The sequence below is a fragment of the Salvelinus fontinalis genome, chromosome 39 (assembly GCF_029448725.1).
Source record: "Salvelinus fontinalis isolate EN_2023a chromosome 39, ASM2944872v1, whole genome shotgun sequence".
NCBI classification, from domain to species: domain Eukaryota; kingdom Metazoa; phylum Chordata; class Actinopteri; order Salmoniformes; family Salmonidae; genus Salvelinus; species Salvelinus fontinalis.
The window spans coordinates 25,298,312-25,370,229 of NC_074703.1; the positions used below are offsets into that span (position 1 = coordinate 25,298,312).

The 71,918-nt window shown below is 45.1% G+C and overlaps 3 protein-coding genes across 5 annotated transcripts in view; 1 reads left to right on the forward strand and 2 right to left on the reverse strand.

Annotated features, from left to right (window-relative positions):
* The first annotated feature begins 15,285 nt into the window (after positions 1–15,285).
* Positions 15,286–42,214, forward strand: LOC129838431 (actin nucleation-promoting factor WASL-like). Of its 2 annotated transcripts, XM_055905374.1 has the most exons (11): positions 15,286–15,944; positions 26,391–26,525; positions 26,791–26,877; positions 27,089–27,185; positions 29,311–29,340; positions 35,401–35,599; positions 37,424–37,466; positions 38,725–38,878; positions 39,865–40,385; positions 40,897–41,002; positions 41,105–42,214. In XM_055905374.1, the coding sequence occupies exons 1-11, from the start codon at positions 15,840–15,842 to the stop codon at positions 41,164–41,166; spliced, it is 1,539 nt and encodes a 512-aa protein (XP_055761349.1). In that variant the 5' UTR covers positions 15,286–15,839; the 3' UTR covers positions 41,167–42,214. The 2 variants fall into 2 exon arrangements, with proteins under 2 accessions (XP_055761349.1, XP_055761350.1); XM_055905375.1 differs by lacking the exon at positions 29,311–29,340 and having other exon boundaries at positions 15,287–15,944.
* Positions 42,215–47,663: 5,449 nt separating this feature from the next.
* LOC129838622 (leiomodin-2-like) lies at positions 47,664–51,952 on the reverse strand. The gene is made up of 4 exons (XM_055905725.1): positions 51,419–51,952; positions 50,446–51,153; positions 49,687–50,310; positions 47,664–47,995 (listed from the first exon to the last, which is right to left on the reverse strand). The coding sequence occupies exons 1-4, from the start codon at positions 51,695–51,697 to the stop codon at positions 47,942–47,944; spliced, it is 1,665 nt and encodes a 554-aa protein (XP_055761700.1). The 5' UTR covers positions 51,698–51,952; the 3' UTR covers positions 47,664–47,941.
* Positions 51,953–71,265: 19,313 nt separating this feature from the next.
* Positions 71,266–71,918, reverse strand: part of LOC129838560 (ankyrin repeat and SOCS box protein 15-like) — a 7,328-nt gene continuing 6,675 nt past the window's right edge. For both annotated transcript variants that reach the window (XM_055905615.1, XM_055905614.1), the window contains one exon: positions 71,266–71,918. This exon is cut by the window's right edge and continues 569 nt beyond it. The gene's annotated coding sequence lies outside the window, so the exon portion shown is untranslated.

Sequence of the window (71,918 nt, forward strand, 5' to 3'; positions counted from 1 at the left end):
AGAGGAGAAAGCTGGGCAGAGCTGTGTATAAGGATGCACCCACCACTGCCTGTTTGTCTATCGAGAATAACTTGTTATGGTCTGCACCAGCCAAGTTGGTCTTGGAGCAAGAGAGGATGAGACACCTGGGTGTGAGGTTGTGGAGCGTGTACTGTTTTAACCTCTGTAATGTAGCAAACAGTCTGGGACCGGGGGCAGGAGCTTGGCCGGAGTAAATACGGATCGTTAAGAGGATCGGCTGGGGCAGCATATGGGACTAGGGCTAGGTTAGGCTGGGGTATGGGGGTTCGGCAGGGGATGGGGGTTCGGCAGGGGATGGGGATTGTGATCGAAAAGGCGATTGGTAAGGGGATCTTGAAGGGGATGAGCTGGGGCTGCATATGGGGTTGGGACTGAGATTGGGACTGGACAGAGCATCACAAACAGCTTATGCTTTGTATTTATAGTAGTATTTCCGAATGCCTTACTCATTCTGATTTGATTGCCTTTACACTGCACTGAAACAAAGCCGCCGTAAAATAGAGGTGTCACATGTCACAGTCAACCGCACATACGTTCCAGGAAATGAAACCTGGGCTGGTTATCGAAGCAGTGTAGCTGTGTAGGACTCTAAATCACTGAGACTTCCTGAACCTGACAGTCTGAGGAAGAGCTTATAACTTTCTATTGTCTGGTTCAGAGCACATTGTGTTGGTCGTCTCCCGCACGCAGCTCGATGGGAACACTGGTTATCTGTGCAGCGCTCCGCTCTGGCCAGACTAGTTGTCTATGCAGACCATCTCACACCTCAGTGACAGGAGAGAGGACTATTACGTAATTGATCCTACACTGAATGTTGCTTAGAGACTCACTAGGAGAAACACTGCTGTAGTCAGGGGTGTCAAACGTGTTTGTGGAACAGACATGTTTTTCCTCCTAGGCCTCCAACGCGACAATGCGATTCAGACACTGAGGAATACATACTTCTTTCAGGCATGGAAAGGGCAAGCTAGGAGAGGGTGGGAGGTATTGCAAGGTCTCTCTGCAGCTTACAGTACATATTGTGAGGTCAAATATAAGGCAGACATACAGGCTGGAGAGTTCACATAGAGCTGAGAAACCATAATAACCCATAAATCATCAGACAAAATGGCCAGGGCTTGAATGCAGAGTTTTGAATGTAGTGTAAGTATTTAATTTAGTTAGTGCAATATGAAATGATAGTAAAACAACAACACACTCATTTTGAAATGAAGAAGGGCTGTACTTTATCGTGATAGGCTAAATTCCTTTGAATCTATTGAGGACATAGCACTGGCAGCACACCTCTGGTTCTCTCTTTTCAACCAATGAACTCTGTGACATATGACCTCTGACCTGGTATTTCTGGCTTAATATAGGATTACAGTCATGGGGCTGGGGAGTGGTCGGCGGTGACGGTGATGGGGGAGGACACGTGCCAGGGCCACAGGCACAGGATGCTGATGGGGGATGGAAGGTGGACGTGGGGAGGTCAGAAATACAATTACATTGTATGATGTTAAAGAGCACATGTCGAACTCATTCCACGGAAGGCCGAGTGTCTGCGGGTTTTCGCTCCTCCCTTGTACTTGATTGATTAATTAAGGTCAGTAATTAGTAAAGAACTCCCCTCGCCTGGTTGTCTTGGTCTTAATTGACAGGAAAAATCAAAAACCCACAGACACTAGGCCCTCCATGGAAGGAGTTTGACACCCCTGTTACAGGGGGTTAATGGATTATTTCACATATTGTTGACATTGTCTTTTGAGAAGACAAAGTCAAATGTACTTTCCAGTACATTTTCAAATCCAACCACAAGATGGTGCTCCTAATATGACATATGAATGGGGTTGTAGAGGCTAAATTGTCCAATATAATTGTCCCAATACAATTTCCATCCTAATCCTTCCGCCATAACGGAGAGAGGTGAAATGTTAGTCTTGATGCAAACGAATCCAACGTCCAGAGTTTGATTCAAGTCGAAATATAAGAATCCATGTATTTGTCATTCTTCTTGTTTCAAAAATGTTACAAAAAATCCAACAAAACTAATTTGTTAAACACAAACCAAAGAAACACAACATGCATGGTTTGGTATGGTCAAATGAGTGTGTGCTGCCATTCCAGTCACTCCGAAGACATGGATGTTGATTAAGGCAGCCCTCCGCACCTCTCTGATTCAGAGGGGTTGGGTTAAATGTGGAAGACACATTTCAGTTGAATGCATTCAGTTGTACAACTTACTGGGTATCCCCCTTTCCTTTCCCTTTCACAATAGACCTTGGAGCCTGTAGACATTTTAACTGTGTTCACTTCAGTAGAGGGGGGTACACACACTTCAAGATTAGTGGCAATCACACATAAAAAATATACAATATAAGCCAGGGATGAGCAACTGGCAGCTCGCCCCTTTTGTAGGCACGCAGATCAATTTCCAAAACGTACTGTTGAGAGTTAGAGTAGTAGAATACACAAGGTGCAATTTTGAAATGTGGTTGTGCATCAGCAGTTTCTCTCTTGTTATGTCAGTCACTGGGAGTCACTCAATTAGTCCATCCCCTGTCACGCCCTGGCCTTAGTTATCTTTGTTTTCTTTATTATTTTAGTTAGGTCAGGGTGTGACATGGGGGATGTTTGTGTGTTGTCGTCTAGTCCAGGGTGTGTGTATTGTCTAGGGGGTTCATAGAGTTCATGGGGTTGTGTTCAGTGTAGTTGTTTAGGTAAGTCTATGGTTGCCTAAATTGGTTCTCAATTAGAGACAGCTGTCTATCGTTGTCTCTGAATGAGAGACATATTTAGGCAGCCATATTCATTGGGTATTTCGTGGGTAATTGTCTATGTTTGACGTTAGTAGCTTGTGTCTGCACTTTCGTTTGTTAGCTTCATGGTTGTTTTGTCTAGTTTGTATTAGTATTCGTGTTTCGTTTTCATCTTCAAATAAATAGAAGATGTATTTATATCACGCTGCGCCTTGGTCCTCTCTTTCACAGAACGACGATCGTGACATCCCCATTGATTTTGCTAGTCGCTCTCACTCAGATATCATATTAAAAACTGCAACCATTTTTCTCCACTCAATGGCAAAAGTATAGAATTGCAGGAAATGAGTTATACAATTGTAAAATGGGGGGAGCAACAAAATGTAACTTAGGGCCCCCCAAAGGCTAGGGCTGGCTCTGACTTCATGTAGAACTGTGAGCCACTGCAACCCCTCAGGATGAATTCATGTTTGTTGTGGCCCCCACCCCCATCAGAGTTGCCCAAGCTCTGACAAAGAAGGAACATTTTTCTTATTTTTTTCTTTCCAGTGCAATGACATTTTCACAGGTTCCTCACTCAGTCTTTTCCTGTAGATGTCCCTTTCATACCTTTTAGTGTTACTTTCTTTGCACTTTTTACCCCTTTTTCGTGATATACAGTTGGTAGTTACAGTCTTGTCCCATCGCTGCAACTCCCATATGGACCCGGGAGAGGCGAAGGTCGAAAGCCATGCGTCCTCCGAAACACTACTTCTTGACACGCTACTTGCTTAACCCGGAAGCCAGCCGCACCAAGGTGTCAGAGGAAACACCTTACAACTGGCGACCGTGTCAGCATGCATGCACCCGGCCCGCCACAGGAGTCACTAGAACGCGATGGGACAAGGACATCCCAGCCGGCCTGCCAAACCCTCCCCTAACCCAAACAAAGCTGGACCAATTGTGCGTTGCCTCATGGGTCTTCCGGTTGTGGCCAGCTGCAACACAGCCCGGGATCGAACCCGGATCTGTAGTGACACCTCAAGCACTGCTGCGCCTCTCGGGAGGCCTTTTAGTATGACTTTGTGCAGTTGAATGAGTGAATGAGTGGAGAAGGGGGAAAAAAGGGCTATATTGTATGATCTTTATTTCTGCCTAGTGTATACTGCCCTCTTGTGGTACTGTTATATTTCATCTCTCCATCTCTCTCTGATCTCTATATCTCTCCCTCTGTCTCTCTATCTCTCCCTCTATCTCCCTCTGATCTCTGTCTTCTCCCTGTCTCATACGAACTCTAATTTTCTTCATTCATTAAGTTACATAATCAATTATTTCTGTTCTGTGGGGATTTGAGGAACTAACCTGGTTGCTGCATTACTCCCCCCTCACTTCCCATCGCTCTGTGTGAGTAGAGCACTGGTATGCCAAGGGGATTGTGTGTTTCAAGTTTCAAGTTTTTTTAGTAGTCCTGTATATGGGATACGCATGGTATACACCGTCCAGCGAAATGCTTACTTGCAGGTTCCTTCTCGACAATGCTACAACAATAATAAATAATAAAAGCAAGGAATACAAAGAAAGTCAATGGCAGTAGAATAGGATAAACATTTGATCATAAGTGTAATACAGGAAGGCACAATCTATAGTTTAATATGTACATTTGTTTTGGGGACGGGGACATTGGGGGGAAAGTGTTTAAATTGTGCAGTATTTAGCAATAATAATAAAATAGTCTGGTAGCAGCAGTTGTGATGTGTGTGTAGCATGAATGTATGTGTTTGTGTGTGTGTTAGGGTTGAGTAGTGGGAACCGGGTTACATAGATTTCCCACTCCCTTTTCCCAGGACATTTCTCCCGCGCTGCAGACAGCTGTATAGGTCCCCTAATACAGGAGTATTAAAGGCCTACTTTTATTAATATAGATTAACAGGTGCAGCAGCTAACAGGTGCTCAGCATATGTGGAAACTCCTTCAAGACTGTTGGAAAAGCATTCCTCATGAAGCTGGTTGAGAGAATGCCAAGAGTGTGCAAAGCTGTCATCAAGGCAAAGGGTGGCTACTTTGAAGAATATAAAATATATTTTGATTTGTTTAACACCTTTTTGGTTACTACATGATTCCATATGTGTTATTTCATAGTTGTGAGGTCTTCGCTATTATTGTACAATGTAGAAAATAGTAAAAATAAAGAAAAACCCTTGAATGAGTAGGAGTGTCCAAACTTTTGACTGGTACTGTATAAGTCACCCTACTAATTATACAATTATTAATTTGGCCCTACTAAAATTACATTCATAGCCTATAATTGTAACTTTGTAGGCAGCATGTCCTGCACCAGCAACGCAAGTTCTCTCCCAGCTTCATGGTTTGAAAGAAGTGCGTAATTCCAATACATATAATACAGTGTCACGCCACAAGAGTGGTTTGTTTAGTTTTAGTATTGTCTAGGGTTTTTGTTTATCTATGGGGATTTTGTATGGTCTAGGGGTATGTAGGTTTATGGTGGCCTGAGTTGGTTCCCAATCAGAGACAGCTGTTTCTCGTTGTCTTTGATTGGGGAGCCTATTTAGGTCGCCATTTTCCATGTTGGTTTGGTGGGTGGTGGGTAGTTGTTTTCTGTTGTAGCATCGTACAGGACTGTTTCGATTTTCGTTTATTCACTTTGTTATTTTGTATTTAGTGTTCAGTTTTTTCAATAAAGCATGAACACTTACCACGCTGCGTTTTGGTCCGATCCTTCCTGTTCATCAGACGAAGAAGATCGTGACATACAGTATAATATAATACAGTAGAGTAATACAGTACACAAAATTAGCCTATTGGAGCTTGTTTCGTTTCTTTACCCAAGAGAGCATAGCTGCATCTATGGGCTTTTATGTTTTTCTGTCATGCATTATGTGAGGTAGCATATAGCCTACTGTGTATCGTAGGCTGTTTATTGGATAATGGCACTATCATTTGGGCTTTTTTGGGCTTGGGCGCAGCAGACAGAGTTAAAAGCCAAGTAGCCTGTTATGGCTGTCGCTCTCCTCATCCTCGGACGAGGTGAGGAGAGAAGGATCTTCAGACCAATACGCAGCTTCAGGGAAATAAGCCATCTTTTTATTTGTAAACGACAAAACTGATGATGATGGCAACACGAAACAAAACAAAACACTTTCAAACTTACAAAATAACAAAACGACGTAGAACGAAACCTGAACATAAACTCACATCACTAAACGTAAACTCACGGACAGGAACGTTACATCAAAACACACGAACAGCCAAACAGTCCCGTATGTGAAAATACATCGACAACGACGAAGACATCACAGGAGACAATCACCCACAAACAAACAGTGAGAACGCCCTACCTAAATATGACTCTTAATTAGAGGAAAACGCAAACCACCTGCCTCTAATCAAGAGCCATACCAGGTACCCAAAACCAACATAGAAACAGATAACATAGACTGCCCACCCAAAACACATGCCCTGACCATAAACACATAAAAAACAACATAAAACAGGTCAGGACTGTTACATAGCCTACTATCTATGGTGGTGAAATGGGCAGCGCTCTCCAAGGTGCTGATTCATTCAAATGATTTTAGACATCACTGCGGAGCATGTACTATGAACACATGCTCGAGTATAGCTGTGGGGCTTACACAAGTCTGAATCTCTTACAGCCTCTTTTGAATCTTATCAAAATGTCACGCCAGAGTAAGCGTACACAAAACACAGCCCTTATTTTAAGTGTTTCTAAAATCCCATATGTTGTTGCCGACCACAGGCCTGTAGTCCGCCTGTCAGGAAGTCCAGGATCCAGTTGTAGAGGGTTGTGTCCAGACCCAGGGTTCTGAGCTTGGAGGGAACAATAGTGCTGAATGCTGAATTGTAGTCAATGAACAGCATTCTCACATGGGTGTTCATCTTGTCCAAATGTGTAAGGGTCGTGTGAATAGCGATGGAAATGGCATCTTCCATGGATCTGTTGGAGCGGTAAGCAAATTGGAGTGGGTCCAGTGTGCCTGGCATGCTGGTCTTGGTGTGGCCCATGACCAGCCTCTCGAAGCACTTCCTGATTACCGGGGTTGAGTGCCATGGAGCGATAGTCATTTGGGCATGTCATCTTGTTTTTCTTTTGCACTGCGACAATGTGTGTGTGTGTGTGTGTGTGTGTGCTTGATCACTGAGGCCAGGGTTTGCTGGGTCTGTGGTGGCTCCATCTCTTTCAGCGTTCACTCTTGGGGCTGTTTTCTTTCTGTGGGAGTTTGCTGTAACTCTTCTTGGGGCGTTGAGATTTTACAGAACACTCTCTGAGGACAAGGAGTTGTACGTCAATCAAGTGGACGGATTGATGAGCTGCCCCTGAGCTACAAAGATGAAGGGTCAAGTATCCTGAATAGGCATGGAGTTTCAGGCATGGATGAGGCTCCATGCCTGAAGTTTGAAAATTCACATGACTCTGTTACTGGCACAGCCTGGTCAGTTCAGTCGTTATACATTTCACAAAGATGCCTCAACTCAAGTTGATTGGGAGTGAACCTTGGAAGAAATTTTGTCCGTCTGACTTCCCATTCCTTCAAATCATATTATGTAATCTAATCCTAGAGGTTAGAGTTTCCAGAGCACTGAAAACATTCTCAGTGTTGTGTGTGTGCAGTTCAGTAGCCTGGTCCCATCTGTATGCCCTGCTTTAGCCAACTATTCTGACAACAATGGCATGCATGACACCAACGATCAGAGGAGCTGGTTAAAACACAGATCTGGGATCAGTTTAATGGGCCACATCCCTGACTCATCAGTCATCATCAGACAGAGCATACTGTAGTTGATCAGCTAACCTGACCTAGGTCTACCCCCAAACAGTCTGTATGTCAACTCTCTCTCATTTGGTGACATGCTCTTAAGATCCTTGTGATTCGTACCAAAGAATGGTGAGAATATGCGTACAGACCAGATCATTTTAAACATTTGAACAATTCTGGTTAAGAATGTGTATTTGCATACATACTGTATACGTGTGTGCGTATGTCTCCAAATCATAAAACCGTAAAACACCCAATGATCTTGAAAAATCACAAAAGACGGTGTACGAATGTTGACAGCCAAGTTGCCTTATTACATACATCCCTGTCCTTAATTCGATCCAGCTGTAATATGTGACTGCAGGGCACTCCTTTGTGCTCAGCTCAGTCCCAACCACAGGGAAACACACATGCCGACCTCAGAACACTGAGGCATGTGAAACGGTGTAACTCTACTCAGAAAACCAAGGTTACATCAGTAACGCTCCGTTCTCTGGCTTGGTTTGTGTTTCTTTGGCTTTACCACTACTGCCCTTTATAGACAATACAACCGAGCTGTCATTGTACTTAAGTGAGCAGTTAGCCTCGTCCTCTTCGTCATGATCATTATTGTCATCATCATCATCATCACCGTTATCATCATCGTGATTTCCTTTACACTCTAAAAGAGCATTGTGTACTGTATTAATCTCCTTGACAACATCCATTCTCTCTGTCGGCATGTTTACTGATAAAGACTTTCATTCTCTGTGTTTTGACAGGCCTCCTGTGCTGGCATGCCGTGGGCCTCTCTCCCTCTTTCTCTGTTTGACTGACCCATATTGAGACCTCTGTTCTCAGTGAGGAGGGTCCTTCTCTGCCTGCCTGTCTGGTTCCACAGATTCTTTCAGTCTGCTCCATTGAGCCACTCAGAAAAACCAGCCTATGCATCATTTCATGGCAACTAACCATTTCTGATGGGAGTGGCCAGAGTCCACTGTCATGAAGTAGACCCAGAAAAACAATAAAGGCATATTGTCCTGATGCTCTCATCAGGAGTGCATGCGCGTGTGTGTGCGTGCGTGTGCGTGCGCATGTGTGTATGAATCACTCTGTTAGACGCTGGGAGCGGAGGCTCTGCATCTCTGCCCCCTCGGGCTCCATGATAAAATATGCAGCAAGAAACGTGTATGCTGCACTCGTAGGCCTTCATTGTTTAAGCAAAATGCAACTGTGAAAACTGGAAAAATTATTTAGGGTTGTGTTGGGTACTGTACTGTCTGAGTTGAAAGGGCCAACAACAATTGCTGACACAATTGGTTAATGTGTGATTTATTCCAGCCCTGCCACGTGCACACTGTTGCCCACAAGGGAAAGGAAAGGGGGATACCCAGTCAGTTGCACAACTGAATGCATTCAACCGAAATGTGTTTTCCACATTTAACCCAAGCCCTCTGAATCAGAGAGGTGCTGGGGGGCTGCCTTAATTGACGTACTTCATCGGCACCCGGGGAGCAGTTGTTGTTGGGGAGCAGAGCATCAGATTTTTCCATCTTTATTTGTATTTTGTATTATGTTCCTAGCATTTATTGCAATAAAATAACAAGGCCTAAATGGCAAATAATAGGAAGAATAAATAATGATGTATTTAATTAGAATGAATTATCCATGTAATAATCAGCTAGTAATACATGTTATCTAATTCTGTCCTCCTGCCCATATTATATGGCCTGTTAGTGGGGGAACGACTGTCCCCGTTCATTGAAGCCACAGAAGTTCAAGGCAGACCGAGCTACTGCAGGCATAGTTTGCAGTAAACAGGATCCCCCATTATAGTGGATAATACATTTCTATCCTGATGGTTAATCTTCCAGTAAGTATAAAAGGATTTTGAAGACAAACATGTTACCAATAATTGCTTCTAATACACCAGATGTGCGTCCTTGAACTGATTTTAAAAAATCGCACACAGAAGAAGTTATAAGGATCAACTTAAACAGGAAGCACCTGTTCTGGGTCGCCTCTGAGAATAGTATCGACGTATACCCTGACTCGGTGACTGGGTACATCAGGAAGTGCATAGAAGATGTTGTGACGATTAGAATTGATCTAAACCAAAACCGTGGACAAATAGCAGCATTTGTGTAAAACTGAAAGTGTGAACCACCACATTTAACTATGCAAAGGTGACTGGGAACATGGACGTGTACAAACAGACCAGCTATGACCTCTGTAAGGTAATCACAGAGGCGAAACGACATTACAGGAACAAAGTGGAGTCGCAAATCAATCGCTCAGACATAAAGTGAAGCCAGCCACGTAGCGGACTCCAATTCCTCGCTCCCGGATAAGCTAAACACCTTCTTCACCTGCTTCGGGGAAAACAACATCGAGCCACCAACGCGGGCCCCTTCCTCTCACGAGGACAGTGTGCTCTCGTTCTCCGTGTCTGACTTGAGTAAGTCATTTAAGCGTGTTAATCATTACAAGGCTGCCGGCCCAGACGGCATCCCAAGCCACGTCTTCAGAGCATGTGCAAACCAGCTGGCTGGAGTGTTTACGGAAATATTCAATCTGTCAGTCTGTCTCCCAGTCTGTTGCCCCACTTGCTTCAAGATGTCCACAATTTCTCCAGTACCCAAGAAAGCGAAGGTAAGTGAACTAAATTGCCCCATAGCCCTCACTTCTGTCATCATGAAGTGCTTTGAGAGGCTAGTTAAAGATCATATCACCTTACTCGACAACCTAGACGCACTACAATTCGCATACCGCCCCAACAGATCCACGGATAACGCAATCGCCAATGTACTGCACACTGCCCTGTCCCACCTGGACAAGAGAAATACCTATGTAATAATGCTGTTCATCGACTACAGCTCAGCATTCAACACCATAGTGCCCTCTGAGCTCTTCACTAAGCTCAGGGCCCTGGGTCTGAACCCCTCCCTGTGCAACTTGGTCTTGGACTTCCTGACAGGCAGACCCCCAAAGGAGCTGATCATGGCCACGCATCTCTCCAACTCAACCAACAAGTTTGCTGACGACATAACAGCGGCAGGCCTGATTACCAACAATAACGAAACTGCCTACAGGGAGGATGTGAGAGCTCTGGCGTATGGTGCCAAGAAATTAACATCTCCTTCAACGTCAACAAGACAAAGGAGCTGATCGTGGACCATAGGAGACAGCGGAGAGACGCCCCCAATCCATATCGATTGGGCCGCAGTGGAGAGGGACAAAAGATTCAAGTTCCTCGGTGTGCACGTCCCTGATGACCTGAAATGGGGGCACACTGCCTGCCCTCTACAGCACCTGGTGTCACATGAAGGCTACGAATATAACCTCAACAACCGGAGCCACGGCATGTTTATCCAGCTACCATCTATGTAGAACAGAGGATTCAAGCTCACGCAGGATATGCATATTTTTCATAGCATTTGAAAGGAAACACTTTGAAGTTTGTGGAAATGTGAAATTAATGGAGGAAAACATAACACATTAGTTCTGGTAAAAGATAATGCAAAGAAAAAAACATGCGTTTCTTTTGTACCATCATCTTTGAATTGCAAGGGAAAGACCATAATGTATTATTCCAGCCCAGGCGCAATTTAGATTTTGGCCACGAGATGGCAGCAGTGTATGTGAAACGTTATAGACTGATCCAATGAACCATTGCATTTCTGTTAAAAAAAATGTGTCAAAACTGTCCAAATGTGCCTAATTTGTTTATTAATAAACTTTCAAGTTCATAACTGTGCACTCTCCTCAAACAATAGCATGGTATTCGTTCACTGTATTAGCTACTGTAAATTGGACAGTGCAGTTAGATTAACAATAATTTAAGCTTTCTGCCAATATCAGAAATGTCTATGTCCTGGGAAATGTTCTTGTTACTTACAACCTCGTGCTAATCACATTAGTCTATGTTAGCTCAACTGTCCCATGGGGGATCCACTGACACGCTCTGATCTGTTTCACCTGTCTTTGTGCTTGTCTCCACCCCACTCCAGGTGTCGCCCATCTTCCCCATTATCCCCTGTGTATTTATACCTTTGTTCTCTTTTTGTCTGCTGCCAGTTTGTTTTGTTCGTAGAACCTACCAGTGTTTTGTTTCCCTGCTTCCACCTGTTCCTTGCTCCTGTTTTCTAGTTACCCATTTCTGACCGTTCTGCCTGCCCTAACCCCGAGCCTGCCTTTCGTCCTGTACCTTTGCCCCACTACTCTGGATTACCGACGTCTGCCTGACCTGACCCTGAGCCCACCTGTTGTCCTGTACTTTACACCCTATCTGGATTACTGCACCGAGACTGCTTTGCAGAACACTGGTCACTTCAATAATGTTTACATACTGGCTCATCCTATATAACTACTGCTGTACAGACCTTTTCTATTCATATACTGTCCATTCACACCATTATAAAGTGCATTCGGAAAGTATTTAGATCCCTTGACTTTTTCCACATTTTGTTACGTTACAGCCTTATTCTAAAATGTATTAAATCATTTTTCCTCCTCATCAATACCCCAATCAATACCCCTCATCAATACTACACACAATACCCCATAATGACAAAGCGAAAACAGGTTTTTAGAAATGTTTGCAAATGTATAAAAACAGAAATACCTTATTTAGATAAGTATTGAGACCCTTTGCTATGACTGTAAATTGAGCTCAGGTGTTTCCTTTTTACATTGATCATCTGTGAGATGTTTCTACATCTTGATTGGAGTCCACCTGTGGTAAATTCAATTGAATGGACATGATTAGGATATGCACACACATGTCTAAATAAGATCCCACAGTTGACAGTGCATGTCAGAGCAAAAACCAAGCCATGAGGTCGAAGGTATTATCTGTCGAGCTCTGAGACATGACTGTGTCAAGGCACTGAACTGGGAACCGGTACCAAAACATGTATGCAGCATTGAAGAACAGAATGGCCTCCATCATTCTTAAATGGAAGAAGTTTAGAACCACCAAAACTCTTTCTAGAGCTGTCAGCCCAGCCAAACTGAGCAATCGGGGTAGAAAGCCCTTGGTCAGGCAGGTGACCAAGAACCCAATGGAGTTCCAGAGTTGCTCTTTGGAGATGGGAGAACCTTCCAGAAGGACAACCATCTCTGCAGCACTCTACCAATCAGGCCTTTATGGTAGAGGGGCCAGACGGAATCCACTCCTAAGCAAGAAGCACATGAGAGCCCGCTTGGAGTTTGCCAAATGACACCTAAAGGACTCTCAGGCCATGAGAAACATTCTCTGATCTTATGAAACCAAGATTGAACTCTTTGGCCTGAATGCCAAGCATCACGTCTGGAGGAAACCTGGCACCATCCCTACGGTGAAGCACGGTGGTGGCAGCATAATGCTGTGGGGATGTTTTTCAGCGGCAGGCACTGGGAGACTAGTCAGGATCGAGGGATAGATGAATGGAGCAAAGATATCCTTTATGAAACACTGCTCTAGAGCGCTATGGACCTCAGACTGGGGCAAAGGTTCACCTTCCAACAGGACTAAGACCCTAAGAACACAGCCAAGACAACACAGGAGTGGTTTCGGGACGAGTCTCTGAATGTCCTTGAGTGGCCCAGCCAGAGCCCGGACTTGAACCCAATCGAACTTCTCTGGAGAGACCTAAAAATAGCTTTGCAACGATGCTCCCCATCCAACCTGACAGAGCTTGAGGGGATCTGCAGAGAAAAATGGGAGAAACTCCCCAAATACAGGTGTGCCAAGCTTGTAGCGTCATAGCCAAGAAGACTCAAGGCTGTAATCACTGCCAAAGGTTTTTAAACAAAGTACTGAGTAAACAGTTTGAATACTTATGTAAAATGTGATATTTCAGTTTTTATGTTGAATAGATTTGCAAAAATGTCTAAAAACATGTTTTTGCTTTGTCATTGTGGGGTATTGTGTGTAGATTGATGAGGGGAACAAATGGTTTAATCCATTGAAAATAAGGCTGTAACGTAACAAAACGTGGAAAAAGTCATGATCAGAATTCTTTCCAAATGCACTGTATACTCTGAGTTTTGCTTCCGTCCCTCATTGAGAACACTTCTTTCCTTGACATAGATTGACCAGGTAAAAGTTATGATCCATTATTGATTGCACTTGTTAAATCCACTTCAATCAGTGTAAATGAAGGGGAGAACAGGTTAAAAGGATTTCTAAGCCTTGAGACATATATTGTGTGTGTGTGCCATCCAGAGGGTGAATGGGAAAGACAAAAGATTTAAGAACCTTTGAACTGGGTATGGTAGTAGGTGCCAGGGGCACCGGTTTGTGTAAAGGACTGCAACATTGTTGGGTTTTTCACACACGAACAGTTTCCCATGTGTATCAAAAATGGTCCACCATCCAAAGAACATCCAGCCAACTAGACACAACTATGGAAAGCATTGGAGTCAACATGGGGCAGTGTAACAGTTTTGCTTCCGTCCCTCTCCTCGCCCCTACCTGGGCTCGATCCGGGCTCTGCACACATCAACAACAGTCACCCACGAAGCATCGTTACCCATCGCACCACAATAGCCGCGGCCCTTGCAGGAGAAGGAGAACAACTACTTCAAGGTCTCAAAGCGAGTGACGTCACCGATTGAAACACTATTAGCGTGCACCACCGCTAACTAGCTAGCCATTTCACATTGGTTACAGCAGCATCCCTGTGGAAATCTTTCGACACTTTGTGGAGTCCATGCCCCGACGATTGAGGCTGTCCTGAGGGCAAAAGGGGTTAGTGCAACTTAATATTAGGAAGGTGTTCCTAATGTTTGGTATAGTCAGCCATACAGTGCCTTCGAAAAGTATTCAAACCCCTTCACTTTTTCCACATTTTGTTACATTTCAGACTTATTATAAATTGGAAAAATAAACACTTTTCCTCAGTAATCTACACACAATACCCCATAATGACAAAGCAAAATAAATGTTTTATAGAAATGTTTGCTAATTTATAGCCTATATATTTATATTCTGGACTCTGACATTGCTCATTCTGATATTTCTGAATTTCTTTCTTTTTACTTTCAGATTATGTGCGAATTGTTGTCTATGTATTATTACTGCACTGTTTGAGCTAGAAACACAATCATTTTGCTGTACCTGTGATAACATCTGTCAATAACATTTGATGTGATTTGATTTGTCCAGGCCTAGGCCTAGGCCTACTCCACCATAGCCTCATCTCCTACTTATCCTCATGATAATGCTGTGTTTACTTGCTAGTCTGAACTAGGAAACTCGGAAATTTTCCGATATAATAACTGGTTGAACGTAGCAAGTCGGGAATGTCCGGGATCCTTGTTGCGTTCAGGAATAACCAAAGATAAAACAACGAGCCAGATATTTTACCGGATGTATAGCTGTGAAGCATCCGGTTGGCGTGTCCACTCACTGACAAATATGGTGACGAGAGGAAGCCCAGTGGCCGGCAGCGGGAGAAGATGGAGCGAGACAGATTGTGGCCAATATTCTGCACGTTTTCTCATCAATTAAACATACAGTTTTCTGTTTCCAAAACCAGAATCTGTAACAAACAGAGTGGACTGCGTGACCCTTTGCCAAAGTTTAAAAAAAAAATGCGTTTAGGACTGCAAGGTTCAAATAGAGTTATCGCACAGGCGCACTTAACATAGTAGGCGTTCCCTGACGGATATATGTAAATGAATGCTTGAACGCGCCAATAGGATCTCACTAGTTCGTGCTTGCCTCGCCCCACCTCCTTGCTCGTTCTGCCCACTGTGCTTCATTTGTTCACGTTTCAAACCTCAGGCTTTGTTCCTTTTGGGTTAGTTATAAGAATCTTTGGTATAAGCATAGGCGGACTGGATCGTACCGTTCTCTCCAAAAATATTTTAATTGTGTTTCTTTTGACGAATTTGCATTCATTTTTAATATAAAGATTATACATGTTTATGTGATACATGTTGTGTAACTACCGTGTAATGCTCTCAAGATGATCTAGTCCTGCATTTCAAAAGTGCGCACTCCCCCTGTTACGTGTTTGGTTTATTCCCACAGACTGCCATGTTGGATTGAGCCACAAATCTGCTGTTTTTCGCGCTGGAGTTCCGATGAAACTTTAGTATCTACCGTCTTCAGGACGTTGCAGTAATGTTCTCATAGTTTGGATTGAAGGAGGACCTTGCGTTGTGTTTGGAACCAACGGGAATGTTCGCATACTAAAGCGGTTTCTATCGGGTTGTGGTCAGACGTACATCGATGTGAGGGTCCGGTTGCAGGCCACGGCAGATCAATGACTATTTGTTTGGGTTTCATACAACGACGAATCGGAATCATAACACACCTTTTGGTTGATTGTCAGTCATGAGTGGCCATCTGCCGCAACGGCGGCCCGCTAACAATGGATCCATACTGTTAACCCCACAAGAGAACGACTGTCTCTTCAATTACCTCGGCAGGAAATGCACCGTAAGTTGATCAGTTATACTTTCTTTACTAATTGCTCATGGATGATGTTTACCCGTTCCAGGATGAATTGAAACCTGTGTAATTGATGCCTCAATATCAATCGAAGGAAAACAACTCTCGCCACTGGCACTGACGGTCCTCCCACTGGCTTCGGCTAGACCGGTTGAACGGCTTTTTAAGGAAAAGGGAATGTTGATATCCCAGGACACAGTGACATTTGGGCGGTAGAAAGTTTCAGTCAAGCCCCGAGGCCTCGGGTGTTCCCAGACACACCTGCATAGCATGGAAACACCCAAACAAGCCAAACCACTGTTAACAAGAATGTGCGCCTCAGTTTTGTTGGCCTAGACCTGGGCCAGTGTTAGGATCTGGTAAACCCATCGACCCGGCTACGAATTATTATTCGTACCAGCGTTGCATAATGCCTTGGCAGATTTCGGAAGCCGCCTGTGTGTTCAGAACAATCTGTCTGGCATACTACAACACTTGCCATTCATTGTTCTGTTGTCCACACAATACTTTCTCATAGGCAATCACACAATTCAATTCAGTCGACTGCTCTCCTCGGGTTTTTGAGATGCAGCAATCAGTGAAGAATGTGTCCAATGTAGCGTTACAATGTCTCACTGGCAAATTATCTCTGATGTGCAGGGCGCTATTTAATGTGACGGCCTGAAATTGATATTATATAACGCGTTTTGTTATCAATTGACACTTCCCAGGAAATTATATTTCAATAGAAGCAATGTGTCTTCTTGAAATATGATCTTCATTGATTGCACTCTTTAACCTTGGGTATTTTAAATTGGTGTAATGTACAATATAATTGTACAGGCCTACACTTATGTCAATACAGGTATACAGTATCTATTTGCTGGTTTTACACCCCAGTGTGTCAACTTAGTTTATTGACATAGATCACCTGGCTAGCCTTGGGTGGTAGGCTAATGTCTTCAGATGACAATTCATAGAGAGAATGCACCCACCCCCCTTATTTCCCTCTCCATACAGGTATGAGCTACCTGTAAACACCAGGTTGGTTGATACAATTGGACGCCGTTTAATGTTGTTAATCGGTTCATCAGGCATGTGGTTTAATCGGATTTCCTCGTGGATTTAGGTCAGGCTGTGTTGCGTAATATTTAAAACTAACTCTGGCTTCTTGGCAGGTTTCTGTCCAGTGTGAAGACGGACACTGTTCGCACACGCTCCCTACGGTGGTTGAGCCGCCCGTTTCTCGAGAGTAGATGTGTTGACGGTTTGTGTGTCTCGGTAGTAACTTTCCCCATGTCGCGTTACCACACCCTTTACTTCCCATTATTATCTGGCTTTGAGTCATGTTACCTTTGCCGTGTTCACAAAGCAGGCTAAGGTGGTGTGGAGGAAGTAGTCTTATCTTACTTCCTATTTCTCACGTGGTGGGCCAGAAGAGAGTCCCGCCTCCTACCTGTCAGTCAGTCAGTCATACCTGTCCCAGGTGTCTCTGCACATGTTGTACACCTGCATAAACAGCCACTGCCGTCATTCCACAGACATCCAGGCCATGTCACTCACCATGTGACACAGCCCAGGCAGTTGCGTGAGGAACATTCCTGCCTCACTGTCCTCATGAAAAAAAAATCTTGTTAAAATCCAGGAGAAGTGAGTGATTGCTTGTTATGTAATGGTCTCATGTAGCTAGAGAAGAAAATGTAGGATGTCATCATCGCTGCAGTCTTTTCTCTTCCTCCACAGAGAACTGAACACCCCCTGGCTTCTGTGTTTAACCTTTGGTTTATTCCAGTCGTTAAAGGCAAGTAATGTTATGCTAGCTGAGCCAGAAGCTAATGTCTAATACCCAAGTTGCCTGTTGAGACATAGCTGTTATATGCTACTCGGAATCCGAGCTGTCAGTGGATTTCAGCTCAGTGTCTCTCTCCTCTCTTTCAGTCATTCATACATACAAACAGTGAGCCGCAAACTCTGAAACGCAGGGCCCTGCCAGATGATGAATCACGTGTGAGAGGTCTAACCTGTGTTACTGTGGCTTTACTGACATTCAACTCATTGGTATTCCTACTGCTTCACTTTTTACTGTCAGCACCGGGCTAGAGTTGGAAGCTATCCAATTTGTGTGTGAGACTGCCTGAGCAGCAGTCCTCTCCAGCAGGAAGTGCGGTGGTCGACCTCCTTCAGTGTTTTGTGCAGGAGTGGCAAAAACTTGCCTTTGATCTTTACCACATACTCTCCTTCCCAACCTCTTCCCTGTTCCCACTCTTTCCCCACCTCTGCCTCCCCTTACCAGCCCTGCTCTGGGCCTCTGCCTCCCCTTACCAGCCCTACTCTGGGCCTCTGCCTCCCCTTACCAGCCCTGCTCTGGGCCTCTGCCTCCCCTTACCAGCCCTGCTCTGGGCCTCTGCCTCCCCTTACCAGCCCTGCTCTGGGCCTCTGCCTCCCCTTACCAGCCCTGCTCTGGGCCTCTGCCTCCCCTTACCAGCCCTGCTCTGGGCCTCTGCCTCCCCTTACCAGCCCTGCTCTGGGCCTCTGCCTCCCCTTACCAGCCCTGCTCTGGGCCTCTGCCTCCCCTTACCAGCCCTGCTCTGGGCCTCTGCCTTCCCTTACCAGCCCTGCTCTGGGCCTCTGCCTCCCCTTACCAGCCCTGCTCTGGGCCTCTGCCTCCCCTTACCAGCCCTGCTCTGGGCCTCTGCCTCCCCTTACCAGCCCTGCTCTGGGCCTCTGCCTCCCCTTACCAGCCCTGCTCTGGGCCTCTGCCTCCCCTTACCAGCCCTGCTCTGGGCCTCTGCCTCCCCTTACCAGCCCCGCTCTGGGCCCTCTGCCTCCCCTTACCAGCCCCGCTCTGGGCCATCGGCCTCCCCTTACCAGCCCCGCTCTGGGCCATCGGCCTCCCCTTACCAGCCCCGCTCTGGGCCATCGGCCTCCCCTTACCAGCCCCGCTCTGGGCCATCGGCCTCCCCTTACCAGCCCCGCTCTGGGCCATCGGCCTCCCCTTACCAGCCCCGCTCTGGGCCATCGGCCTCCCCTTACCAGCCCCGCTCTGGGCCATCGGCCTCCCCTTACCAGCCCCGCTCTGGGCCATCGGCCTCCCCTTACCAGCCCCGCTCTGGGCCATCGGCCTCCCCTTACCAGCCCCGCTCTGGGCCATCGGCCTCCCCTTACCAGCCCCGCTCTGGGCCATCGGCCTCCCCTTACCAGCCCCGCTCTGGGCCATCGGCCTCCCCTTACCAGCCCCGCTCTGGGCCATCGGCCTCCCCTTACCAGCCCCGCTCTGGGCCATCGGCCTCCCCTTACCAGCCCCGCTCTGGGCCATCGGCCTCCCCTTACCAGCCCCGCTCTGGGCCATCGGCCTCCCCTTACCAGCCCCGCTCTGGGCCATCGGCCTCCCCTTACCAGCCCCGCTCTGGGCCATCGGCCTCCCCTTACCAGCCCCGCTCTGGGCCATCGGCCTCCCCTTACCAGCCCCGCTCTGGGCCATCGGCCTCCCCTTACCAGCCCCGCTCTGGGCCATCGGCCTCCCCTTACCAGCCCCGCTCTGGGCCATCGGCCTCCCCTTACCAGCCCCGCTCTGGGCCATCGGCCTCCCCTTACCAGCCCCGCTCTGGGCCATCGGCCTCCCCTTACCAGCCCCGCTCTGGGCCATCGGCCTCCCCTTACCAGCCCCGCTCTGGGCCATCGGCCTCCCCTTACCAGCCCCGCTCTGGGCCATCGGCCTCCCCTTACCAGCCCCGCTCTGGGCCATCGGCCTCCCCTTACCAGCCCCGCTCTGGGCCATCGGCCTCCCCTTACCAGCCCCGCTCTGGGCCATCGGCCTCCCCTTACCAGCCCCGCTCTGGGCCATCGGCCTCCCCTTACCAGCCCCGCTCTGGGCCATCGGCCTCCCCTTACCAGCCCCGCTCTGGGCCATCGGCCTCCCCTTACCAGCCCCGCTCTGGGCCATCGGCCTCCCCTTACCAGCCCCGCTCTGGGCCATCGGCCTCCCCTTACCAGCCCCGCTCTGGGCCATCGGCCTCTCCTTACCATTGTCTGTATTTCCTACTACTCTCCAGTCTCTACTCCTTTCCAACTCCACTCTGAATTTCCCCCTCTCTTTCTGTCCTTCCCAACCCCAGCCTTTCCTACCCAATCCCACTTTTTAGGATAAATGGCAAATACTGTCAGGACATGGATGAATGATGCACAGTTACTGTACATTCAACATCCTGTTTGTTCCCCCCTGTGAGCCCTCTACAGTCCCACCGGCTGTAGTGTGTAGTAGCACCAGCAGCCTGGAGAGTGGTGCCATGGCGAGCTTTGATGATGTCACTGGGACTGGGTGCTTCCTGTGGCCAGTGGGGCTCGTTCTGGCTGCCGCTGGTGATCAGAGCTGGAGAGGCTGATGGATGATACAGCTCAGCTCTGTGTGACCTCACTGCAGTAGCCCTGTTGTGAGCACAGCCCACTAGATGAGCACAGACAGATATTGCTTTCTTTGAAATGTAGGCTAGAAAGCTTCATGTCCCCAGACACTGCACTGAACAGCCCTACACAGCCCATCTGTGTGTAGTTAGCTACTAGGTTGTCTAGTAAACTTGGTTTACCACTTTATGCTCTGGCCTGCCTTTCATCTGCAGGGTAATGGGCCTGAACCCCTCTGCGACGAGGCTAGTAAACTTGGGGAAGAACCTGGGCTTCGTTTCCCAAAAGCATTTTAAGGCTAAGTACACCGTTAGAACCTTCGTAGGAGCGTCGGTAAATCTCTGGGCTGTTTCCCAAAACCGTCGTTACTAAAGTTGCACTTGAAAGCGCTCGTTATTTACCGACTGCCTCAGACCACTCGTAAAACAGCTACGTGTCGTTAGCTGCTTTTTTTTACCCTTCTGCGTCACTTTACTCACAGAAGATCTCTGCTAAACATAGAATCAAGATGTTTATCTGTCTAATTGTGATCAACGATAACTTCAGAACAAAGTTGACTGCAAATATTTGCAATTGTTACAAACAAGTGAAGGATAAATGAAACCGGAGATGACTGCATTCAAATATACTTTTGGTCATGTAATGTATGTGGACATCTCATTCCAAAATATTGAGCATTAATATGGAGTTGGTCCTCCCTTTGCTGCTATAACAGCCTCCACTCTAGATGTTCTAGATGTTGGAACATTGCTGCTGGAACTTGCTTTCATTCAGCCACGAGCATTAATGAGGTCAGGCACTGATGTTGGGCGATTGGGCCTGGCTCGCAGTCAGCATTCCAATTCATCCCAAAGGTGTTCAATGGGGTTGAGGTCAGGGCTCTGTGCAGGCCAGTCAAGTTCTTCCTCTCCGATCTCGACAAACCATTTCTGTATGGACCTCGCTTTGTGCATGAGGGCATTGTCATGCTGAAACAGGAAAGGGCCTTCCCCAAACTGTTGCCACATAGTTGGAAGCACCAAATTATCTAGAATGTTATTGTATGCTGAAGCATTAAGATTTCCCTTCACTGGAACTAAGGGGCCTAGCCCGAACCATGAAAAACAGCCCCAGACCATTATTGCTCCTCCACTTAACTTTACAGTTGGCACTATGCATCGGGGCAGGTAGTGTTCTCCTGGCATCCGCCAAATCCAGATTTGTTTCCACTGCTCCAGAGTCCAATGCTGGCGAGCTTTACACCACTCCAGCCAATGCTTGACATTGCGCGTGGTGATCTTAAGCTTGTGTGCGGCTGCTCGGCCATGGAAACCCATTTCATGTAATTCCCGGCAAATAGTTATTGTGCTGACATTTCTTCCAGAGGTAGTTTGGAACTCTGTAGTGAGTGTTGCAACCAATGACAGATGATGTTTATGTGCTTCAGCACCCGGTGGTCCTCTTCTGTAAACTTGTGTGGCCTACCACTTTGTGGCTGAACCCTTGTTGCTCCTAGAAGTTTTCCACTTCACAATAACAGCACTTACAGTTGACCGGGGCAGCTCTAGCAGGGCAAAAATTTGATAAGCTGACTTGTTGGAAAGGTGGCATCCTATGACGGTGCCACTTTGAAAGTCACTGGGCTCTTCAGTATGGGCCAGTCTACTGACATTGTTTGTCTATGGAGATTGCACGACTGTCAGCAACGGGTGTGGCTGAAATAGCCGAATCCACTAATTTAAAGGGGTGTCTGCATACATGTGTCTATATATAGTGTAAATAGGCAACATGTACATATATATATTTTAATAGTTTTGAAATACATTTTCAGTCAAATTCTATTTGTCACATGCTTCGTAAACAACAGGAATAGAGCTAAGCACAGGCAAAATCCTAGAGGAAAACCTGTAACCAGTCTGCTTTTCACCAGACACGGGGACATGAATTCACTTTTCTGTAGGGCAATGACCTAAAACGCAGTTACAAATCTACAATGGAGTTGCCTACCAATAAGACAATGAATGTTCCTCAGTGGCCAAGTTAGTTTTGACTTAAATCTACTTGAAAATCTATGACATGACCTCAAATGTTTGTCTAGCAATGATCATCAACCAATTTGACAGAGCTTGAAGAATTTTGAAAATAGTAATGGGCAAATATTGCACAATCCAAGTGTGAGACTTACCCAGAAAGACTCACAGCTCTAATTGATGCCAAAGGTGCTCTACAAATGATTGACTCAGCGGTGTGTATACTTACATTTGAAGTCAGAAGTTTACATACACCTTAGCCAAATACATTTAAACTCAGTTTTTCACAATTCCTGACATTTAATCAGAGTAGAAATCCCCTGTCTTAGGTCAGTTAGGATCACCACTTTATTTTAAGATTGTGAAATGTCAGAATATTAGTGGAGAGAATGATGTATTTCAGCTTTTATTTCTTTCATCACATTCCCAGTGGGTCAGAAGTTTACATACACTCAATTAGTATTTGGTAGCATTGCCTTTTAAATTGTTTATCTTGGGTCAAACGTTTCGGGTAGCCTTCCACAAGCTTCCCACAATAATTTGGGTGAATTTTGGCCCATTCCTCCTGACAGAGCTGGTGTAACTGAGTCAGGTTTGTAGGCCTCCTTGCTCACACACACTTTTTCAGTTATGCCGACAAATTTTCTATAAGATTGAGGTCGGGGCTTTGATGGCCACTCCAATACCTTGACTTTCTTGTCCTTAAGCCATTTTGCCACAACTTTGGAAGTATGCTTGGGGTCATTGTCCATTTGGAAGACCCATTAGCGACCAGGCTTTAACTTCCTGACTGATGTCTTGAGATGTTGCTTCAATATATCCACATAATTTTCCGTCCTCATGATGCCATCTATTTTGTGAAGTGCACCAGTCCCTTCTGTAGCAAAGCACCCCCACAACATGATGCTGCCACCCCTTGCTTCACGGTTGGGATGGTGTTCTTCGGCTTGCAATCCTCCCCCTTTTTCCTCCAAACAAAACGATGGTCATTATGGCCAAACAGTTCTATTTTTGTTTTATCAGACCAGAGGACATTTCTCCAAAAAGTATGATCTTTGTCCCATGTGCAGTTGCAAACCGTAGTCTGGCTTTTTTATGGTGGTTTTAAAGCAGTGGCTTCTTCCTTGCTGAGCGGCCTTTCAGGTTATGTCGATATAGGACTCGTTTTACTGTGGATATAGATACTTTTGTACCGGTTTCCTCCAGTATCTTCACAAGATCCTTTGCTGCTGTTCTGGGATTGATTTGTACTTTTCACACCAAAGTACGTTCATCTCTAGGAGACAGAACGCGTCTCCTTCCTGAGTGGTATGACGGCTGCGTGGTCCCATGGTGTTTATACTTGCGTACTATTGTTTGTACAGATGAACGTGGTACCTTCAGGCTTTTGGAAATTGCTCCCAAGGATGAACCACTTGTGGAGGTCTACAATTTTTGAGGTCTTGTCTGATTTTCTTTTGATTTTCCCATGATGTCAAGCAAAGAGGCAGTGAGTTTGAAGGTAGGCCTTGAAATACATCCACATGTCCACCTCCAATTGACTCAAATTATGTCAATTAGCCTATCCGAAGATTCTAAAGCCATGACACTAATTTATGGCATTTTCCAAGCTGTTTAAAAGCTCAGTCAAGTTAGTGTATGTAATCTTCTGACCCATTGGACGTGTGATCCAGTGAAATAATGTGTCTGTAAACAATTGTTGGAAGAATTACTTGTCATAACCGACTTGCCAAAAATATAGTTTGTTAACAAGAAATTTGTGGAGTGGTTGAAAAATTAGTTTTAATGACTGACTTCAACTGTATGTAAATTAGATATTTTGGGGTTTAATTTTCAATACATTTGCAAAAATGCTTATAAACAAGTTTTCACTTTGTCATTATGGGTTATTGTGTGTAGATGGGTGAGAAATAATGTATTAAATATATTTTGAATTCAGTCTAACACAACAAAATGTCGAATAAGTCAAGTCACTGTATAGGTAAGGGTAAAGTGACTAGGGAACGGGATAGATGATAGACTGAGCTGTAGCAGCAGTGTGTGTGTGGCGTGAGTTTGCATGTGTGTCCATGGTATGTGTGTGTTGGGGTGTCAGTGGGTGGGTAGAGTCCTGCTGTATTCCTGCTGAGAAATGAACTGAGCTGCGGCAGTCTAAACCCTGCCAGTGCTGTCACACCTCTGCGACAGTCTAAACTCTGCCAGTGCTGTCACACCTCTGCGACAGTCTAAACTCTGCCAGTGCTGTCACACCTCTGCGACAGTCTAAACTCTGCCAGTGCTGTCACACCTCTGCGACAGTCTAAACTCTGCCAGTGCTGTCACACCTCTGCGACAGTCTAAACTCTGCCAGTGCTGTCACACCTCTGCGACAGTCTAAACTCTGCCAGTGCTGTCACACCTCTGCGACAGTCTAAACTCTGCCAGTGCTGTCACACCTCTGCGACAGTCTAAACTCTGCCAGTGCTGTCACACCTCTGCGACAGTCTAAACTCTGCCAGTGCTGTCACACCTCTGCGACAGTCTAAACTCTGCCAGTGCTGTCACACCTCTGCGACAGTCTAAACTCTGCCAGTGCTGTCACACCTCTGCGACAGTCTAAACTCTGCCAGTGCTGTCACACCTCTGCGACAGTCTAAACTCTGCCAGTGCTGTCACACCTCTGCGACGGTCTAAACTCTGCCAGTGCTGTCACACCTCTGCGACGGTCTAAACTCTGCCAGTGCTGTCACACCTCTGCGACGGTCTAAACTCTGCCAGTGCTGTCACACCTCTGCGACGGTCTAAACTCTGCCAGTGCTGTCACACCTCTGCGACGGTCTAAACTCTGCCAGTGCTGTCACACCTCTGCGACGGTCTAAACTCTGCCAGTGCTGTCACACCTCTGCGACGGTCTAAACTCTGCCAGTGCTGTCACACCTCTGCGACGGTCTAAACTCTGCCAGTGCTGTCACACCTCTGCGACGGTCTAAACTCTGCCAGTGCTGTCACACCTCTGCGACGGTCTAAACTCTGCCAGTGCTGTCACACCTCTGCGACGGTCTAAACTCTGCCAGTGCTGTCACACCTCTGCGACGGTCTAAACTCTGCCAGTGCTGTCACACCTCTGCGACGGTCTAAACTCTGCCAGTGCTGTCACACCCCTGCGACGGTCTAAACTCTGCCAGTGCTGTCACACCCCTGCGACGGTCTAAACTCTGCCAGTGCTGTCACACCTCTGCGACGGTCTAAACTCTGCCAGTGCTGTCACACCTCTGCGACGGTCTAAACTCTGCCAGTGCTGTCACACCTCTGCGGTAGTGTTTCTGCGCATACATTATTTTCTGACCTTTTATTTGAAGGTCGACTTGGCGAGATGAGTTTGCCCTGAGCAGATCCGCAGACTTTGAGATGAGCGCGATGCAAAATGTTTGCGCAGTCAGAGTATGACTGACTGCTCCGTGCACAGGTGCGCTTCACACTGTTTCAGCATGACCGCCACGGGACCAAAACGGCAGAGATGTTTAGCCACGCTCTTCAACGCTCTTAGTTGTTGCAGAAAGCGGCCTGATATTGTGTTTACTTGGGTCCTTGAGTGTAACTTTTAAACCAGAAAGGTGATTCCATTGAGGTCGAATACCTTTTATTTTTATATTTTTTATATATATATATATATATATATATATATATATATATATATATATATATATATATATATATATATATATATATATATATATATATATATATATATATATATATATATATAAATAAAAGGTATTCGACCTCAATGGAATCACCTATCACCTTTAAATATATATATATATATATTTATATATATTTTTAAAGGGAGACCAACACTGCTTCACTGTAAAACATAGATAGTCTGTGGGTCTCAGTTAAATTCCTTTTCCATCCATTTGACATTTTAGTCATTCAGCAGACGCTCTCATCCAGAGCGACTTAGTTAGTGGCTTCATCCCTTGTATTAGGGGTACTATACTCTCATCACATCCTTCATTAATAACCCCTTGTGCCTCTCTCTCTCTCTCTCTCTGTCTCTCTGCAGTCGCTGTGTTCTGCGGTGGTGCAGGTATATGCAGCAGACAGGAACTCAGCCTGGACCAAGAGGTGCTGTGGTGTGGCCTGTCTGGTCAAAGACAACCCAGCACGATCCTACTTTATCAGGGTGTTCGACATCAAGGTGGGTTTAGTTCACACACAAAACACAGACCAACTTGGGGACACGGCAGCACGGATTGTCCTTTACTATAGAGATGAGAGAGACACACACACACACACACACACACTAAATCTGTTGATGTGCCCTTGAGCAAGGCACTTAATCCTAATTTGCTCCGAGTGTGCCTTACTAATATGGCTTACCCTGTAAAACACATTTCACTTCACCTATCCGGTGTATGTGACAATAAAACATATCCTCTCTCTCTCTTTCTCTCTCTCTACAGGAGGGTAAAACCGTGTTCGAGCAGGAGCTCTACAACAACTTCTCAATCACCGTTTCCAAATCTTACTTCTTCACGTTCGCAGGAGATGTGAGTTATACCTTTCTCTATGTACTTGATGTCTCTTGCTCCAGCCAAGTCCTTTCACATGACATGGTCATTTGTTTATGTCAAAAACCTGCCGTGTGTTTTTTTTTAAGCTTGCAGTGTTCGTTCATTCTTATGACATTCCACTTTCTGCGTTTGTGGGCGTGCGTATTTGTGTGTGGGCGTGCGTGTGTGTGTGTGTGTGTGTGTGTAGTCGTGCCAGATGGGACTGAACTTCGCAAGCGAGGAGGAGGCCAAGCATTTCCGGGTCGCCGTGGGGGACCTGCTGGGGAGACGACAGAGAAAATCTGGTGACTACTACCTACTGACGCCATCTTTGATTCTACTGACCTCAGACCTCTGTTAAAACCATCTCCTCTCCTCTGACCTCTGCCTGGTCTGCTAATGATTGGACAGATCCTCTCAATTTTGAGATATATGGATCTCACCTTCTTTCTATGCCATCTCCTTTGCTTCCTAATTGTTCAATTGACAGCTCTCTCCTCTCTCTCTGGCCCACCATTACCTCCGGTAGAAGGGGAGCGGATCTAGAATCAGCTTTACCCTCTGAAATCCTAACTAGAGGTCGACCAATTATGATTTTAACGCCGATATTGATTAATGGAGCACCAAAAAAAGCCGATACCGATTAATCGGCTGATTAAAAAAAATATATATATATATAATTTGTAATAATGACAATTACAACAATATTGAATAAACACTTTTATTTTAACTTAATTTATTTTATTTATGTATTATATGTAGTCTCAAATAAATAATGAAGCATGTTCAATTTGTTTTAAAAAAGTGTTGGAGAAAGTAAAAGTGCAATAATTGCCATGTTAAAAAGCTAACGTTTAAGTTCCTTACTCAGAACATATGAAAGCTGGTGGGTCCTTTTTAACATGAGTCTTCAATATTCCCAGTTAAGTTTTAGGTTCTAATTATTATAGGAATTATAGGACTGTTTTTATTTCAAATAACTTTGACTATTGGATGTCCTTATAGGCACTATAGTATTGCCAGCCTAATCTCGGGAGTTGATAGGCTTGAAGTCATAAACAGCACTGTGCTTCAAGCATTGCGAAGAGCTGCTGGCAAACGCAGGAAAGTGCTGTTTGAATGAAAACTTACGAGCCTGCTGCTGCCTACCACCACTCAGACTGCTCTACTAAATCATAGACTTAATTATAATATAATAAACACACAGAAATACGAGCCTTTGGTCATTAATATGGTCAAATCCGGAAACTATAATTTCGAAAATAAAACGTTTATTCTTTCAGTGAAATACGGAACCGTTACGTATTTTATCTAACGAGTGGTATCCGTCAGTCTAAATATTCCTGTTACATTGTACAACCTTCAATGTTGTCATAATTACGTAAAATTCTGGAAAATTAGTTCGCAACGAGCCAAGCGGCCCAAACTGTTGCATTTACCCTGACTCTGCGTGTAATGAACGCAAGAGAAGTGACACAATTTCCCTACTTAATATTGCCTGCTAACATGAATTTCTTTTAACTAAATATTAAGGTTTAAAAAAAAAAAAAAAAAAAAAAAAAAAAAAAAAATCTTCCGTGTATTGCTTTTAAGAAAGGCATTGATGTTTATGGTTAGGTACATTTGTGCAACGATTGTGCTTTTGTTAAATCATCGCCCGTTTGGCGAAGTAGGCTGTGATTCGATGATAAATTAACAGGCACCGCATTGAATTTATGCAATGCAGGACAAGCTAGTAATATCATCAACCATGTGTAGTTAACTAGTGATTATTTTTTATAAGATAAGGTTAATGCTAGCTAGCAACTTAACTTGGCTCCTTGCTGCACTTGCGTAACAGGTGGTCAGTCTGCCATGCAGTTTCCTCGTAGATTGCAATGTAATCGGCCATAATCGGCATCCAAAAATGCTGATTACCGATTTGTTATGAAAACTTGAAATCGGACCTAATTAATCAGCCGACCTCTAATCCTAACATAAACGTGCCTGATCAGCTAAGATCAGTATCCAGGGGCAACAGTGCTCTTCCATGCCTCTCTTTTGAAGTGCTCCTGGAGATCAGCTTGCTATAATAACAAGGTCAGGACTGTTTGCTCTCTGTCCCAAACCAGCAAGAGTCTATGCAGTCTCTGTATGGATCATGGTCCTCGACTCTCTTAGATTTGAGCTCCGTTTTGTCAGTCTGCCTGTGATCGTTCTGGTAAAAAACTAACTCGTACACCTGCGCTTGACGATTAATCCGCACACACACACACCCATCCTGCTTATAAACTAACTCTGCCCCCCCCCCGTCCTCTTGCAGAAGTGTTCCTCTTTGATCCGTACACTTCAGTTCCCTGTAACTCCATACCAATCCCTTACCTCTCCCTTTCACTAACACTAACACACAGCAAGATACGGGAGTTTAATTCTATACATTTTGTTTTACAGAAAAAAGACGTGACCCTCCAGGTCAAAATGGTAGGTCCTTCATGAAATTCACTCGGGTCTTTTTTTTGGAGAATCTTTTTTAAATTTTAATCAGAAATTGATGTGGACACTACGCTTTCAAACAACCCAGAAATGATTTGACTTAAAATATTCCTCCACAAACACAATAGTCACTCCCTGACTTCCCCACAGGGCTTTGATTGAATGGTTCCAGTGTAAAGCCATTGGATAATCCACTGATAACAGGGTCTTGGAAGATAACACCTCTCCCAAGCCCCTAACTAACAGATGCCCTATCCCCAGTCTTAATCTTAACCAAAAGGGGCATGGAAGTACTGTACTGAATATCTGACTGTAGCATCAGTGGTGAGAGGCAATTTCTACGTACATAGATCCACTTTACAGGACATGCTTAGGTATTCTGCACACACACACACACACACTCTCCAGAAAGCCAGTTCCACAGGGACGTTGAGCCGATCCCTCCCCTCAATCTTAAAATACCAAACCTGTAACAACACTTACACTCCAAATCAGGCCATATGAATAATCAGCCTACATCCACAGTAGATCACTTAGCTATAGATAAGATATATATATATATATATATATATATATATATATATATATATATATATATATATATATATACACACTCTACAAGGTTATATATAAAAGCGGCATCTCATTCTCAAATTCCCTCATCAGTACCCAGACAGGCTGGGGGTGATACGGTTCATGTCACTTGGTACCAGAGCTTTGCCAATTGTACAGATACTATAGCAGTCAAAAGGTCTTTAGAGATGCTCTCTGACCTGGTCATGTTTGCTGTTTAGCATTTAGAGAGGCTGTTGTGGAACAGTACAGTGGCACACTTTCATAGCACTCCTTGGCATCGCTTGGCAACAGTGCATACTATTGGACTTCAAAGCTAGTTTGCTCTGCCTGGCTCCCCATAGTGTTGTACTGGTCTGACTAGGTGGACAGACAGTGTCTCCCCAGTCAACCCCTGCTCTGCTTAGTCTAAGAGGATTTAATTCAGCTGCTAATGTTAGTTACTTCACAGCACTCGCACTACCCCAGTCCCCTAACACTCATAGCAATGGCTTTGTGGAACGGAAGGAGTTGTGGTGAGGGGGTAGAGGAAAGGGGGAGGTCAGAAATGGTGACATTTTCTCTTCATCACAGCAGTGACCTGCAAACAGATTGCTGAGGGTGATGTTTTTACATGGCGCGGCCTAGACCTATCCTGTCCCCTGAGGGTTGATCGAATCAATTTTTATTGGTCACGTGCACATGGTTAGCAGATGTTAATGCGAGCGTAGCGCAATGCTCGTGCTTCTGGTTCCGTCAGTGCAGTAATATCAAACAAGTAATCTAACAATTCCCCAACTACTGCCTAATACACACAAATCTAAAAGGGGTGAATGAGAATATGTACATATAAATATATGGTTGAGCGGCATAGGCAAGGTGTAATAGATGGTATAAAATACAGTATATACACTACCGTTCAAAAGTTTGGGGTCACTTAGAAATGTCCCTGTTTTTGAAAGAAAAGCAAATGTTTTGTCCATTTAAAATAACATCAAATTGATCAGAAATAGTGTAGACATTAATGCTGTAAATGACTATTGTAGCTGGAAGGCTGATTATTTATGGAATATCTACACAGGCTTACAGAGGCCCATATCAGCAACCATCACTCCTGTGTTCCAATGGCACTTTGTGTTAGCTAATCCAAGCTTCTCATTTTAAAAGGCTAATTGATCACTAAACTCTTTTGCGATTATGTTAGAACAGCTGAAAACTGAAACTGAAGATCTCGTACAACACTGTGTAGTACTCCCTTCACAGAACAGCGCAAACTGGCTCTAACCAGAATAGAAAGAGGAGTTGGAGGCCCCGGTGCACAACTGAGCAAGAGGACAAGTACATTAGTGTCTAGTTTAAGAAACCGATGCCTCAAGTCCTCAACTGGCAGCTTCATTAAATAGTACCCGCAAAACACCAGCCTCAACGTCAACAGTGAAGAGGCGACACCGGGATGCTGGCCTTCTAGACAGAGTTGCAAAGAAAAAGCCATATCTCAGACTGGCCAATAAAAATCAAAGATTAAGATGGGCAAAAGAACACAGACACTGGACAGAGGAAGATTGGAAAAAAGTGTTATGGACAGACGAATCTAAGTTTGAGGTGTTCGGATCACAAAGAACATTCATGAGACCCAGAAAAGATGCTGGAGGAGTGCTTGGTACCATCTGTCAAGCATGGTGGAGGCAATGTGATGGTCTGGTGGTGGTAAAGTAGAGGATTTGTACAGGGTAAAAGGGATCTTGAAGGAAGGCTATCACTCTATTTTGTAACGCCATGCCATATCCTGTGGACGGCGCTTTCCTCCTACAACAGGACAATGACCCAAAGCACAGCTCCAAACTATGTGTAACAGATGTGAAATGGCTAGCTAGTTAGCGGGTACGCGCTAGTAGCATTTCAATCAGTTACGTCACTTGCTCTGAGACTTAAGTAGTGTTGCCCCTTGCTTTGCAAGGGCCGTGGCTTTTGTGGAGCGATGGGTAACGACCGTGCTTCGTGGGCAACCGTTGTTGATGTGTGCAGAGGGTCCCTGGTTCGCGCCCGGGTCGGGGCTAGGGGACGGTTTAAAGTTATACTGTTACATTGATGCTGTTGACCCGGATCACTGGTTGCTGCGGAAAAAGAGGAGGTTGAAAGGGGGGTGAGTGTAACGGATGTGAAATGGCTAGCTAGTTAGCGGGTACGCGCTAGTAGCATTTCAATCAGTTACGTCACTTGCTCTGAGACTTAAGTAGTGTTGCCCCTTGCTTTGCAAGGGCCGTGGCTTTTGTGGAGCGATGGGTAACGCTGCTTCGTGGATGACTGTTGTCGATGTGTGCAGAGGGTCCCTGGTTCGCGCCCGTGTCGGGGCGAGGGGACGGTTTAAAGTTATACTGTTACATATGCAAGAACTATTTAGGGATGAAGCAGTCAGCTGGTATTCGGTCTATAATGGAGTGGCCAGCACAGTCACCGTATCTCAACCCTATTGAGCTGTTGTGGGAGCAGCTTGACCGTGTGGTACGTAAGAAGTGCCCATCAAGCAGAATCCAACTTGTGGGAGGTGCTTCAGGAAGCATGGGGTGAAATCTCTTCAGATTACCTCAACAAATTGACAACTAGAAAACCAAAGGTCTGCAGGGCTGTAATTGCTGCAAATTGAGGATTCATTGACGAAAGCAAAGTTTGAAGGACACAATTATTATTTCAATTAAAAATCATTATTTATAACCTTGTCAACGTCTTGACTATATTTCCTATTCAATTTGCAACTCATTTCATGTATGTTTCCATGGAAAACTAGGACATTTCTAAGTGACCAAAAACTTTTGAATGCTAGTGAAAAAAAATGATATGAGTAATGTAAGATATGTAAACATTATTAAAGTGGCATTGTTTAAAGTGACTAGTGATCCATTTGTTAAAGTGGCCAGTGATTGGGTCTCCATGTAGGCAGCAGCCTCTGAGTTAGTGATTGCTGTTTAGCAGTCTGATGGCCTTGGGGGAGCCACGCTCGGAGTGCCCTCACCTTCCTGTAGGCTGTCTCGTCATTGTTGGTAATCAAGCCCACTACTGTTGTCATCTGAACTTGATTGAGTTGGAGGCATCATGAAGCCTCCGGCCTGATGATGCGTTGGAGGGAACTATGGTGTTGAATACTGAGCTGTAGTCAATGAAAAGCATTCTTACATTCTTAGGTATTCCCCTTGTCTAGATGGGAATGTGCAGTGTGATGGCAATTGCATCACCGGTAAGGTGGAGGTGATATGATCCTTGACTAGTCTCTCAATGCACTTCATGATGTCAGAAGTGAGTGCTACGGGGCAGTAGTCATTTAGTTCATCTTTGCCTTCTTGGGTATAGGAACAATGGTGGCCATCTTGAAGAATGTGGGGACAGCAGACTGGGATATGGAGCGATTGAATATGTCCATAAACTCACCAGGCAGCTGGTCTGCGCATGCTCTGAGGACGTGGCTAGGGATGCCGCCTGGGCCGGCAGCCTTGCGAGGGTTAACACTTTTAAATGTTTCACTCACGTGGAGAAGGAGAGACGTGAGGGCAGGCTTTGTATGCCACGCCGGAAGTTAGAGTAGCAGTGGTCGAGTTTATTACTCCCGCACGTAGTGCCCAAGTCAGACTGGCATGGCTTGGGCTTTGCCCATACAGACAACATTCCGGTGTATCTGGCATTGTGTGTTCTGCCTGTGGCCATACAGCAGTTTGTCTGTGGTGTCCCAGTGTCTGCAGTAATGACAGGTGAGAATGACCTTGCGGATAGGAGGAGGGCACAGCCAGATCCACGTTGGGCAGATGGATGTGGTACCGTGTTTGTTTGGGTTTGACTCACTAGTGTGTGTCTGGGGAATTAACTGTGTTCACCCGGAAGGTTCCAGTTGTTTGAATGCCCTCTCTCGTTCACCCCGTCTCGCTCTCGCTCTCTCCCTTTTTCTCACCATCTCTCCTCCTTTCTCCATGCTGTCTCTTGAGTCATGTCTCCCACCCACCCAGCCAGCCTCTCTCTGGTGTAGATTCATCATGTTTAAGAGAACCTCAGGGATTATGGTGGATTAGCAGTGGGCATTAATGGTTATGTAAAATCCAGCATCATCGTGATTTGTTGGGATTAGAGGTGGGCTGGAGTTGGGAGTGGTTTGGCCCGCTGGTGGAGAAGGGCAGAAGGGAAGGGATGAGAGAGTATGGGAAAGAGTCGGGCTCAGAGAGCTGGGACCTGGCAGTGCTCCCTGTTGTGAAGGGGAGGAGAGCGTACTCAGTTTGGAGGCGGCGCCAGCTGTTGCTGTGGCATTTGCCCAAACCCTAGGCACCTCACTTAGCCGGAGGGTCTTAGTCTGCCTGGCTCTGCTGTCTGTCTGGTCCGTACCCTGCTCAGTCTCCTCTCTTGATCTCTCTGGTTGCTCCTCCACCTGGTTCTCTGGATCTGAAAATCCTGGAGTTGGTTCTCCAGTTGTGTGGCTCGCACACCCTGTGTTCCTCTCGGGATGTCTCTCTGATTCTCGGGACCTATAGATCTCTGGATTAAGCTATATCCCAGGACTGGGCACCACTTAGTCTTGCCCCCCCCCCCCCCACCCCATGCTGCCGCCATCGCTCTGTGAGGATGTTCTGTACCACCTTCCTGTCCTCTCCCTCTGAGGACCTATCTGAGGGGGGAGGAGGGGAGGGGATCCATCCGGGAGGGTGTCTCTCCACCCTCCACTGCCTGATCCTTCCCCAGGAGGAACTATATGCGCCCCCCTCGGACCCTACCAACCGCCTCTCGCTACGCCACGGTGACCAGTGCTGCGGTGTGGTGGGTGAAATGCTGCTGGACGTTAACATTGCAGCTGCCGGAGGGTGTAAGGGTGACAGAGGGGGGAGGAAGGGGGACGGAACTCCCGGTGACTGTAGTCCCTCAGTCTCGCCCTCGGTCCGAAAGAGCCCCCGTGGGGACTCCAGCCACAGAGGTAGGCGGCTCGGGAGTCAGGACACTCATGTCCATAGAATTCAGTTTGGTTTGACCACTATGTGGGTGTCACAGGACGTGTGAGCTGCAGGTAGTGGCAATATTATTCAGTGTGAGGATTCCACACGCGTCTCATCCAGTCAGTGTTGTAGTCGTTTTTCTTGTCTGCTGTGCATTGGTTAGCAGACATATCTCTCTGACTGCCCCTAAGCCTCATGGGAGGCATTGGAGAGGAGAGGAGATGGTTGTACACGAGGAGTGCTTAGTGAGAATGTAATGTGATCACAGCAGCAGATAGTGTGTTGTGGCGTTGGCAGAACTCTCCAGGTGTTAAAAGGCAACCCACTGTCTCACCCTCTCATTGAACTAATTAGAGGAGGACGCATCAATGATGGAAGTAGACCTCATTTAATGACATGTCAAAAGTCTCTATTGTAATCTGTATGTTAAACTGCCTAGATCTCAGACTCTGGTCTCCCCCAGACTAAGACTCTCCGTGCCTGTTGCATTGTGGGTACTTTCGTTCTGACTCTTCTGTTCACCCCCCCCTAGGCCCGGCCCTGCCCATGGCCACGGTGGACATCAAGAACCCAGAGATCAACACGGTGTCCCGGTTCCACGGACACACCTCTCAGATGAACAACATGGTGAGCAGCAGCTTCAACAACAACAACAAGAAGGAGAAGAAGGTGAAGGGAAAGAAGGGCAAGAAGCTGACCAAGGCAGACATCGGAACGCCCAGCAACTTCCAGTGAGTATTCCATTCCATTTCTTTCTAATGTATTCCTCTATATGATTCTGTTATATTCTATTCTGTTCTATTCTGTTCCATTTAGGTGTATTGTTTTTAAATTCTGCTCTTTTTTGTGACACCTGAGTAGTAAGGGTCATTCACAAGCCCACAGTGTGGGTTGAATCCTCACATTAGATTTGTGGGGAACATCTAGTTCCTCACTGATGTTAAGTTAGGATGTGTCCCGTTGGGGTCATCTGTGGGGGTATTGCACGGCTAATGTATAGCGGAGTACCTCGAGCCATACTGCCGTGTGTTAATGTGTGGCAAAGAGTTGATGGGACTTTTTAATCATGAACATATTTCCAATCCCATGTAATATGTATCTGGCATGATTGATGTGAGGATTATCTGTCCTGTGTTTTTAGGACTAGGACACTGTGGTAGTCAATACTACAATACTATAGTGCTGGCTTACTGAAGTAGTGTAAACCAGGTGTATTAAACCAGGGGTCCACACTCTGGTACGGCAGGGGCCCGTGAATTTAAAAAAGTATATATATATATTACACACACACACACACACACACACACACACACACACACACACACACACACACACACACAGTACCAGTCAAAAGTTCGGACACACCTACTCATTCAAGGGTTTTTCTTTATACTATTTTCCACGTTGTAGAATAACAGTGAAGACATCTAAACTATGAAATAACACATCTGGAATCATCTAGTAACCGAAAAAGTTTTAAACAAATCAAAATATATTTTAGATTCTTCAAAGTATCCACCCATTGCCTTGACAGCTTTGTACACTCTTCCGACAGTCTTGAAGGAGTTCCCACATGTGCTGAGCACTTGTTGGCTGCTTTTCTTTCACTCTGCAGTCCAACTCATCCCAAACCATCTTAATTTGGTTGAGTGATAGTGGAGGCCAGGTCATCTGATCTCAAATATTAAATCTCAGCCGTCATACCGCTCAGGAAGGAGACGCGTTCCGTCTCCTAGAGATGGACGTACTTTGGTGCGAAAAGTGCAAATCAATCACAGAACAACAGCAAAGGACCTTGTGAAGATGCTGGACGAAACGGGTACAAAAGTATCTATATCCACAGTAAAACGAGTCCTAAATCGACATAACCTGAAAGGCTGGTCAGCAAGGAAGAAGCCACTACTCCAAAACCGCCCTAAGAAAAGCCTGACTACGGTTTGCAACTGCACATGGGGACAAAGATTGTAGTTTTTAGAGAAATGTCCTCTGGTCTGATGAAACAAAAATAGAACTGTTTGGCCAAAATCACCATCATTATGTTTGGAGGAAAAAGGGGGAGGCTTGCAAGCTGAAGAACACCATCCCAACAATGAAGCACGGGAGTGGGAGCATCATGTTGTGGGGGTGATATATATTTTCAAAGTTTTTATGAATATCACTAGCATCAACAGAATAAACACATTTTGAATTGGCAGTATCTTTCTATCCAACTTTATTTCTCAACTCCTAATATTGAGCTAATTACAGTCTTTGGAGTGTCTGACATAGCCTATTCGCAGGTGCTTTTACAAAGCCTGACAGTGTGGAGGGTGCAGTGTCCAAGTCAAGACATACATTTTTGCCAACACAGGATTCACCCTTGTTTAAACAGCTGCTCTTAGTGAGAATGTGCTTGGAGTTACCTTTCTAGCTAGGCTACATTTCTGGGGTTTCCACTTCCTCTGTGTGTTCTCATTCCCTGAGTATCGGGTTTGTTGTGTGTGTGTAGTAGGTAGCCTATGTGATCATTCCCTCAGGCTCTGTACTCCTCTCTCTGATCATGTGTTTCCTTCCAGGCACGTTGGCCACGTCGGCTGGGACCCCAACACTGGCTTCGATGTGAGTGTGACAGACTGGGTTCTTACTGAGGAGATGTAGTTGTTGTCTACACTGTAGCATCTGGCTCCTAGAATCATCCCCTACTTCTAATGGTATGGGAAGATCCTGTGTGACCTGTGATCTGCCTCTTCTCACGCGGTGGTCCAGCTAGCCTCTGTCATATACCGTATGGGACATTTCAAGTGTCAATGTCACATGCACAACTACAGGGAAATGTCTTTCTTGCAAACTCAAACCAGTAGGCCTGGACAGTGGGATGGTTTCTCTGAGGATGTGTATTACTGGGAGAAAGAGGGGAGGGAAGGAGAGTGGAGAGAGGGGGGGGGGGGGGGGGGGGGGGGTGTTTTTATTCGCCTTACCAGTTCTCAGGCTCAGAACTTGTTTATTTCTGATGTAGTGTTCGTCAGACATGATTCTCCTCCAAACTAAATATGAAATATTATGACATCTCTGCCCACTGCAGAAGTCACTGCCAGCCCAGAGTTACACAAGGAGATTTCACATTCTAAACCTGTTTCTGCGTAATCCATTCAGTAGTTTACAAAAAAAAAGGATGATAAGTAATTATTGCGTGGTGTTCTACACGCACATCGAACAGACGGGAACCGGGTGATTTGTTGACATTTCTAAAATAAGATTTCAATGATTTTGAGTTTCAGAGCTTTAATACTTTCGAGAACTTACGTGGAGAGAGAGATGAGCGAGTTTATGAAAAAGAGATATAAGATGTTTTAACATGGTTCAACAGGCACAGGAAAGAATACCCCTTACGGCAATAAGGAGTAAGCAGTCATTACATAAAAGAACACAACCTGAATTACATAAACTAAGCTGTTGTTTTGTGTCTCTGCCCAGAGAGCTAGAGTAGTGGTTTAAAGTAGATGTGATATAAACCTGTGTAATCTAGTTCTGTGTGAATATAATCCCACAGCCTTCAATCCGCTCTACCGGTTGGGCAGTGCCAACCTGGCACAGTTCCCCTCAGCCACCAGGTGGCGATGCAGGGGCTGTTTACAACAGGGGTACCAACATCAGAGCAGTTTATCTGAACATGAGACCCCCAGCTCTGACACGTGTTTCTAACTGAGTAGTGTTTTAATCCCTGTGACGTTCCAACTCATTGAGGTTCTAACCAATTGAAGTGCTGAGTGAAGTTCTAACTGATAGTGGTTCTAACCCGGCATTGGGTTATTATTATTCCTGTTAGTTTCTTTCCCAGTATTTCAGTGTGGTTCCAACCCAGTGTTCTCTCCTCCAGTTGAACAACCTAGACCCGGAGCTAAAGAACCTGTTTGACATGTGTGGCATCTCCGAGGCCCAGCTGAAGGACAAGGAGACCTCCAAGGTCATCTATGACTTCATCGAGAAGAAGGGAGGCGTGGAGGCAGTCAAGATCGAGCTCCGCAGACAAGGTGTGTGAGTGGAGGGGAACGAAGGGCTTTAGGATCTGTGTTTTGTCAGAAGAATATCCATAGTGACTGACAAACAAGTTGTAGCCTAAACTGTGACAGTGTCCATATAGATTGTTTAGTGCTCTAGAGTCTAATGTTCATCGTGTGTTCCTCAGGTCCTCCACCTCCAAGGTGGTGTGGTAGGTTGGTTTATCTCTGCATGGTGCTGCTGTGGCATTAACCTGACTGGGAGCTGTCTGATAGACTAACTCTGACCTCTGGAGGACAAAAGAGTAGTTCCATCTCTGTCCCAAAGTCGAACATGGGGTTTCCCCAAACTGGGTCCTGTGTGCACGTTTTGTTGCCCTAAACTTTGTGTATTTGAATCAGCTGCGTAGTGCTAGGGCAAACACCAAAAAATGTGCTCCCGGGAGGGGCCCCAGGACCGAGTTTGGGAATCCCTGGTCTAACACAGGGGTGCGCTACTCAGGCCCTCGAGTTCCTCAGGACTGATGCCCTTGAAGACCAGGGTCTCTATCCACAGTGTCTGAGTGGGAGTGCTGATCTAGGCTCAGTTTCCTCTTATATGGAAAGAGCCTAGATCAGCACTACGAATCGCAGACGCGTTGTGGATACGGAGCTGTGCAACACCGGGCTGGATCTAACATGTCGACCTTGACAGGCCAGACCAGGAGTCAGTTTGCAGTGTGCTGAAGAGACGTTTGCCTTTTGACTTTAGAGTGTCATGTTAGTCAATGCTATGCAGCCACAGAGCTTTTGTTTTGAGTGTCTGGGTTAGGCGAGGAGAATAACATGAAGCATAGCTGTCCCTAGTGACTACAGTCATTACTGCATGCTGTCATACCAGCAATTGAGCTGTATTTATTGCTGCTTTCTCTCCTGAGGTTCTTCTAGAATTGAAAGCATGTTGTGAAGTGTACAGTAGGCTCAGTGTATATGCAATAGTCGATTCCATGCAAAAATAATTTATCTTCTCTCTGGTCCAGCCCCACCACCCCCCCCTTCCAGAGGTGGACCACCACCCCCTCCCCCACACCAGACCTCCGGCCCACCGCCCCCACCCATCAGGGGAAGGGGCGCGCCTCCCCCTCCTCCCCCCTCCAGAGCGCCCACCTCAGCCCCACCACCACCTCCCCCCTCCAGAACAGGCATGGGAGCTCCTCCCCCACCCCCAACCAGAGGTCCTCTGCCCCCTCCTCCCCAGCCTTCGCATGCCTCCCTGGCTCCCCATGCCCCACCTCCTCCCCCGCCTCCCTCCTCCGCCCCAGCAGGTATGGGTTCCGGAGCACCCCCTCCTCCTCCCCCGCCTCCCGGCCCTCCTCCCCCACCCATGCTGATGGAAGCTGATGGAGGGGGTGGAGGTGCTGGTAAACCCTCAGCCCTGTTGAGCCAGATCAGGGAGGGGGCTCCGCTGAAGAAGGTGGAGCAGAAGGAGAGGCCCGTTTCCACCAGCACCGGCCGAGACGGTCTCCTCGAACAGATACGACAGGGCAAACAGCTCAAGGCTGTGAGTGGACATTACCTTATACACTACACTCTAACCCCTATGCCCATGATCCCTATACCCTCCTACCTCAACCACTAAAAGCCTGTTTCTGATTGCTCCGGCGTTGCGATCCAGATGCTGCGTACTGAGGGAGTGATGCAGTTGCAGAGATGAATCGAGCTCTGTACCGCATCGCATGCGCCTCCTATATTTTGTAACAATGTGGAGGGCTCCGTATTGCGCCGTATAGCTCTGCATTGACATGATTGGTTGACGGTAGGTGGGGGCGGGAAGTCCTCTATAAACAAAAACTCACTCCCTTGACATCTTCCTTTACAGCAGCTCTGCGAAGCGCAGGAAGTATGAATGGCCTGACTTCTACAGAGGCTGTATCGCAGTAACTGCTGTACGACCAATGCAGCCGTCAACTTGACCATGCAGCCCCTTCAGACTTCCCCTATCCTAGTGATGCTAGATGCACATTCCCCTATAGTGGAGCGTGTTGACTGGTGTGTATTCCTGTGTGTTCCAGGTGACTGACGAACCAGTGTCGGGAGGACCCGCCACTCCTTCAGCCGGCATCGTAGGAGCTTTGATGGAGGTGATGCAGAAGAGGAGCAAAGCCATCCACTCCTCTGGTACACACACACACACACACACACACACACATATATCAGATAAGAGGTTGCTGTTATATTCATACCAATGTATTTTCTATGTTTGTGTGTCTCCCTCCCAAGATGATGATGACGATGATGATGAGGAAGAGGACTTTGAGGATGATGATGAGTGGGATGACTAGTGACCCCCCCCCCCCCCTGGATAATTATGACAACACTACATTGTTCCTAAATTGTTTTTCTAAATCTTATTCAAATGATCATGTAAATGTTTTATCAATTTGCTGTATATTTTTGTTGCCTTTATGCTTATTTTTTTAAATGTATTCTGTGCAATACCTCATTTAATCTGTAAAGGTTTGTCATGTTGTCTTTCTGTAAAGTTTTTCTTCTCTCCTGCATTACCATTTTTTTATGTCAGGTTTCTCTTGATCTGCAGAGTTCAGTCAGTGACTGGAGGGAGAACAAATAAACAAACTGACAGAGCCCTTAATGTTATAGTTGTTAAAAATCGAGAACACTATTTTCATACCCTTCTCTTACTTCATTTTGACTTATTCAAAAATCCTAGTTTAGCACTCTCTTATTTTCTTACGAAATCAGCTCTGTTGGATTATTTAGTCCCATTCGCTGTCGACGGTAAATCTACTCAGAGTTTGTATTTTTGCACGAATTGAAAGAAGAGGCTCAGTACGTGAATACAGAGCAGTATCATGGCTGTATCTGCAATGTTATGCTTTAAAGGCTACCGATATCACACACACACACACACACACACACACAGCTGTCTGCTCTGCGTTTCGGTTTGTTTCATCAGTTACAATACAGTATAGTCTACAAACATATTTGTTTTGCTGTAGCAACCAGCCGCCTACAGTTATTTGTTTGAATCGGGTCGGTACGGATGCAAAGCTTGAGGATGAATTAGTTTTGTCAACTTTTTTAATATGACATCTGAACTGTTTCACTAACAAACTGTCCTTCAGAACCAGTGAACTACAGTAACACTCGTCTACCATTGACACTAACCTGGCTCTACACGGAGGGATACTGCTTTCTCATTGGGGAAGGGAACCAATGTTGTTTTTTACAGTATCGCTCTGTCTGTTTTTCACGGTTAGTGAAACTCTGTTCAGTATCTAGGATATATGGACCTCACACCTTCAGAAATGAGGTTGGAAGAATAATGGACTATTAAATTGTACACTCAAATAAATGTTAATATTTACAGCGACGCTCTCCTGTTTTCTGTGGGATGGATGTGAGGTATGATGTTAAATAAGACCAGCCTTTGTACAGTAGGATATGTACCGTACAATAAGTGTTTGCTTGGGCCTAGGGTTGTTTGAGGGAGAGCGACTCCTGAGTGTTTTGATGTTTGAGCACGTTGAAGGCGTGCACGTGGATGCGTGCGTGCATGTGCACTAAGCCCTCTGGCAACCCTTCCATCAGTAGTGAGTGATGACCAGAGCTCTCATCACCAGCAGCTTGGCATGATTCAAGCAGACAACAGCTGAGACATATTCACATGGGGTCTTTGAACGGTACATATAGCATTTAATGAATAGAGCAGACATGAATCTCTCTTATGTGCTACAGCGCTGTCTGATCTACACTTAATATTTCTACCTGACTGTCCAGTGATGTTCCACGCCCTGTCTGAATACCTGATTAACCCCCTGGTATGTCTGCTCCCACAAACTGAAATAAGATTGCCTGCATTGTTGATATTTATATTTAATAGTAGTGGGTGTTTATTTCAATCCGTTCCAGGTGATGCCTGTGTAGCTATGCCAAAGATGGGTTGGGTGCAGCAGGGTAGAGCGTGTCCTTTGTCCTCTCCCTTGTGCACTGTGGTAAGCCTGTAGGACCAGCGTCCCCTATGAATGGTTTACGAAAGGGGTTATAGCAGGTATGTCACAGTTCCAGGCCCCTATTACTGTGGGAATTACACCTGAGCAGTAAGCTTGGCACCCTTAGTGGCAATACACTGGGGACAGCATGGACATAGCAACAACGGGACTTACTGTAGGACAGGTCCATGGCAACGAGGGAACGACTACTTAATGGGAACACATGGACGTATGGCAAAAGTCCACGACAGCCACTATATCTGAGTACTGGAATGCTTGCTGCAGGCCTGTAGAAGCGTGATGGGAGGGTTGGACCAAGTAGTGGGAAAAGACAGTATTAACAGCTGTTAACTTTGGTTTCAGTGTGGCCTATGGCCATTGTCTCTCAGTTCCCAGTACTCATCATGTTGGCTAAACCCACACATGAAACTGCGAGGTCGAACAGAGTCCACATGACATAACTCATGGACTATTTGTAGTGTGTATTTAGAAGAGTTTGCCAGGCAGTGGGATTAGAAAAATAACTAATATGACCTTTCAGGAGACACTTTATTGTTATTTTACCAATCTGCCAGCTGCGTTAGGGTCAAGTGTTAAGAGTTACCAATTCTCTCCACATCCTCTTATTGGCTGTTTACACATTCTTTTTTTCTGACTGTCCACACAGTTTTATATGTGACCCATGTCGGATTTGCACAATCACACTGATGTAGCCTCTGAAGTAGCACACAGATGCAATGCTCATTTTCTGTCACTAACTAGTTTTCCATCCAATTGGCGACAGATTTTCATGCGAATATTCTAAAATCCGGATAAACAACATTTTCGCAGTTTCCACCAAACAGACTAGTCGCGGATAAAAATCAGTGCGTGATGACATTGTGCACACGAAATGTACCTTTTCGCACTAAATAAAAATCTCTAGCCAGCAGCTCGCAGATACAGCGCGGGTAGGCTACATTTGATTTATTTAACTAGGCAAGCCAGTTATGAACAAATTCTTATTTACAATGACGGCCTACCGGGGAACTGTAGGTTAAATGCCTTGTTCAATGGCTGTCACGAGAATTATGTTCTCAATGTTCATAACCCAATTCAATTAAACTACTCAGTCTGCAACCCAGAATTTGTAAGATACTGGTCGAATGAAACGGATGGAGGCCCAGCTAAATAGTCAAAATGTTTATTCACGAGAGCGCTGGTTAGTTGTACAAAACCATTCATTTTATACTGACACACATACTTTCACACACAGACTCCTTACACACATACGTACACACACAAACATTAGGTATCCTACGCACATACTGTCTACTACCCAGCCGACAAAGATTAGAGGAGGCCGTGAGAATCCCTCCCCGTCCTCCCTCAAGATAGGGAGACCGTGGGAAGTACGTCCTTTCCCCAATCTTTCAGAGGCCCCTAGCCAGGTCGGCACCAAATTTTGATAAGACAGTGTTTAAAACACCATAGAGACATCTTGTACAGTTATATTGTTTACCCTAATTCTGACTAAAACTACACACATGACTAAAACTACAAACATCATTTATTATAATTTTACTGACTAACACTACACACATTATTTATAATTGTATGATTCTGATCAATTTCACTGTCCTGGTTTCAGGGTGGAATATTCTAATCATTCATTTAAACATAAAAATTCCATCAACAATCCACCCTTAATGACTAAATAATACACACTGATACCTCAAATGCTATATGGAAACATAAATGGTATACAAGAATAATTCAAACCAATACATGTATGTACCTTCGATATCCATCAATGACTGTTATAGGCCTACATCCAATCATAACGCTTCGTGTTAGGTTTTTTTATTACAATTTTCATTAAAAAACTGTCTTCAACATTAAAAACAGTCTCATCCAACATTGGCTCCTCGTAGTTAAAAGAAACGGAGCCCTCTCCTAGGCCTGGAGGCCTGTATTTGTCATCCCACTGGACGGAGCTCGGAGCTACCTCACCATCTGTTGCGTCATTGATCTCTCCAGAGTCCTGGTGATCAAACCTCTCATACATGGAATCAAACAACATCCACACAGAATCAAAACACGCATACAGGTGAAAGTTGCCCACAACACAATGATTATGAAATTGTTCCATTTCTCAAACATACTGTCAAACCAATTTGTTAGACAATTATCCACCCCAGAGTTCTCTGCTAATTCATGAGCTAATGTGGTTAAACCGGCCAGGACCTTGGTCACTGATCTGTCTGGAGCTGTGTTATTAAAAAATAAACGTACAGCAATGAAACCCCATCATTCTATATACCCCGCCCTTTTCTGCAAATTAACATATCGAGAGTCAGTCTATTTTACCAGGTCATGAGGGAGGTGGCGAATAATTGGTCAGAGAACCCCTTTACTGCATCCCCAGTATCATTCACGAATCCCAGTTTATTATAATAGATGTCATTAATCCAATCCACATTTTTATTTATTGTCAACCACCAAAAGAACGTAGTGGTAAAGAAGGACAGATTTTTACCTTGTCAGCTCGGGGAATCGATCCATCAACCTTGCTGGCCCAACGCTCTAACCACTAGGCTACCTGTCGCCCCATGATGGATTATAGGTAAGAGCGAGAATATTTTTATTAGTGAAACGGAATTCAAACCTCATGTCACCAGAATAAGACTCTCGACCACCGTACGTGCACTCCACCCTGTGAAGTTTATCATCAATTATTTCACCTGTAGCCTAATAACGTGCATGGTTTTGCAAATCATAGTGGGAGGACCACACACCATGTCATCCCGTGACTACTTCGATATTATGGTTATTATATCAATATTTTTTGCACATATTTGCACAGGCTTTTACACCGCCATTTATTTCACCATTAATTTTCCCGACACAAAAATATCTGCACTTATAAAATTGTACCAAACCTTCCTGTTTCCATCACATCTGTCATTATTTTTTTTATTTTTTTTAGCATGACTTTACTCTCATGAAAACTGGATGGAAACAAGTGTTCCTGGGTAGTTTTCGTTGTAATGGCTGGTTGTGTAAAAAGACAAAAACACAAAAGGGAAAAAATCCAAATCCAAAAAGTCCAAATCATAGAGATCCTATTAAATTATTCTAATTCCATGGTCCAGACTGAGGTTGCATATGGAGCATTACATTTAATCAGGTTTGAGATCCACATATGGATGTGGTTCATATATGAACTCAAAATATCAGGTTCCATGTGTTTTTTTTCTGTTTACACATTAGGGAGAGATCAGATATACAGTACCTGATGATAATACCAGATGATACCGAAAACTGTGCTGAAATTGCTCGTCAAGATCGTTGTGTTTTGTTGTCTAAGTGGTGAATATTGTTTCCCTCCAAGTCAGTTCTTTAGAAGAACTGAGGTAAAAAACGTGTTTTTGCGGAGTTTGATGTCCTTTCCAATTGCATGTGGGAAGCTAGGATGGTTATTCAAGGACACTTGTTGCTGCTGCCAAAAGCCTTTCAGTTTTGTGTTTGCTTTTAACAGCTGTGGGGTGGATTTAGGACCATACCAGAAAACTCATCCAAGACACACAAATGCTCAGGGTGAGTATTAGGTGTTCCTCTGCTACATTCACTGAGTATAAACAACATGAAGAACACCTGCTCTTTCCATGACAGGCTGACCAGGTGAATCCAGGTGAAAGCTTTGATCCATCAATGTCACCTGTATTATTGTTGCCAGCAGCATACCACCCTGCATACCACTACTGGCTTGCTTCTGAAGCTAAGCAGGGTTGGTCCTGGTCAGGCCCTGGATGGGAGACCAGATGCTGCTGGAAGTGGTGTTGGAGGGCCAGTAGGAGGCACTCTTTCCTCTGGTCTAAAAAATATCCCAGTGCCCCAGGGCAGTGATTGGGGACACTGCCCTGTGTAGGGTGCCGTCTTTCGGATGGGATGATAAACGGGTGTCCTGACTCTCTGAGGTCATTAAAGATCCCATGGCACTTATCGTAAGAGTAGGGGTGTTAACCCCAGTGTCCTGGCTAAATTCCCAATCTGGCCCTCAAACCATCATGGTCACCTAATAATCCCCAGTTTACAATTGGCTCATTCATCCCCCTCCTCTCCCCTGTAACTATTCCCCAGGTCGTTGCTGCAAATGAGAACGTGTTCTCAGTCAACTTACCTGGTAAAATAATGGTAAAATAAAATAAAAAAAATAAAAATTAAATCCACTTCAGTCAGTGTAGATGAAGGGAAGGAGACTAGTTAAAGATGGATTTTTAAGTCTTGAGACAACTGAGACACGGACTGCGTATGTGTGCCATTCAGAGGGTGAATGGACAAGTTAAAATATTTAAGTGCCTTTCAACAGGTTTTGGTAGTAGATGCCAGCCACACCGGTTTGTGTCAAGAACTGCAACGCTGCTGGGTTTTTCACCCTCAGCAGTTTCATGTGTGTATCAAGAATGGTCCTCCAGCCAACTTGACACAACTGTGGGAAGCATTGGGGTCAACATGGGCCATCATCCCTGCGGAAAGCTTTCGACACCTTGTAGAGTCCATCCCAATGAATGGAGGCTGTTCTGAGGGCAGCGGGAGGGGGGATGCTGTCCGACAGGAAGATGGATATAACTTTTTGGCTTTTGGACAGAATCTATTTTGACCAAACCTTTTGGACAGAAGCCATAGGACAGTAACTTTAGAACATTATATTTTGTAGAGAATCTTTTGGACAGTCACAGTACCTTTTCAACAGTACCATGGTTTAAGCAGCAATAAAACACCATAACACTCCATTGTGTTGTTACTTTTATCTTCATGTTCAATTCATATAGTATATTCCTCACACACCAAATACAATATTTACAATTATACAAAAAAAGTTTACCTCAGTAAACAATTTAGACAGCAATTTATACATTTATCATCACAAAAAAATGTAGACAACCAAATGCCTTTCTGCAAAATCATACAGCATAAATACATTTAAAAAATATTTTGAATTTCAGAAAATTTTTTCTCCAATACTAAAGGTGTTATTACAGTGTTCATTTCCAGTATCTTCTCTGAGGAAAGTCCAGTTCAATCTGAACGTATAGTTTATGTGTCCTCAGTAGTCTTCAGATCAGCTAGTCTCTTCATCAGGGACAAAGACAAACTTCCTCTGTGGAATTTCCACCTGCAATTAAAATGACAACAACGATTTCTGTTAAATAAAACTGGATTTTTTTCCTTATGCTAGGTTCCTCGAAAACAAAAGATTCCATGAAAGCTAGAGCTATTTCAGAGAGAAATACATGTGAGCAGAAAAAAAACATACATTCCGTAGCCTAATATTGTCCAGTCCTTCCAGGATTTTGTGATTCTGCATTGTTTCAAAATCAACAATCCCCTACATATTATGCAAGGGCTTGCAAATTTGATCATCACGCACTATTACCGCATATAACTGTCAAATCACCCATTATTACTGCATAAAACTGTCCGATCATCACACTACAAAAAGAGGGCTCACAATTAAAACCAATCACTATACTTTTACCACGTAAAGTAGTTCAATAAAGCCACATGTAAACAAATGTTTTCCCCGTCAGCGCATTTGTGATAAATTGGGCAAAACTCATCACAAAATGTCAGAAATGCAGCAGCAATATCTAACATTTTTGCTCGCAACTATTGTTGTCAAAGTTCGTTCTGGTACTGTGAGGCCTTTCCCATTTCCCTTATCGTAGCAGCTGTACAACAGTCCTATTTTTAAGTCTAGTTAAGTGGCAGGCATTCACAGCCTCTCGACCCTAGCCTTCTGAGGGCAACCAGGATTTTCCACAGTAACAACATAACAAGCAGTTACCACACATTAATGGGCCCACAGAAACACTAGAGACTAGACTACTCTCTCGCTCCTTTCTCCTTCTTTCTCTCTCTCTCTCTCTCTCTCTTTTATCCCCCTCTCTCCATCTCTCTGTCTCTGTCTCTCTGTCTCTCTGTCTCTCTGTCTCTCTGTCTCTCTGTCTCTGTCTCTGTCTCTGTCTCTCTGTCTCTGTCTCTGTCTCTCTGTCTCTCTGTCTCTCTCTCTCTCTCTCTCTCTCTCTCTCTCTCTCTCTCTCTCTCTCTCTCTCTCTCTCTCTCTCTCTCTCTCTCTCTCTCTCTCTCTCTCTCTCTCTCTCTCTCTCTCTCTCTCTCTCTCTCTCTCTCTCTCTCTCTCTCTCTCTCTCTCTCTCTCTCTCTCTCTGTGTGTTAGGGACTTCAACCATGGCTTGTGTTGTGTTTGGCTTTGTTCAGACATACCACAGCGCTTGATGATGGAAAAGTGTCATATGATCGGCGTCCATCGTAAAATAACATGTCAACCACAGGAGATGACTCAGATAGCGATGTTCCTCTGTCCCCTGTCTAAATCACACTGACCTCTGAGGTACGTGTTCCCTTTGACTGTAGGAATCTACCCTAAGGTTCTCAAAGCACAACCTCATGTACCTTAGACCGTTTAGACCAGATACTTTCTCTCAGCCATTTTATATGAGTTGTCTTTGACATTTTCCAAGATGACATAGTGTCTCAGTCTGCTGGCTTTGTCACAGAAAGAGACACTTTTCCAGATGGAAACATGTTAATTCATTTCCAGGGCTGTTAGGCTGGTGGTGAGGAATACCCAGCCCAGAATACAGCTAGAATAGCCTCCATGTTGGTAAGGGCCAATCGTTTTTCCTGGCCATGTGACCTGACCAGAAAATGACTCTGGGCCCTAATGATGATGTATGAGACTATGAACACTCATAGGTGGTGTCTCACCAGCTGACCATCTTTAGCCCTTAATAAACCTCTGTTAACTCTTATTGGCTGTGCATGTACACACACACACAATCTCACCTTTCTGAGGGAGCGGACACTGGCGCTGCGGATGGAGTCCATGAGCTGGTCGTGTGAGGAGCGCAGTGGAGTGGGTGGCCTGCTGTACTCCTGTTCTCTGTTCTCTGCCACTGGCCGCAGAGCGTTCTTCAGCTCCTTCAAGATACTGTTGGTCTCTTTCAGTCCTTTCTTCCCCTTCTTCCCCTTCCCTTTCCCTTGCTTCTTAACGACCTCCTCGTGGAGCCTGATCACCTCCGCTATCTTCCTAGTCGGCTTCTTCTTCTCTGCCGGGGGCTGGCAGGGCAGTGGAGGGGGTGGGGGAGGAGGTGGGGGAGGCGGCGGGGGAGCAGGAGGGGTCTGTTTCTTGGGGAGTTTGGGGGATTGCCAAGGAGACACCCGCGGGGAACCGTAGGGCGAAGAACCCGGAGTGGCCTTCAACAGAGCAGTGGTACGGGGGTTAACGGCCCCCTCTGGCCCCGCCTGCTGGTTCTGTCTCTGTTCCTGCAGGCGTTTCTGTCTCTGACGGTCCATGTTACGGGTCAGGATGCCTGTCATGCTCATCCGGGGGCCTGGCAGGTGGAACTGGTAACCCAGCTTGATCAGGGCGTGGTTCTCCCTCAGAACCTTCACCATCTCCATCTCCACCTGACAGAGAGAGAGAGAGAGAGAGAGAGAAAGAGAGAGAGAGAGAGGGATCGTGAGTTTGTGCTTTTACTATTGCCTGCAAATGTGTGTTGAGCAGCTATATCAAGATCTAATACCAAGTCCAGACTGACTGACCTGTCCTCCACACATGTGTCTCTGGTTATGGAAGCGTAGCTCAGTCAGGGTGCTATTGCTAGGCAGAGCCTGGACCATGGCCAGAACCCCTTTCCCTGTCACATAGTTGGACTCGATGTTCAGGCTGACAATGGAGGTGTTTTCGCACAGCGTCTTGGCAATGGCCAGCGCCACGGGGTCGTCAGCATGCGTGTTGGCCAGGCTAAAGACACGCACGTGTGTGTTGGAGCGCAGTGCCTCAGCGAACTTGATTAGAGTGTCCTGTGAGATTTCCTCGATGTTGTTGAGGTTGACCTCTTTGAGCTCAGGGTCGTTATTAAGGACTCTTTCCAGGGCCTCGTCGACAACTGTTGGGTTGCCGTCGGCGTTGGGGTCAAGCGGAGGTGGGGGCGGGGTTAGTCTCATAGGCTCCACCCTTGGGGGTCTCAGGAGGCTAGGGGAGGAGATGACGACTGACAGCGGTGATGGAGGACCAGGATCCTTTGGGGGCGCTGCTTCAGGCCTTTCCTCTTCTGGCTCCTCTTCATCCTCCGCATCCTCTGTTTCAGCTTCCTCTTCCTCACTCTCCTCCTCCTCTTCTTCTTCCTCCTCTTCCTCTTCATAATCTTTATTTTCTTTCTTGTTCTCGTCATCCTCCTCCTCCTCTGCTTCGCTGTTGCTTTCTGTCACGCATTCTTCCTCGCTCTTTTCGGCATCATCATCGTCCTCCTGTTTAGACATAAGGTGTAAATCTCTCATTAATCTGACTCAGACACATGGTCATGTTCTCTTAAAACTGTATTATGTCTAAAGTTAGACCTAAACGGGATGAGTTTGCATTTTTTTGTGTGAAGGTCCTAACTGGTTCTCCATTATACAAGAAAGTGATCATTATTGAATAATGAAGCTTCTTAATTGGTCAAACAGAATTGAAGGTTATATAGATCTGAGAGTAGCAAGCTAGCAGAGTTCAGACTCTCTCCTGATCACTGACCTGTTTGGGGCTGCTGGCTTCCCCTCTCTCATCCTCCAGTATCCTCTTGGTCTCCTTCTCCCAGTACTTCAACAGAGAGTCTCTACTGAAGGTGCCAGTGGGGGTCTTCTCCGTCTGGTCCCTCTGTCTCAGGCCGATGGGCACGTTGGCATCAGGGTCTATGTCTGCCAGCTCCATCTCCAGCTCTGCTAGCTCCTCTGGGCTGAGAGAAGCCAGTAGTTCATCCTCATCCACATCCTCATACTTACTCAACTCCCGACGGTACCCAAAACCGTTCATCGCTGAAGAGGTTGGCCCCTTGGCTGGGCTCCAGGTAGATGGGGCTCTGTGTGCCGTACGAGTCCGATCAGGATGGGATCTTTCTGGGATAGGGTTCCGGTCAGAGTGGAGTCTTTCTGGGGGTGTGGGTCCAGTCAAGTTCAGTCTCAACCTGATCTGTTTGTCCTCTACTGCTTCAGTGAGAACAGTACCAGTGGTGTGTGTGCAAGGGGCCTAGCTGGGGTGTCTGTGTCGGTAGTGTGTGTGTTGAGTGTGTGTCCTGTTCTCCTCTCTTCTAATCTCTCCAGCTGCTGCAGAAGCCTTAAGAGAGGGATCAGTGGAGTGCAACAAAGCGTTGGACCATGATGCACAGTGCTTTTTTGGGAGGCGCTGCTCAGAGAGATAGACTAGAACCACAAAAAGCATGTGAGCTCAGAGAGCAGAGCGGCCCTGGTCAGGCCTGTCAGCGCATCCCAGCAGCGGCCACATTGTTCATGGCCAAAAAAAGCCCAACCGGACCCAGGAGAGACAGACAGCGAGTCATAGAGGCACATAACGACAAGCAGAAACACAGAGACACATAGCAACATGAAAACACATATTTACACACAGAGGGACATCACATCACACACAGAGAAACCCACAGACATAGAAAGACATTCAGACTCAGAGACCCACAGAGACACACGCCATGACATAAATGTGTCTCAAATAGTACACTTTTCCCTAGGTGGCTCTGTTCAAATGTAGTGCACTACATAAGTAATATGGTGTAACTTCAGAGGTGCCTCTAGTAAGGACCTGAGAGGTTGGTTATCTCATAAGGGACAGAGTGAAGTAGGCTGTATTGAAATTGTTACTTTTCAAGTGTCTTTATCACCAATCAACATTGTTGTGTGTGACACCGCTGGCCATCCCGTGGGATTAACTACTACAGATAACACGGTTTCTATGGTAACATGTTTCTATGGAGCAGACTAATATAGCAATAATGTGGAAGTAGAGCTGTATCTTTTAGTGGGCTTTCATTTAGTACAATGGTTCCTGAAATACTGGGAATAACAATAGACGATTGCGTCCGTGGGCTTTTTAAAAGAGGGTTATGTTATCATTTTAGGCTTGTCAGAGTAGTGGAGGAGCTTTTCTGAGAGCTGGCAGACAAGGCAGTGGGATGTTCTCTATCTCTCTCTGCTATACACGGCTGGCTTTGGGCTTTTAATCAGACCTCTTTATACATCACCACTCTCTCTGACTTAATGAAAAATAGTATTTGGTTGGAGAACAAAAACGGTCTGTTAATCTAGTCACTTTAAACAATGCCACTTTATATGATGTTTACATACCTTACATTACTCATCTCATATGTATATACTGTACTCTATACCATCTACTGCATCTTGCCTATGCCGTTCGGCCATCGCTCATCCATATATTTACATGTGCATATTCTTATTCACTCCTTTACACTTGTGTGTAAAAGGTAGTTGTTGTGAAATTGTTAGATCACTTGTTAGATATTACAGCATGGTCTGAACTAGCACCAGCATTTCGCTACACTCGCATTAACATCTGCTAACCATGTGTATGTGACCAATAAAATTGGATTTGATTTGATTTATGAAGCTTTGTAGAAGCTCTTCCGTTCTGTCAGTCTAAATCTTCTAATGACCCTGGGTGATAATAGTCTGGCTAACACCTAACTCTCAAAGTCCTCCTGGCTTCAAAGTCAGGAATGGCTCTTTGAAGTTGTGGGAACAATGCGTCGATAATGAAGGGGGCTGTGCTTTTACTGGTTGGTTCACCTCTGTGTCTTTCTCACTCAAACACCCATAAGCACAGTCATACACAGGCCCAGAGCGCCGCCCACCTTCCATTACAACGGTTGGATTTTCAAATACAAACAAAGCGGTCTCAATCGCAGAGGAAAAACAAACATTTGAGAGAACCAATCAAACCCGAATACTGCATTAACAGCGAATACTGCATTAACAAACGGCCTCTTTTGCAGACTAGGGTGTCACAGCTCTCCCTGCTCTGGGTCACGTGGGTTGCGTCAGCCAGGCTAGGGTCATAACTCTCTTTGGGTAAAGGACTTGTTGTTGTAGGTGCCTAATTCCAGAAATCCAAAATTGGTTTGACGTGTGTAGATGTATGATGTGTGCATACTGTTTCAGGCAATGGGCAATGATGTAGAGCCTATGAGTGTCACAATACAGAGGCGGATGCAAGATGCAAGCAACGATGGTTTAATGAAATAGTTTACAGCATCAACAGGACAGACAGAATATACTCAGACAGAATCCAACCCAGGCCTAGGGCACATCCTCTGATGATGGCGTGCTGAGAAATCCAAGGGAGTGAGTCCGGCTGGGTAGGAAGGAGCACAGCAGATAATCCCCACAAGGGCTGCGAGAGAAAGAGCACTGACACACGACACAACCTCAGGGAAGAAACAACGATCTGACAACAAGAAACACAGGTTACAGAACATATAAAGGGGAAGATAATTAATTCCAGCTGGCGCAGACAATCAGGCCAAGATTGGGAACCACGCCCACACAAACACAGGAGAGAGAGAGAGAGAGAGAGAGGCAGTGGATTCATGAACCGTGACAATGAGACTTTTCCGTACATATATTTCTATGTACAGCAAAATTGTGTGTCCAAGGCCTCCCGAGTGGCGCAGTGGTCTAGAGGTTCTGGGTTTGAGTCCAGGCTCTGTCGCAGCCGGCCGTGACCGGGACACCCATGGGGCGGCGCACAATTGGCCCAGCGTCTTCCGGGTTAGGGGAGGGTTTGGCCGGCAGGGATGTCCTTGTCCCATCGCGCACTAGCGACTCCTGTGGCGGGACGGGCACAGTGCACGCTGACATGGTCGCCAGGTGTACTGTGTTTTCTCTGACACATTGGTGCGGCTGGCTTCCGGGTTAAGTGGGCATTGTGTCAAGAAGCAGTGCGGCTTGGTTGGGTTGTGTTTCGGAGGACGCACTGCTCTCGACCTTCGCTTCTCCCGAGTCCGTACGCAAGTTGCAGCGATGAGACAAGACTAACTACCAATTGGATCCCACGAAAAAGGGGTAAATAATAATAATAATAATTTAAATGTTAAAGAAAGAATTGTGTCCAATACATTTTTCCCTTGGGGACAATAAAGTGTATTGTATTGTGTAATGCCATCCAGAGAGGGGCTACTTTGAGTGAGGAGGATGGAGGATGGGCTTTAGGTCAATGTGGTCTCAGGGCAATTCGTATTATTCTGTATGTAAATCTGTGACAATCCATTAGTATGATGTGTTACGTACCATTAGGTTACAGTACATTATGAATGGAATAGCAGTCGTACATATCTTACAAAGTAGAGGATGTATAGTATCATCCCACTGGGCATACAATGTCATTTCAACATGGATAATTGGGTAATATTTGGTTGAGACGTTGATCAATGAGATTACAATTTATGTTAACCCAATCAAAAAGACAGCCAAAAGTTAGTTGAATTTCCAATGTGTTACCACTATGCTTTCAACCATCAAAAACACAACCAAATTCCAATGGCAAAACAAAGAACAGCATAGTTAAAATGGGAATATAATGTCAGATATTTTGTTCATTTATACAACATATTAATGTATTATCACTGTGCTTCATCTAATAGCAAAACCAAATGACCTGGATTGCAGTTGAAATTACATTAAAAGTACATGGTGCAAGTCATCAATGCTGTTCGAGATTCATAATTCTGCTGATTATTACAGCAATTTTGAAGATCTCTACAGTCCTGCGACAACCTATGCATGCTACTGTATCTTGAACATGCACACTCTATATGATTACATAAGTAGACATTTATAGTAACAGTAACCTCAAAATGTGGCCATGGATGTGTTACACAATGCAGATAGCCCGGTTAGCCAATGTGCGGGAGCACTGGTTGGTCGGCCCAATTGAGGTAGTATGTACATTAATGTATAGCTAACGTGACTATGCATATATGATAAACAGAGAGTAGCAGCAGCGTAAAAATAGGGGTTGGGGGGGTTGCACACAATGCAAATAGTCCGGGTAGCCATTTGATTACCTGTTCAGGAGTCTTGTGGCTTGGGGGTAAAAACTGTTGAGAAGCCTTTTTGTCCTAGACTTGGTGTTCCGGTACCGCTTGCCATGCGGTAGTAGAGAGAACAATCTATGACTGGGGTCTTTGACAATTTTTAGGGCTGACACCTCCTGGTGTAGAGGTCCTGGATGGCAGTCAGCTTAGCCCCAGTGATGTACTGGGCCATACGCACTACCCTCTGTAGTGCCTTGCGGTCAGAGGCCGAGCAATTGCCGTACCAGGCAGTGATGCAACCAGTCAAGATGCTATCGATGTTGCATCTGTAGAACCTTTTGAGGATCTCAGGACGCATGCCTAATCTTTTTAGTTTACTGAGGGGGAATAGGCTTTGTCGTGCCCTCTTCACGACTGTCTGGGTGTGTTTGGACCATTCTAGTTTGTTGTTGATGTGGACACCAAGGAACTTGAAGCTCTCAACCTGCTCCACTACAGCCCCGTCGATGAGAATGGGGGCGTGCTCGGTGCTCCTTTTCCTGTAGTCCACAATCATCTCCTTTGTCTTGGTTATGTTGAGGGAGAGGTTGTTATTCTGGCACCACCCTGCCAGGTCTCTGACTTCCTCCCTTTAGGCTGTCTCGTCGTTGTCGGTGATCAGGCTTACCACTGTTGGGTCGTCTGCATACTTAATGATAGTGTTGGAGTCGTGCCTGGCCATTCAGTCGTGGGTGAACAGGGAGTACAGGAGGGGACTGAGGACGCACCCCTGTGGAACTCCAGTGTTGAGGATCAGCGTGGCAGATGTGTTGCTACCTACCCTTACCACCTGGGGGCGGCCCGTCAGGAAGTCCATGATCCAGTTGCAGAGGGAGGTGTTTAGTCCCAGGATCCTTAGCTTAGTGGTGAGCTTTGAGGGTACTACGGTGTTGAACGCTGAGCTGTAGTCAATGAATAGCATTCTCACATAAGTGTTCCTTTTGTCCAGGTGGGAAAGGGCAGTATGGAGTGCAATAGAGATTGCATCATCTGTGGATCTGTTTGGGCGGTATGCAAATTAGTGGGTCTAGGGTTTCTGGGATAATGGTGTTGATGTGAGCCATTACCAACCTTTCAAAGCACTTCATGGCTGCGGAAGTGAGTGCTACGGGTCTGTAGTCATTTAGGCTGGTTGCCTTTGTGTTCTCGGGCACAGGGACTATGGTGGTCTGCTTGAAACATGTTGGTATTACAGACTCAGTCAGGGACATGTTGAAAATGTCAGTGAAGACACTTGCCAGTTGGTCAGCACATGCCTGGAGCACACGTCCTGGTAATCCGTCTGGCCCCGCAGCCTTGTGTATATTGACCTGTTTAACTTCTTTGGGAAAGGGGGGCAGTATAGAGTAGCTTGGATGAATATGGTGCCCAGAGTAAACTGCTTGTTACCCAAGCCCAGAAGCTATGATATGCATATAAGTAGTAGATTTGGACAGAAAACACTCTAAAGTTTCCAAAACTGTTAAAATAATGTATGTGAGTATAACAGAACTCATATGGCAGGTGAAAACCTGAGACAAATCCAACCAGGAAGTGGGAAATCTGAGGTTTGTAGTTTAATTTAAGTGATTGCCTATCCAATATGCTGTGTCTATGGGGCCAGATGGCACTTCCCAATGCTTCCAGCAAATGTCAACAGTCTTTAGAAAGTTGTTTGAGGCCTCTATTGTGGAAGGGGGTCGAATAAGAGCTGTTTCAACAAGTGGACTAGGCTGAGGCCAATGAGTTGTTTACTGCGCGGTCAAGCGGTCAAGCGCCGTTCCTTCTTTTTCCTCTGTAATGAATACGCTATTGTCCGGTTGGAATATTATTGAAGATTTATTATAAAAAGACCCTAAGGCTTGATTGTAAATATCGTTTGACATGTTTCTACAAACTGTAAAGGAACTCTTTTGACTTTTTGTCTGGATTTTGCGCTCGCGCATTGTGCCTTTGGAATAGTGAACTAAACACGCGTACAAAACGGAGGTATTTGGACATAAATATGGACGTAATCGAACAAAACAAACATTTATTGTGGAAGTGGGAGTCCTGGGAGTGCATTCCGACGAAGATCAGCAAAGGTAAGTGAAGATTTATAATGCTATTTCTGACTTTTGTTGACTCGACAATTTGGCGGGTAACTGTATGGCTTGCTTTGGTGGCTGAACGCTGTACTCAGGTTATTGAATATTGTGCTGTTGCCGTAAAGTTTTTTTGAAATCTGACACAGCGGTTGCATTAAGAACAAGTTTATCTTTAATTCTATGTAAAACATGTATCTTTCATCAAGGTTTATGATGAGTATTTCTGTTATTTGATGTGGCTCTGTAATTTCTCCGGATGTTTTGGAGGCATTTCTGAACATGGCGCCAATGTAAACTGAGGTTTTTGGATATAAATATGAACTTTATCGAACAAAACATACATGTATTGTGTAACATTGAGTACTGGGAGTGTCATATGATGAAGATCGTCAAAGGTTAGTGATTAAATGGCTGAATGCTTTCTGTGACTAGGCGCTGTCCTAACATAATGGTATGTTGTGCTTTAGCCGTAAAGCCTTTTTGAAATCGGACACTGTGGTTGGATTAACGAGAAGTGTATCTTTAAAGTGGTGTAAAATACTTGTATGTTTGAGGAATTTTAATTATGAGATTTCTGTTGTTTTGAATTATACGCCCTGCAATTTCACTGGCTGTTGGCGAGGTGGGACGCTAGCGTCCCGAACGATCCCAGAGAGGTTAAAGGTCTTACTCACGTCGGCTACGGAGAGCATGATCACACAGTCGTCCGGAGCAGCTGATGCTCTCATGCATGCCTCAGTGTTGCTTGCCTTGAAGCGAGCATAGAAGTGATTTAGCTCATTTGGTAGGCTCATGTCACTGGACAGCTCGCTGCTGTGCTTCCCTTTGTAGTCTGTAATAGTTTGCAAGTCCTGCCACATAAGACGAGCGTCGGAGCTGGTGTAGTATGATTCAATCTTAGCCCTGTATTGACGCTTTGCCTGTTTGATGGTTCGTCGCAGGGCATAGCAGGATTTCTTGTAAGCTTCCGGGTTAGAGTCCCGCACCTTGAAAGCGGCAGCTCTACCCTTTAGCTCAGTGCGAATGTTGCCTGTAATCCATGGCTTCTGGTTGGGGTATGTACGTACAGTCACTGTGGGGATGACGTCCTCTATGCACTTATTGATAAAGCCAGTGACTGATGTGGTGTACTCCTCAATGCCATCGGAAGAATCTCGGAACATGTTCCAGTCTGTGATAGCAAAACAGTCCTGTAGTTTAGCATCTGCTTCATCTGACCACTTTTTTATAGACCGAGTCACTGGTGCTTCCTGCTTTAATTTTCGCTTGTAAGCAGGAATCAGGAGGATAGAGTTGTGGTCGGATTTACCAAATGGAGGGCGAGGGAGAGCTTTGTACACGTCTCGGTGTGTGGAGTACAGGTGATCTAGAATTTTTTCCCCTCTGGTTGCACATTTAACATGTTGATAGAAATTTGGTAGAACTGATTTAAGTTTCCCTGCATTAAAGTCTCCGACCACTAGGTGTGCCGCATCTTGGTGAGTGGTTTCCTGTTTGCTTATTTTCTTATACAGCTGACTGAGTGCGGTCTTAGTGCCAGCATCTGTCTGTGGTGGTAAATAAACAGCCACGAAAAATCACAATATACTCTACTTCAGGCGAGCAAAATCTAGAGACTTCCTTAGATTTCGTGCACCAGCTGTTGTTTACAAATATGCACAGACCACCCCCCCCCCCCCCTCGTCTTACCGGAGTGTGCTGTTCTATCTTGCCAGTACAGCATGTATTCCGCTAGCTGAATATCCATGTTGTCATTCAGCCACAATTCCGTGAAACATAGGATATTACAGTTTTTGATGTCCCGTTGGTAGGATATTCGTGATCGTACCTAGTCTAATTTATTGTCCAATCAATGATTGCACGTTGGCGAGTAGTCTTGACGGTAATGGCAGCTTTCCCAGTCGTGTTCTCCGGGTCCTGTACCTGCGTCGCTTCCTCTTGCAAATAACAGGGATGTCGTCCCTGTTCGGTGTTTGGAGAATGTCTTGTGCGTCGTCCTTGTTGTAGAAAAAATATTTTTCTAATCCGAGGTGAGTGATCGCTGTCCTGATATCTTTTTTTGCCGTAAGATACGATTGCAGAAACATTATGTACAAAATAAGTTATAAATAATGCGAAAAAAAAACACAGCACAATTGGTTGGGCGCCCGTAAAACTGCTGCCATTTCTTCCGGCGCCATTTACTCAATGACTGGAACGAACTGCAAATATTACTGAAGCTGGAGACTTATATCTCCCTCACTAACTTTAAGCATCAGCTGTCAGAGCAGCTTACCGATCATTGCACCTGTACATAGCCCATCTGCAAATAGCCCACCCAACTACCTCATCCCCATATTGTTATTTATTTTTTTGCTCCTTTGCACCCCAGCATCTCTACTTGCACATTCATCTTCTGCACATCTATCACTCCAGTGTTTAATTGCTAAATTGTAATTATTTTGCCGCTATGCCCTATTTATTGCATTAATTTATTGCCCTAATCTTACTACATTTCCACACACTGTATATAGACTTTTCTATTGTGTTATTGACTGTACGTTTGTTTATCCCATGTGTAACTCTGTGTTGTTTGTGTCGCACTGCTATGTTCTATCTTGGCCAGGTCGCAGTTGTAAATGAGAACTTGTTCTCAACTGGCCTACCTGGTCAAATAAAGGTGAAATAAATAACTTATTTTTTTAAGTAAAATTGAATTGTGTTTGGTTGGCAACACAACCAAATAGCAACATTTGACAGAGATTTTTTATCTGCTTGGATAGTTCCATCTGTGCCACTGACTCTGGCTTTAATTCCAGTTTGTCTACAAATTAATGATGGACATTTTGGATTCACGTCTACATCTCAACCAAAAATTACAGTTAAAAAATAGGACTAAATCAAATCATATTATTCTTTAAATGCACTTTAAATATGGATTTGGTCCTATTTTTTTCTCCTTCGATTTTCGGTTGAAATGGAGACTTGAATCCAACATATCAAATATTCATTTGTAGGCAAAGTGGAATTAAAGCCAGACTAATTCAGTGGCACAGATGGAACTGTCCAAGCAAAATAAACATCTCCTTCAAATGTTGATATTTGGTTGCACTGACAGCCAAACACATTTCAATATCACAAAATATCATTACATCTAAAATTAACCAGAGCTTGAAATGCTAGGCCTATTGAATTGTCTATTTTTTGTTGAATTCTGGGTTAAATTGAAACAATAGCTTTTGATGACTGCAAATGCTATGTAGGTCTAAATAGCTACTAGCTACCATTTTCTATTAGAATGTTATTTTTAAGTAACACTGTATAATCCATAACCCCTGAGGAGAAATTGACTGACGTTGTGACAAAGCTCTTGAATAAAAAGGACCGTCTTTTATCCTACTGTTTTGACCGAACAAATGTCAATGAAAAGCATCATTAATGATCTATGAGTGATAAAGTATGGTCACATTTCATTTGCTCTGTTAAACCTACCCTTTGGAATGACTTCGATAGCAACAGTGAATCTACAGTATTTCGTTTTTAAGTGGAGGTCTCGCAACAATCACTCTCACGATAGCACATTGGTAATAGTCAGTGACAAATAGCTAAGCTGGGCTTGGTTAAAGCCTTGGATGGGAGACCAAAGGGTAGCTCTAGATAGATCAATTCTCCAGTAGGAGGTGCTGCCCAGCATGTATTTTCTTTCTGATAGTGGATATGACATTGAAAATCTGACGTTGTTTTAAAGGTACAAATACAATTCTACATATTTTATACAAGGTTTGTCTGTGTTGAAATTTGGATACCATGATGACATAATCCTGTGGTTGATATTTCACCGTCAAAACAACAAATTTACTTACTTTTTTCAAATCCAATGTATTTTCCACCACATTCCACGTCACAACACGTCGACTATTACATTGAAACAACATTGATTCAACCAGTCTGTCCCCTGTGGGATATGTCTTACCCGGTCATACAATAGCATACGAATTGGATGATAATCATTATCGTATTATACTTCTTTCTCTGAGACCAGGTTGCTTGTTGCGTCTCAACAACAGAGGAGAATTATGGGGAGAATTTAAGTTGGTGGTTAGGTGAACTAATGACAAAGGTTAGGATCATTTATGTGAAAGGTTAGGGGAACTAAAACGACAAAGGTTAGGCAAGTTACATTGCAGATGAGGTGAATTGGGTTAAATTAAGAATAAGGGTTAAGGGAATGATTAGCTAAAATCCTACAGTTGTCTCCGGTGTTAACTCGAACGTGCAACCTTTGGAATGCTAAAATCCTACAGTTGTCTCCGGTGTTAACTCGAACGTGCAACCTTTGGAATGCTAAAATCCTACAGTTGTCTCCGGTGTTAACTCGAATGTGCAACCTTTGGAATGCTAGATGCTAGATGGTTGCGGATTACTCTCACCCAACTTCCCTACTTTTGTTTCTGTCTCAAGTAACTAGACCATTAGTAGGTATCATACGTCTTGGAGATGCTAAACAATGCGCAAGTATGTTCGTATGGCTCTGAGGCCAGGCTGTTTAGGTAGATGACCAAAGACTCATAGTACTCGTAGTACTCTCTTTGGTGTGACCAGGGAGGTCTATGGCAGGGTTCTCCAACCCTGTTCCTGGAGAGCCGTCCTTCTGCACTTCCGGGTTGGAGCGAGTATTCGCGTTTCGTTTCGCTTTGCTCCACAGGTAGTATTACATTTAATTTAATTTCATTACAGTACAACGGTTTGATTTGTTTGATCTTAGCACTTTTTTCTTAGCTAGCTACATAGCCGTCTTTGTATCAAAGATAATTGTGTAGTTTAGATTATTATCGAATTATCGAATCTTCTAACGTTGTCAACACTGCTAGCTAGCCAGCTAGCCAGCTTCTGCCGAAACAGTACAACGGAACGATTTGATTAGTGTAGTGTTAGCTAGCTACATAGTTGTCTTTGCTGTCTTTGTATCTAAGATAATTGTGTAGTTTAGAGTAATTATCTAGCCAGTTATCGAGGTTACCTAGCCAGCTCCACTTTCAAACAAAGTCAGCTAGCCAGCTATTTTCGCCGGCCTAACGTTGTCAACACTGCTAGCTAGCCAGCTAGCCAACTTCTACCGAAACAGTACAACGGAATGATTTGATTAGTGTAGTGTTAGCTAGCTACTTAGTTGTCTTTGCTGTCCTTGTATCTAAGATAATTGTGTAGTTTAGAGTAATTATCTAGCCAGTTATCGAGGTTACCTAGCCAGTTATCGAGGCTACCTAGCCAGCAACACTTTCAAACAAAGTCAACAACGCAGCCACTGCTAGCTAGCCTACTTCACCAGTCAGCAGTACTGCATCCTTTTAATCATTTTAGTCAATAAGATTTTTGCTACGTAAGCTTACCTTTCTGAACATTCGAAACGTGTAGTCCACTTGTCATTCCAATCTCCTTTGCATTAGCGTAGCCTCTTCTGTAGCCTGTCAACTATGTGTCTGTCTATCCCTGTTCTCTCCTCTCTGCACAGACCATACAAACGCTTCACACCGCGTGGCCGCTGCCACCCTAACCTTGTGGTCCCAGCGCGCACGACCCACGTGGAGTTCCAGGTCTCCGGCAGCCTCTGGAACTGCCGATCTGCGGCCAACAAGGCAGAGTTCATCTCAGCCTATGCTTCCCTCCAGTCCCTCGACTTCTTGGCACTGACGGAAACATGGATTACCACAGATAACACTGCTACTCCTACTGCTCTCTCCTCGTCTGCCCACGTGTTCTCGCACACCCCGAGAGCTTCTGGTCAGCGGGGTGGTGGCACTGGGATCCTCATCTCTCCCAAGTGGACATTCTCTCTTTCTCCCCTGACCCATCTGTCTATCGCCTCCTTTGAATTCCATGCTGTCACTGTTACCAGCCCTTTCAAGCTTAACATCCTTATCATTTATCGCCCTCCAGTTTCCCTTGGAGAGTTCATCAATGAGCTTGACACCTTGATAAGTTCCTTCCCTGAGGATGGCTCACCTCTCACAGTTCTGGGTGACTTTAACCTCCCCACGTCTACCTTTGACTCATTCCTCTCTGCCTCCCTCTTTCCACTCCTCTCCTCTTTTGACCTCACCCTCTCACCTTCCCCCCCCTACTCACAAGGCAGGCAATACGCTTGACCTCATCTTTATTAGATGCTGTTCTTCCACTAGTCTCATTGCAACTCCCCTCCATGTCTCCGACCTCTACCTTGTATCCTTTTCCCTCTCGCTCTCGCTCTCATCCAACACTTCCCACTCTGCCCCTACTCGGATGGTATCGCGCCGTCCAAACCTTCACTCTCTCTCCCCCGCTACTCTCTCCTCTTCCATCCTATCATCTCTTCCCTCTGCTCAAACCTTCTCCAACCTATCTCCTGATTCTGCCTCCTCAACCCTCCTCTCCTCCCTTTCTGCATCCTTTGACTCTCTATGTCCCCTATCCTCCAGGCCGGCTCGGTCCTCCCCTCCTGCTCCGTGGCTCGACGACTCATTGCGAGCTCACAGAACAGGGCTCCGGGCAGCCGAGCGGAAATGCAGGAGAACTCGCCTCCCTGCGGACCTGGCATCCTTTCACTCCCTCCTCTCTACATTTTCCTCTTCTGTCTCTACTGCTAAAGCCACTTTCTACCACTCGAAATTCCAAGCATCTGCCTCTAACCCTAGGAAGCTCTTTGCCACCTTCTCCTCCCTCCTGAATCCTCCTCTCCCCCCCCCTCCTCCCTCTCTGCGGATGACTTCGTCAACCATTTTGAAAAGAAGGTTGACGACATCCGATCCTCGTTTGCTAAGTCAAACGACACAGCTGGTTCTGCTCACACTGCCCTAACCTGTGCTTTGACATCTTTCTCCCCTCTCTCCCAAGATGAAATCTCGCGTCTTGTGACGGCCGGCCGCCCAACAACCTGCCCGCTTGACCCTATCCCCTCCTCTCTTCTCCAGACCATTTCCGGAGACCTTCTCCCTTACCTCACCTCGCTCATCAACTCATCCTTGACCGCTGGCTACGTCCCTTCCGTCTTCAAGAGAGCGGGAGTTGCACCCCTTCTGAAAAAACCTACACTCGATCCCTCCGATGTCAACAACTACAGACCAGTATCCCTTCTTTCTTTTCTCTCCAAAACTCTTGAACGTGCCGTCCTTGGCCAGCTCTCCTGCTATCTCTCTCAGAATGACCTTCTTGATCCAAATCAGTCAGGTTTCAAGACTAGTCATTCAACTGAGACTGCTCATCTCTGTGTCACGGAGGCGCTCCGCACTGCTAAAGCTAACTCTCTCTCCTCTGCTCTCATCCTTCTAGACCTATCGGCTGCCTTTGATACTGTGAACCATCAGATCCTCCTCTCCACCCTCTCCGAGTTGGGCATCTCCGGCGCGGCCCACGCTTGGATTGCGTCCTACCTGACAGGTCGCTCCTACCAGGTGGCGTGGCGAGAATCTGTCTCCTCACCACGTGCTCTCACCACTGGTGTCCCCCAGGGCTCTGTTCTCGGCCCTCTCCTATTCTCGCTATACACCAAGTCACTTGGCTCTGTCATAACCTCACATGGTCTCTCCTATCATTGCTATGCAGACGACACACAATTAATCTTCTCCTTTCCCCCTTTTGATAACCAGGTGGCGAATCGCATCTCTGCATGTCTGGCAGACATATCAGTGTGGATGACGGATCACCACCTCAAGCTGAACCTCGGCAAGACGGAGCTGCTCTTCCTCCCGGGGAAGGACTGCCCGTTCCATGATCTCGCCATCACGGTTGACAACTCCATTGTGTCCTCCTCCCAGAGCGCTAAGAACCTTGGCGTGATCCTGGACAACACCCTGTCGTTCTCAACTAACATCAAGGCGGTGGCCCGTTCCTGTAGGTTCATGCTCTACAACATCCGCAGAGTACAACCCTGCCTCACACAGGAAGCGGCGCAGGTCCTAATCCAGGCACTTGTCATCTCCCGTCTGGATTACTGCAACTCGCTGTTGGCTGGGCTCCCTGCCTGTGCCATTAAACCCCTACAACTCATCCAGAACGCCGCAGCCCGTCTGGTGTTCAACCTTCCCAAGTTCTCTCACGTCACCCCGCTCCTCCGCTCTCTCCACTGGCTTCCAGTTGAAGCTCGCATCCGCTACAAGACCATGGTGCTTGCTTACGGAGCTGTGAGGGGACCGGCACCTCCGTACCTTCAGGCTCTGATCAGGCCCTACTCCCAAACAAGGGCACTGCGTTCATCCACCTCTGGCCTGCTCACCTCCCTACCTCTGAGGAAGTACAGTTCCCGCTCAGCCCAGTCAAAACTGTTCGCTGCTCTGGCACCCCAATGGTGGAACAAACTCCCTCACGACGCCAGGACAGCGGAGTCAATCACCACCTTCCGGAGACACCTGAAACCCCACCTCTTTAAGTAATACCTAGGATAGGATAAAGTAATCCTTCTAACCCCCCCCCTTAAAATATTTAGATGCACTATTGTAAAGTGGCTGTTCCACTGGATATCATAAGGTGAATGCACCAATTTGTAAGTCGCTCTGGATAAGAGCGTCTGCTAAATGACTTAAATGTAATGTAATGTAAATGTCCTGTAGGTTTTCACTTCAAACCTAATATAGATGGCTTATTCATCACAAAAACATTTGATGTTGCTAATTATTTTAATGAGTACTTCATTGGCAAAGTGGGCAAACTTAAGCAAGAAATGCCAACAACGAACAGAGAAACATCATATTCATGCATCAAATATTGAAAGAAAAGCATTGTAAATTTGAATTTTGTAAAGTTAGTGTGGGAGAGGTGGAAAAATTGATATCGATCAATAATGACAAACCTCCTGGCATTGACAACTTAGATGGAAAGCTACTGAGGATGGTAGCTGACTCTATGGCCACTCCTATCTGTCATATATTTCATCTGAGTCTAGAGGAAGGTGTTTGTCCTCAGGCCTGAGGGAAGCCAAGGTCATTCCGCTACCTAAGAGTGGTAAAGCGTCTTTTACTGGTTCTAACAGCAGACCTATCAGCTTGATGCCAGCTCTTAGCAAACAGTTGGAAAAAACAGACTTTCAGCATGCTTATAGAGAAGGACATTCAATATATATGCCACTGACACAAATTACTGATGATTGGTTGAAAGAAATTGTGGGAACTGTACTGTTAAATTTCAGCCTTTGATATTATTGACCATAACCTGTTGTTAACAAAACTTATGTTTTATGGCTTTTCAACCTCTGCCATATCATTTATTCAAAGCTATCTATCTAATATAACTCAGAGAGTTTTCTTTAATGGCAGTCTCTCTAATGTCAAACATGTAGGGTGTGGTGTACCACAGGGCAGCTCTCTAGGCCCTCTACTCTTTTCTATTTTTACCAATTACCTGCCACTGGCATTAAATAAAGCCTGTGTGTCCATGTATGCTGATGATTCAACCATATACACTAAAGTTTGGGGTCACTTAGAAATGTCCTTGTTTTGAATGAAAACATACATGAAATGAGTTGCAAATTGAATAGGAAATATAGTCAAGATGTTGACAAGGTTATAAATAATGATTTTTAATTGAAATAATAATTGTGTCCTTCAAACTTTGCTTTCGTCAATGAATCCTCCATTTGCAGCAATTACAGCCCTGTAGACCTTTGGCATTCTAGTTGTCAATTTGCTGAGGTAATCGGAAGAGATTTCCCCTCATGTTTCCTGAAGCACCTCCCACAAGTTGGATTGGCTTGATGGGCACTTCTTACGTACCATACGGTCAAGCTGCTCCCACAACAGTTCAATAGGGTTGAGATCCGGGTGACTGTGCTGGCCACCATTATAGACAGAATACCAGCTGAGTACATCTCCCTTAAATAGTTATTGCATAGTTTGGAGCTGTGCTTTGGGTTATTGTCCTGTTGTCAGAGGAAACTGGTTCCAATTAAGCGCCATCCACAGGGTATAGCATGGCGTTGCAAAATGTAGTGATAGCCTTCCTTCTTCAAGAACCCTTTTACCCTGTACAAATCTCCCACTTTACCACCACCAAAGCACCCCCAGACCATCACATTACCTCCACCATGCTTGACAGATGGCGACAAGAACTCTTCCAGCATCTTTTCATTTTCTCTGCATCTCATAAATGTTTTTCTTTGTGATCCGAACACCTCAAACTTAGATTCGTCTGTCCATAACACTTTTTTCCAATCTTCCTCTGTCCAGTGTCTGTGTTCTTTTGCCCATCTTAATCACTTATTTTTTTTGGCCAGTCTGAGATATGGCTTTTTCTTTGCAACTCTGCCTAGAAGGCCATCATCCCTGAGTCGCCTCTTCACTGTTGACGTTGAGACTGGTGTTTTGCGGGTACTATTTAATGAAGCTGCCAGTTGAGGACTTGTGAGGCGTCTGTTTCTCAAACTAGACACTCTAATGTACTTGTCCTCTTGCTCAGTTGTGCACCGGGGCCTCCCACTGCTCTTTCTATTCTGGTTAGAGCCAGTTTGCGCTGTTCTGTGAAGGGAGTACTACACAGCATTGTACGAGATGTTCAGTTTCTTTGCAATTTCTCGCATGGAATAGCCTTCATTTCTGAGAACAAGTATAGACTGCCGAGTTTCAGAAGAAAGCTCTTTGTTTCTGGCCATTTTGAGCCTGTAATTGAACCCACAAATGGTGATGCTCCAGATACGTCTAAAGAAGGCCAGTTTTTTTGCTTCTTTAATCAGCACAACAGTTTTCAGCTGTGCTAACATAATTGCAAAAGGATTTTCTAGTGATCAATTAGCCTTTTAAAATGATAAACTTGGATTAGCTAACACAACGTGCCATTGGAACACAGGAGGGATGGTTGCTGATAATGGGCCTCTGTACGCCCATGTAGATATTAATCAGCAGTTTCCAGCTACAATAATCATTTACAACATTACCAATGTCTACACTGTATTTCTGATCAATTTGATGTTATTTTAATGGACAAAAAAATTGCTTTTCTTTCAAAAACAAGGACATTTCTAAGTGACCCCAAACTTGAGAACGGTAGTGTACGTGTCAGCAACCACAGCTAATAAAGTCACTTAAACCTTTAACAAAGAGTTGCAGTCAGTTTTGGAATGGGTGGCCAGTAATAAACTGGTCCTGAACATCTCTAAAACTAAGAGCATTGTATCTGATGAATCTGGTATTGAATTGTGTGGCTGTTGAACAAGTTGAGGAGACTAAATTACTTGGTGTTACCTTAGATTGTAAACTGTCACGGTCAAAACATGTAGATTCAATGGTTGTAAAGATGGGGAGAGGTCTGTCCATAATAAAGTGATGCTCTGCTATTTTGACACCATACTCCAAAAAGAAAGTCCTGCAGAGTCTAGTTTTGTCTTATCTTGATTATCGTCCAGTCATGTGGTCAAGTGCTGCAAAATACCTAGTTAATAAGCTGCATTTGGCCCAGAACAGAGCGGCACATCTTGCTCTTCATCTTGCTCTTAATCAGAGGCCTAATATAAATAGTATGTATGCCAGTCTCTCTTGGCTAAGAGTTAAAGAGAGACTGACTGCATCAATTATTTTTTATAAGAAACATTGTTGAAAATTCCTAAATGTTTGCGTAGTCAACTTCCACACTTCCACTTCCTCATTTACAAACACTTACCCCACCAGACATGCCACCAGGGGTCTTTTCACAGTCCCCAAATCCAGAACAAATTCAAGAAAACGTACAGTATTATATGGAACCATTATTGCACAGAACCGCTTTCCATCTCATATTGCTCAAATAAACAGCAAACCTGGTTTCAAAAAACAGATAAAGCAACACCTCACGGCACAACGCCTCTCCACTATTTGACCTAGATAGTTTGTGTGTATGTATTGATGTGTAGGCTACAGTATGTTTGCCATTTTTAAAATGTATGTAGTTCTGACCTTGAGCTGTTTATTAATGTTCTGTATTATGTCATGTTTCATGTTTTGTGTGGACCCCAGGAGGAGTAGCTGCTACTTTCACAACAGCTATTGGGGATCCTAATAAAATACGAAATAACAAATCTAGCTCACATGATTCTAATAATCAGCTGGTGAATCAGGTTAGATAAAACAGGGATTAGAGCAAAAGCCTCCAGGAAGTTATCTTTAGATAAAACAGGGATTAGAGCAAAAGCCTCCAGGAAGTTATCTTTAGATAAAACAGGGATTAGAGCAAAAGCCTCCAGGAAGTTATCTTTAGATAAAACAGGGATTAGAGCAAAAGCCTCCAGGAAGTTATCTTTAGATAAAACAGGGATTAGAGCAAAAGCCTCCAGGAAGTTATCTTTAGATAAAACAGGGATTAGAGCAAAAACCTCCAGGAAGTTATCTTTAGATAAAACAGGGATTAGAGCAAAAGCCTCCAGGAAGTTATCTTTAGATAAAACAGGGATTAGAGCAAAAGCCTCCAGGAAGTTATCTTTAGATAAAACAGGGATTAGAGCAAAAGCCTCCAGGAAGTTATCTTTAGATAAAACAGGGATTAGAGCAAAAGCCTCCAGGAAGTTATCTTTAGATAAAACAGGGATTAGAGCAAAAGCCTCCAGGAAGTTATCTTTAGATAAAACAGGGATTAGAGCAAAAGCCTCCAGGAAGTTATCTTTAGATAAAACAGGGATTAGAGCAAAAACCTCCAGGAAGTTATCTTTAGATAAAACAGGGATTAGAGCAAAAGCCTCCAGGAAGTTATCTTTAGATAAAACAGGGATTAGAGCAAAAGCCTCCAGGAAGTTATCTTTAGATAAAACAGGGATTAGAGCAAAAGCCTCCAGGAAGTTATCTTTAGATAAAACAGGGATTAGAGCAAAAACCTCCAGGAAGTTAGCTCTCCAGGAATAGGATTGGAGAGCTCTGGTCTATGGTATGACTAGTGGGTAGGAACACAGTGTTCACTCCACTGTGTCTCTATGAGCGGTAGGCTGGTGTTGACAGGGCAGGAATTCTGCTGTTCAGATAACAACAACAGTCTGGCAACGCTAGAACTCTCTCAACATAATTCTACATTGGACCATGCTACTCTAGTCTTCCCTCCGCTAGCTTTGCCTTCACAACAGCAGAACCCACGTTTGGTTCAGTCAGTTAACTGGGGTGTTCTTCAGTTGAAACCTTTCACGATATGATCTGAATACAGCAATTGTTCCGCTACTGTAAAGGCCCAAGGCTTGGTCGGAGTGGAGGATACCAGGCATAGTGCATAGGACTATGGACATATAGTCATATGCGTGGACGCCGATTGTAACATTGCCACCCAATGGTGTTTTAGGGTTACTCAACTTTGCTTTGGGAAAATGGCTGAAATCCTAACATGTATTTGGGGAATGTTATGAGATTTGGCTCATAAGCTCTCTGTGTTCCAGGGAGAGTTGAGCTGAGGGTTGTACTACAAAGCAGAATCATTGAGTTAGCCAGCTAACTCCTAAATATTCTGAAATAACTTATTTACATGTTGTTGTTTTTTAAATAAGCTTGAAATAAGCTTGAAAATGAATAGTTATTTGTGGTTGTTTATCAAAGTTAGCTGGCTAACTCATTGATTCTGGTTTGTTGTACACCCAACAGGTCTCAGTAGCCTTGTTTATACCTGCTGCAAACATGCATCCTGTCCTGATCTTGTCAAGTCACATTTTCAGACATTCTTTCAAAATAATGTGTATTTATTTATTTTAAGACTCATATTGATGCTATAAGACAATGCTCCAACTTGTCAAGGATTTTAGAGTGCTGGATAATGATGATTTAAATGGTTTCACTGTCCAGATCTGTCTACACCTGCAAGCCTGACTACCTCCGGAGGTTGTCAGGGAAATCTGATCACAATCAGATCGCAATGCGTCTTACAATCTTCTACACCTGTCTAAAAATGTGGGCACAATCAGAATGTGGACAAGATCAGGACAAAGAATGCATGTTAGCACCAGGTATAAACGGGGCTAGTGACAACACGACTAGCTCCCAGAACTTTGAGGGTATAATATGGATGAGCTGTTGTCTAGATCTACATCTCTCTAGATTTAAACCCTGGTCTTATGAGTCAGGTAGGTGTCAGGGTCACTGTAAAAGTCAACAGTCCATTGCAGCAGAGTCATTCAGACCAGTGTCCAGTGAGTGTTTAGCCCTAC

What these genes read in the sequence shown, in the direction of transcription:
- LOC129838431 (XM_055905374.1), top strand. Translation starts at nt 15,840, where the DNA reads ATGAGTGGCCATCTGCCGCAACGGCGGCCCGCTAACAATGGATCCATA. An exon ending in GGAACGCCCAGCAACTTCCA is followed by an intron (nt 35,600 to 37,423) that starts GTGAGTATTCCA and finishes GTTTCCTTCCAG; the next exon opens with GCACGTTGGCCACGTCGGCT. An exon ending in CAAAGCCATCCACTCCTCTG is followed by an intron (nt 41,003 to 41,104) that starts GTACACACACAC and finishes CTCCCTCCCAAG; the next exon opens with ATGATGATGACGATGATGAT.
- LOC129838622 (XM_055905725.1), bottom strand. Translation starts at nt 51,697, where the DNA reads ATGAACGGTTTTGGGTACCGTCGGGAGTTGAGTAAGTATGAGGATGTG. An exon ending in AAGCCAGCAGCCCCAAACAG is followed by an intron (nt 51,154 to 51,418) that starts GTCAGTGATCAG and finishes ATGTCTAAACAG; the next exon opens with GAGGACGATGATGATGCCGA. An exon ending in GACACATGTGTGGAGGACAG is followed by an intron (nt 50,311 to 50,445) that starts GTCAGTCAGTCT and finishes TCTCTCTGTCAG; the next exon opens with GTGGAGATGGAGATGGTGAA.